Raw genomic sequence first — 72,089 nt, 5'->3', positions numbered from 1 at the left:
TATGTAACAAAATCCATATGTGACAATTAAATAACAATTTTTAACCTTTTTAAAACAAACTTTCAGCCACCATTTATTTTCTCCAAAAATCACAAATAAAAAGAATCTAAATATTTTTATCAATCAAAACAAAGGAAAAATCATAGCTTATCAAAATATGCATTCATACCATTAAAAATACCATTTTTCAATATTACCATAACTTAGGAAAAATAATTTATTCCAAAAACTCATCAAATTCATTTTAGTGAAATTCACTTCATATTTTCTTACAAAAATTCCAGCAACTATTTTTATCATTAAAAATCACTATATTCAATTTAAAATCTCATATTTTCTCAAAAATCAATAAAAATTATGTAGGTAATTATTTGAGTAAAATATCATTTTAATGAGACTTAAAATCCCCTTTTTAATTTCATAAAATTAACATAACATCAAGGACATTACTTATGCATGCAAATCATCTTTTTATCAACTTTTACCCAATTATTTACAAAAAAACAGCAAGCTTAATTCCTCATGAAACTCATCTTTTATCCCAAAAATTTCACATAAAATCATACATGTCCAAAATCTCATCATACTCTTAATATATACATGATTCTAATATTACTAACATATTCACATGAAATCTTATAAAACCATCTTTTTCTATTCCATTGAATCTACACATGAAATCCAACAACAATAACCATAACGGTAACATACATTAATTCATAAGCACTATATTCACATATGCCTTTATGTTAACCTAACATGTTTCTATCATTATTTTCATGCATCTTATAATTTATTCATTCACAATATAACATGCATCCTATCAAAATTTCATGGATCCAAATATCAAGATTGCCAATTATCATTTTACCCATATTACATAGGTCCTAAAACATGGATCTAATATATTGAAAATCATACAACATCAAACAAAATATCAAGATAATCCTTAGGTATGCCTAGGCCGAAACCCCATATTTGCATTCAAAAATTACCACTAATCATTATACATAGAAAAATCAACATCATAACCCTTTTATACATTAAACCATGATACCCTTTTTAAACAAATCATATTCTCAAAATATACAAATCATAATCATCAATCCTACAATAATCAACCATTAGCATCACCATCAAAAACCTCAAAGACAAACCCATCAAAACCAATATATAGGCTAAGAAAGACCATTACCTCTCTTGATTGTAAAATCAAGAACACAATAGCAAGAAAACCTCTTGTCACCTATAGATAATTTCCAAACACCATACACCCAAAGAAAGAAACCACAAAATCAACCTTAGATTAGAGAAGAGGGGAAGATCCAAAAGCAAATATGTGAAACACTAGTTGATAGATTCTTACCTAGGGTTCGAAACCCTCTTCTTCTTCTCCTTCTCTTTCTTTTCTTCTTCTTTTTCTCTAGAAAATATTGCAGCCCTTGCTTTCTCTCTCTCTCTAGCTCGCCTCCTCTCTCTCTCTATCTCCTCTCTAGGTCACGGCCAAATGGCCTAATCTCTTCTTAATCCCCTTTTTAAATTCTCATTCCCATAAAGCCACTATCAAGAGGAAATGGTAAGTTTCCTTTCTTCCCCATTTTCCTTTAATTCCCTTTCATTTTTCTTTTATTATAATAGATATAAAATAATAAAGGGTGATCACATTCCTATCCCAAAATAACTAGTGCCTTCCAATTTTGATTTTATTACAAAAAAAAAAAAAAAATCATTTTCCCACTACACGTCCACACTAGCCATTTCCTTTATTTATTTATTTTTATTAACTAAAATAAATCCCATAAAGGAAAGAGTGTGTAGAAAATCCACACATGTGCACCTTATTACCATGTACTAGCACACACTAAAACACTAGAGTGCATCACTATCTACCATGCACCTTAGTGCATTCAACCATAACTCACATAATCACATCAATTGTCACACTTATTTAAAATGTAACACTAATAGTAAAATAAACATGTTACACAATTATTCACTTGTTAAATTAATTAACCAAACAAACAATTAACAAATTTAAATTCAAAAGATTATACCAAACAATTCTAACAATTAAATAAAATAATAAATAATCAAATAAAACAAATAATCAACTAAATAAAATAACAACACTTAAATAAAACAATTCATCACACTTAACATTTAAATAAAATAAATCACAAAATTTAAATAATCTAAAATTTTTTTTGGTGCACTACAATATCATATCAACAATGCTATAATATGCATCATATTTGTGGATATTCACTATCTATGACTATGTTTAATCCAAAATTTGAAATTTAAATATGATCACATGAATGAATATATTCGATAATATCAATTTTCATTAGCAATAAAGATGGTACTTCGGGACCATATATTCGTTGCATTCGTTACATGTTCTTTAATTTCTACACCATATGATCATATACAATATGATTCTTTATGCATACGAAGTTCTTCGGGACTTCTCTACTCATAATTTAATCTATAAAAAATTAATATATTTAATAATTCTCAATCTACAAGATGAAATAATAAATCCTTCTTCAATAGTTTATAAACTAATCAGAAACTCTTCAAGAGCCTTTTACAACGTATTATTTACGAATTCACATTGCATAGACAATCATACTTGTAATTTCAATAATTATTCACCTACATGTCTTTAATCTAGATAAAGATTTTTATTGTATAATGCGCGCGACTTTGAATTTATATCTCTTAAGACATGTTAAATTCTTCTGGAATTTTTCCAGTAAGACATATTTTAAATTCTCATATTACTAAGAGCTCCAAATAAATAATTTGTGTTGCAACATTTATATGACACATATCAATTCTCATAAAACATATATACTCCAGGATATAATCAAATATTGATTATATTTTCTCATAACAACAATATGTATATGCCTTTATTTAATCATTCTCTTGTTTATAAAAATTTGTACAATAATTCATTTGTGTACGAATATACAAAATTATCATTAGGATTACATTTTCTTGTAAAAATATTTATTTGTACCCCTATAGGTTTTACTTCATTTTATGTGAGTAAATTTATACTTCCTGGATTGCGTCATATAATTTTGGCCAAAACTATATATACGTCGATAATTCTTGACCCGTTTAATATCATGATCCTTGCTATCTCATATTAGTTTATTGCATATGCAAATATTTTGTATTGTCGACAATAATTCATAATATGATAATTTCTTCTCATATTGACATAACTTAAAGATATCTCATTATTTTCAACATACTTGTCAAACATGTATATTATTTATAGGTGCTTATATAACAATTTTAAGGGCTTTAATTATTATCAACTTTGTTATGTCTATAACTTCTTTAAGGAGTCTCTTCAAGAGCACCATTTTTATTTAATGTTCAAATTATCAATACTTTATAACATTAAAATATCTTCATGAGTGCCTCTTACTTACAACATCTTCAGGTTGAGCCAAATAAACATTTATTTTCATAATTTCTACTTTGTTCACTCACGCTTTAAGCGTTATTAGACTCATTCTGACTCAATTTAAATAATATTGATTTGCAGTTGACATACATATATGTATGATTTTTTCATTTTGAACTTCTAGTTCTTATTTTGTGCAAGGATCATTTTTCAAAATATTCATCAATCCAACTGCATTTCTCTCCCCCTGATTGAGAGAATATTTAAAAAATTAATACAACCTGTAGGGATTTTAATATATTAATATTTGTTCAAACTCATATATATTATTGGGTCATTGAACTTCGGGTTCAATAAATCACAATTACGAACATATTTCCTTTTTAAGAATGAGTCATATATATGTATAGTTGAAAATATACAAGCTTATTATTCTTGTAAGGTCATGATCATACGACCGTATCACAACGATAAGAAATTATGAAATAAAAATCCAACAATGATTAAAAAAATGCAAAGTGGATATAATTAAATACTCATTATAAAAATAATATAATTTTTTCTCATACATCCTGGACAAAAAAAAAAAAACTATATAGCAAAATAATTTTCAGAAGAAATATAATTTCAACTTATAAATAATTATGAAAAATTTGATAAATGAATGCATTAACATTCTAATGAGTGACACTTTTATAAATGATATATATGAAGTAAAAAATTTAACAATAAAACTGGACAAGTTAAAATATTTATAAACAGGACATTTGAAAACTAGTTGATATAAATATATATATTTCTTTTAAAAATGCAAGATATTCAAATTTATTTTTACTTCCCATATGCAAAATATATATACATATTTTGTTGAGCACCATGTAAGAATTGATAATAAAAATAATCTTTTGGCTTTTCATCTAAATTTAGGGAAATTTATACATTTCATTGCATATGATTGATCATTCAATTAATGAACTTCATGTTCACTATACTTTGTATTTCACTAAATTTGTCAACATATACATAATCTCTATAAAAGTTTCATTTTTGTTTATATACTAGAGAATGAAATAATTTTAATATCCTTCAAAATATATAATAACATTGATTCTTCCATTTGATTTTTCTAATATATTATGTTCAACAACATTATATTTAACAATTTTATCTATCTAATGATGTGCTTGCTTAAAAGCACAATTATTTTTCAAATATAAACTTATCATTCATTCAAGTTAACACACAATGGTAATAATCATGTGAAATTCCGTATTTTATAATTACCAACTTATTATTTAACTAATCAATTAATTAAATGCAGAATAATTAAGTTGGTACTAAAACAGATATTCTGTAGCTACAGACCAGGGTTCTGTAACTACAGACCAGAAAACCAGAAAATAGCTAAAGTGCAGAAAATAAAAACACACAAGGTTTTTTTACGTGGTATCAGTAATCCTTGCAGATTGCTACTAGTCCACGGGGCCACGCCCAGAGATAAGATTCATTAGTAAGATCTCAAAAATACAAAGTTTTTGACTTATGCATAAATAGACTCCCTCTTATTATATGCCGCAAGCTTGATGTATTCCACCTTGACAAATGAACCTTGCTGAACCTTCAAGAATACGAACTCCCTTCGATCTACTTGAAGTGTGCTTGCTTCCTCCTGAAGCAAGACTTGAACCACCTTCTCACGAAGGCTTGAAGAGCCTTCTCCTGAAGGTTTGCACTTTGTTCTCCTCCTTTGTAGAATTGTTTGAAGACTCAAAACACTTACAAGGACACTGAAAAACAGAGGTAGAGTTGAACTAACTCACCTCTACAAAACAAAGACTATCTCTTATAAATAAGAATGAAATACAAAAAGAGGTAACGAAAACCTACCAGCCAATATGAGTATTTATAGTCATTATACTCATATTGGGCAACTAATACACTGTCTAAACCGACCTAAGCCTACAAGGAAACTTTCCTAAAATAATTCTTCAATTTGACAAGATTCCTGATTCTGTAGCTACAGAATCGTGAGCTATATATGGTAACAATCCATCCTTTGATGTAGGAATCAAGACTTCCCTTTTATAACCTAGTCATGCAATAAAACTCAATTATATGGTCAGATATAATGAGGTAATCAACTAGAAAAAGACAGCTCAACAAGATTTGATTTTATAATAATAAAGACACTATTTTGGCAAACTTTTCTAATATAGAAAAGTTTGTCATTAATTATACCTTTATTATTTAAAACATATATAAAAAAATATATATTTATATACATCCGAATATAATAAGAAAATACCAAATATTTTTGTCAAATTAAATATGCCAAAAATGGAATTAACATCATATTTGTTGTAGCCAAATAGATATAATTATAATATGAATATATCACTTATTTTTCTTTCTCATTTCTTTCCAACAAGTGGTCAAATTTATTAATGAAATAAATCATTCCTTATTCTTATAACTTGATATATTATATAATTAAATGTATAACCGGTACATATTATAAGTATTTTTTTTGCCACATTCACAATTATATAAAAATTGTACTACTGGTACATAAAATATGTTTAATTTTAGTTTGCAATATATTGTGTTAATGTTTCATCAAGAACCTTTTCAAGTAATCTTTATGACTTTATAACACTTTGAGAAATGTAATTATAAATTACATTTTGATCAATGATAGAATTCACTATAATACTAATAATTAGATATTCATTTATAGGAATGTGCAATGAATAATTGACATAAGTAATGAATCATTCACTTCAATGAATAACATTGAAAATACCATACTTGCTTCTGACAAGAAATATTGCAGATATAATAACATGACTAATAATATCAATACTCTTTAAAATAAAATTTACTTTCTATCATTCTCTTCAGGGAATAATATTTAAATGTACAACAAAATTGATATATATGTTTAACTTTTTTATTGTACAATAAACACACATCCAAATCAATATCAAAATTAGTTACAGCTGAATTAATTTATTCTCTTCATATTTATTTTTCAATCTTGTTTATCATTATTTCATATTTTAATGTTTTGATGCAATTTTCTTAAAACTTTTGGGACTTGAAAAAATCATTCACCAACTGCTTCAATCATAATACATTTCAATGTTTTTTTAATTGTGTTAATAAATTTCATATGTAACGCCCTGGTTACCCCAGAACAGTTACGGTGAACCGGAAATTTGACCCGCTACCCAAGTCCTTTGGTTAAAAACGTGTTCTAAGTGTCATTAACAGGCTAAGGTGGAAAAACAATAAAAAGGAAATGATATATTTTATTTAATACATAAAAATTGTTCATGGGCCCAAAAAAAACATTTACAAGTTATTTACAACTCAAAATGGTCATTACAGTTTCAAAATTACATACCCGCCAACCTAAGCGGCAAAAATAGGGTAAACCCCCTAGTTCCTCTGAGAACTCCTTGGCCGTGGTGGTCAAGCGGCCGCATATGTACACATCACCACCTAAACTCTCCACTCAAGGCTGGGTGAGCTTTTCTTTCCCTTTACCTGCACCACGTAGCACCCATGAGCCAAGGCCCAGCAAGAAAACACAATAAAGCATGATATAATATCAACAATGATCGTAATAATCATTCAGGATCATCAGTCCAAACAAATAGGTGACAGTCGCAAAAGTCACTAAATTGGGTCCAACTCCCTTTAGCCTTGTGACGATAGGGTCACCGGGACTTTATAGATAAGTGAACTTTTATTAGTTCGAACAGGATAAGTGCATGGTGACTAGTCACCAACATAACCTTCCTCATGACCTTAGAGTCAAAACCCTGGAACAATGTTCCCTAGCCATGTGACAAGCAGTCACCTGGGCCTTAGGCCCTGGCTCTAGTAATTAGTCTTAGACTAGACAAGCGCTTATAAGTTCATCGACCTTAGGGTCGGTCCAGCGTTAATGCCTTAGAGCCATTCAACACTGATATCGATTAGATCTAATCTTCATTTGGCTCGGCGTTTATGACGCTATGCCATTTCTGACTCTTAGGTCAGTGTCCCTGACTAGTCAGTACATATACAAGTATACAACATTCGCTAGCATTTAATAGGCAATCCATGTCCACATTTATCAATCAACATGCCTCAATACAATCACGCATGTCACATATACAAGGGTGCAGTTTTCTTACCTCGGGTTCGAGCGAGAAATAATATAAGAACGACCCTTGAGAACAATCAACCTTTAGATTCCTTAGCGGTTACCTAATCATAACCAATTAGAAACCATCAATAAAGTAAATCAATGAATGGTTCACAATCTAAACCACACTCCCGGGATCAATCCCTCACTCTCGGGACTCTCAATCTACTCAAAAGGGGTAAAGGAACCAACCCCCGAGCCTTAAAATCCATCCCGAGCCCTAAAAACAACACACCCTGAAACTGACCTAGCGCCTAGGCGCTGCCAACCAACGCTGGGGCGCTTCCCCAGAAACAGAGAGGGCTACTCTCTGCCCTGCATAGCGCTGGGGCGCTAGGACTGGCACTAGGGGGCCAGCTTCAGACCAACAACTCCCCTGATTTTCCCTCCTTGTGATTCCCCTTGAAACCAACCTTCCAAACCAACCCCAAGCCTCACCAACACATCCAATTCAACCCCTAAACCTCATCTACATCACCCCCTCACCAAAACCCAATCAATCTTGCACAAAAACTCCCATTGATTCCAAATATCCACATCAAAATCAAGAGCTGAAACTAACAACCAAAACAGAGCATACATGGAAACTAGTGGCTAAAAACTTACCTCAAATTCAGGTTGTGGTGCTCTGCAATGGTAGACCACTCTCCCAAACTCCCAAGGCCTACTTCCCAAGCTTAAATCCTCAACAAGATCACAAAAAATCACAAAGGAGATGGAGGAATGAGAAGGTACGGGTAAGCTTCACTAACTTGCTCTGTTTTCCCTTCAATTCTACAGCCTAAATAAGTTTATATCTATCCTAGGGGTAAAAAGACCATTATACCCCTAGGTCAATTAAAGATTTCTAAAGGCTCCCAAGGGCAAATTTGACCTTTCCAACCTATCTCATTAATCATAATTAACACTCTCCAATTCCCGCTATTCTCGATAATCCCAAACACCAATAATTCATATCCCGTTACCCTTTTATTCCTGGCAACGCTCTAATCATCGAAACATCCCGAGACTCACCCCGAGCCTCGAACTTAATCCCGTTATGACTAAACCGCTACTTAATATTCAAAGATCGTCTCATGCTGAATAGCTAGAACAAATCCACATTATAATGTGGCCTCAACAATATATCACCGACATGCATACAAATATACAATTACGCCCTCAACGGGCCAAATTACCAAAATACCCCTGTCATGAAATGTGGACCCACATGCATGCATTTAACATCGTATCATAATATAATTCACATATACATGCATATTATCATTTAATGGCATAATTAAACAAGTATGGCCCTCCCGGCCTACTAATCCCGCCATTAAACCACATCGGAGAATTCTGGGCATTACAACTATGTGTAAATATGTGGCTGCTTGACCACCACGGCCAAGGAGTTCTCAGAGGAACTAGGGGGTTTACCCTATTTTTGCCGCTTAAGTCGGCGGGTTTGTAATTTTGAAACTGTAATGACCATTTTGAGTTGTAAATAACTTGTAAATGTTTTTTTTTTGGGCCCATGAACAGTTTTTATGTATTAAATAAAATATATCCTTTCCTTTTTATTATTTTTCCACCTTATCCTGTTAATGACACTTAGAACACATTTTTAACCAAATGACTCGGGTAGTGGGTCAAATTTTCAGTTCACCGTAACTATTCTGGGGTTACCAGGGCGTTACAACTTGGTATTAGAGCATGCTAAGGTTAAGGTTCCTATAGACTGGCTGGGTATGTACACACATCACTGAAGTCAAGCTTGACTCATGGTTTGGTAACTATTTATGTAGTTATATGCATAACTGCTTAAATATAGGATATATGCTTTACCTGTATGCATGAGACATTGTGTTAAACCTGTGCCCTGAAATATTATATCCTCAGCAACTGTGTGCTAATTAGTACTGGGATTGCTGGAACATACTTATAAGTATGGTTGATTATGAATTATTATGTGATACATGCTGAGTGCTAAATGCTATAAACATGTATCTGCTTGTATAACTGAATGACTATGGAATATGATAATTGTTTGCTTGTTCTTGGACCGTAAAGCATCAAGAGGTTTAGTTATTACTACCTGACTGACCGTATTGATCATTGTTTCAGCAAGGTATCATAAATAAGAATGAATCCAGGGCAGACAGATACTTCAGCTGGCCAAAGTGATCAGGGCCAGAATAATAATAACAGTCAGGGTCAGGAAAATGACCAGTCTCAGATTCCATAGCCAGCTCTTGCAAACTGGCAGCAGTTGTTTAATGATCTGCATGGTACAGTGTTGAAACAGGGAGATGAGCTTCGTCTCCTTAGACAGCAGCAAGTGCCTGCAGTGGCTAGTGTATCAGAGGCACCTCCTGTGTTGGTGATAGCAGCAGAACAACTACCTGAGGTAGGAAGTAAATGAGAGCCTCTCTATGAAAGGTTTAGGAAGCAGCAACCTCTAGTATTTGAGGGCAGTGCAGATCCTTCCAAGGTTGAACAATGGATGAGTATGATTACCATTATCCTTGACTTTATGAGGGTAACTGGTAATGAGAGGGTGGCCTGTGCCACTTATATGTTTCAGGAAGATGCCCGGATTTGGTGGGAAGTGATTACCCAGACCAAGAATGTTAATGCCCTAAGTTGGGAGGAGTTTCAGACTCTGTTCAATGAGAAATATTATAATGATGCAATTAGGGTAGCTAAAGCTGAGGAGTTCATCAGGCTACTTCAGGGAAGTTTGTCAGTCACTGAGTATGCCTTAAAGTTTGATCGTTTGGCAAAGTTCGCCATGGAGCTGGTGCCCACTGATGGGACCAGGAGAGAGAGATTTTTGCAGGGGCTCCAGCCCAGATTAGCCTGTGATGTACGTATCACCACTGTGGCTGGGGTTACTACCTATGCACAGGTGGTTGAGAAGGCACTCACAGCTGAGAGTGCAGAGAACAAGATCTGGCATGATCGTGCAGCCAGAAAGGATTTCAGGAGGACATGTCCTCCATTTGTGGGTTCAGGTAGGGGTGTTGACCCCAGTGATCAGAAGAGGAAGCTTCTTGCACCTTCCCAGTTCCAGGTCCTGATAGGCGGCCCCGTGGCATTTCAATGGGTCGTCCAGGTGGTAGTGAAGCCTGGAAGTCTTATCCTGAGTGCCCAAGATGCAGGAGGCATCACTTGGGAGAGTGTAGGGCAAAGGCCTGCTTCTCATGTGGAGCGGTGGGTCATCTTAAAAAGGATTGCCCTAAGGCAAGAAAGGAAGAACCCAGAAAGGTGGACAGCTCGGCCCCAGCTCGAGTGTTCGCATTGACTCAAGTAGAAGCTGAGGTTTCTCCCTTAGTTGTTACAGGTCAGCTTCTTAGTGCTGGAACCCCTTATAATGTTTTGATTGATTATGGTGCCACACTCTTTTGTTGCTAGTAGTGTTATTGATAGACTGTGTAGACCCTGTGATTTTTATGCTGTGGGGTTTGGTACTTTGTTACCCACTGGAGAGTTAGTGGTATCCAGGAGGTGGGTTAGATCTTTGCCAGTGATAGTGGAGGGCAGAGAGTTGTCAGTGGACTTGATAGAGTTAGTTATGATTGATTTCGACATGATTTTGGGTATGGATTGGTTAGCGAAGTATGGGGCAACCATTGATTGCAGAAGGAAGATGGTCACCTTTGAGCCTGAAGGTGAGGATCCTTTTGTGTTTGTTGGTGTTGTGCATGGACCTCGCATTCCTATGATTTCTGTATTGAGGGCTAGGGATTTATTGCAAAGAGGTTGCATTGGGTTCTTAGCCAGTGTGGTTGATACCACTCAGGTCATGCCAGTGAGACAAGAGGATACCAGACTTGTATGTGAGTTTCTGGATGTGTTTCTAGAAGATTTTCCAGGGTTGCCACCACACAGAGAAATTGAGTTCGTTATAGAATTGGCACTAGGGATGGAGCCAGTGTCTAGAGTGCCTTACAGAATGGCCCCAGCCGAATTAAAAGAATTAAAAGTACAGTTGCAAGAGCTGTTAGATTTGAGTTTTATCAGACCTAGTTTTTCACCTTGGGGTGCGCCAGTTCTGTTTGTGAAAAAGAAGGATGGTTCTCTGAGGATGTGTATCGATTACAGAGAACTGAATAAGCTGACAATTAAGAACAAGTATCCTTTTCCAAGGATAGATGATCTGTTTGATCAGTTGCAAGGTAAGAAGGTATTCTCAAAGATCGACCTTCGTTCTGGTTATCATCAGTTGAGGGTCAAGGAGGGAGACATATCGAAGACTGCTTTTTGTACCAGGTATGAGCATTATGAGTTCCTAGTTATGTCTTTTGGATTGACTAATGCCCCTGCTGCATTTATGGATCTGATGAACAGAGTGTTCAAGGATTATTTGGACCAGTTTGTGATTGTCTTCATCGATGATATTCTGGTGTATTCTCAGACTGAGTCAGAGCATGAGCATCATTTGAGGTTGGTTCTACAGAGATTGAGAGAACACAAATTGTTTGCTAAATTCAAGAAGTGTGAGTTCTGGTTGTCTCAGGTATCCTTTCTTGGACACATTGTTAGTAAGGAGGGGATTAAGGTAGATCCAACAAAGATTGAAGCGATCAGAGATAGGCCAAGGCCAAAGAATGCTTCTGAGGTTAGAAGTTTCCTTGGATTGGCAGGTTATTATAGGCGTTTCGTGGAAGGGTTCTGTAACGACCCGAATTTGCTAATAGGGCCTAGGGCCTTGATTAGTGTGCCGAGAGGGCAATGAATGATTTAATATGTTAATATGTTGATTTATGTGATGTGTTAGTGATGCATGTTTAGTTGAGTTAAATGTGCATGTGGGCCCCGTCTGGATATTAAGGGTATAAATGTGATAAATGCTATATATATGTGATATGATTGTGTAGCATGATCCGAGACAGTCCTGGGGAGCGGTTAGCCAGGAAGTCACAACGGGGTTGAGAATTCGACTCGGGGTGAGTCGAGGGGTAATTTGGGTATTAGTTATTATATGGGGTTATCGGGTTATGAAAATAAATATTTGGAGATATATTTGAGGTTATAATGTCTAGGAGGGAATATTTGGGAAATTTACCATTTTTGCCCTCTGGGACGTTTGGGTACCCCGAGCCTTGAGGTAACCACATAGACTTAAGTTGAATAAAACAAAAAGGAAGAATCATTTAGAAACTTAGAGAAACTGACATATACATTCCTTCCCAGCTGAGGATAGTTTCTCATTACTCTCTCTCTCTCACCTTCTCTTCTCTAAGGCATATCAAAGGAGAACTTTGGTGGAACTAGTCAAGAATTGAGGACTTTGGGCTGTTGGAGTTAAGGAGCTAAGGGCTAGGTATTTGAGGAACCAGTTCAGAAGCATAACACAACAAAGGTAAGCTCTAACTATGGGGATTATGCTTGAATTTCAGTTGTGTTTTTAGGTTATGCATGTGGGTAGAATTTGATATGTTCTTGGGTACTTTAGCTTAGTTTTGGAGCAGGTTTTTGATGGGTTTTGATGTTGGAACTGGGCTAGAATATTGGGGTTGATTGTCTGGAATTGTTAGCTTTATTACAGGATGATTTGGTTTGAAGAAAATGTAGGAGAAAGGTGAAGAATTCTGGGTTTGGAGGAGAGGGCCGCGACCCGTGTGCGCGCGCGACCATGAGAGGCCGAGAAGCTTCATGCGCGCCGCGACGCTTGGTGATGCGCGCCGCGGCCCGTGTGGGTGTCAGTGAGGTGCTAGCCTCTGTTTCAAGGCTAGCTGCGGCACTTGTGGGTAGGGCCGCGGCTCTTAGTACCAGCTTGTGTTTTTAATGGTGTTTAGGCTCGAGATGGATTTTATCACCCGGATTGATAGAATTTAAGGTCCCGGAGGTTAGGGTTATGGCTCAAAGTTATTTATTGGATTAGAACTTGATGGATGGATATTGTTAATGTGTTGTGACTAGGGTTTCAGCGAGGCTCAAGTTAGAGGACTGTGCTCGGGATATCGGTGCTCAGAGAGCTCGGGACTCAGGTAAGAAAACCCTTGTTCCCATAGAGCTTATGTGCAGGGCTGAGCCCAACATGTTTGAATTGCAGGGCGTAGCCCTTTGATTGTATTTGCTAGTATTCTGTATTTTTCTATTATGCCATGAGTGTGATTATGTGAATGATCGGCAAGAGCCGGAAACGGTGTAGGCCGAGGTCGGCAGGGGCTGGGAACGGCAAAGGGCCGGAAACGGCGTTAGGCACGCTGAGTGCAAGGCCGAGTACGACAAGGGGCCGGAAGCAGCATTGAGCATGTGGAGTGCGAGTTGCCAGGGCGAGTCCCTAAAGGATACTTAGGATATCCTCACGGTGTGGACCGCAAACCCAGGGCCTGGTAAAGCGCCTGGGACGGCTAAGCCGTATGTGTTTAGCCTATTGATGGCCAGTTTATATACTTGGTGTATGTTTTGCATATGTTATCTGTTTTGGGTTTTCTTGCTGGGCTTCGGCTCACAGATGTTTTGTGGTGCAGGTAAGGGCAAGGAGAAAGCCATCCAACCTTGAGTGTAGCAGGCATGAGCGGAGTGTACATGTTTGGCCAGCCTGGCTGCTACAGCCAGTGGATTTTGGGAGATGTTTGTAATTAAACCTAGATTTTTTCGTTTAGTCGACTTGGGTCAATTTATATGTTGTAAATGTTTCTAAACTGTATTTTGGGATCCCAGGTGTTAAACTTTTATGATTTTCAATTAAATAGAAATGTTTCTAGAGTTTTTCCTCTGTTTATGGCTTAATTACACTATTTGACCTAGAACCTCGATTAGCGAGTTAAATGCACGTTTTAAACTCACTTTGTAACGGCTCTAAGAAAGTAGGGCGTTACAGGTTCTCAAAGATTGCTACTGCATTGATTGAGCTGACACGCAAGAGCCAGAGATTTGTGTGGTCAGATAAGTGTGAGAATAGCTTCTAGGAACTGAAGCAAAGATTGATTACAGCTCCGATTCTGAGTCTTCCGAAAGATCAGGAGAAGTTTGTGATTTACTGTGATGCTTCTCATCAGGGTTTGGGCTGTGTTCTGATGCAGTCATAGAAGGTAATAGCTTATGCTTCTTGTCAGTTGAAGGAGTATGAAAAGAGATATCCTACTCATGATTTAGAGTTGGCGGCTGTGGTTTTTGCTTTAAAGATTTGGAGGCATTATCTCTATGGAGAGAAGTGTGAGATTTATACGGACCACAAGAGCCTGAAGTACTTCTTCACCCAGAAAGACTTAAATATGAGGCAAATGCGTTGGATGGAGTTAGTAAAAGATTATGATTGTGAGATTCTGTATCATCCAGGAAAAGCCAACGTGGTAGCTGATGCTTTAAGCCAGAAGGGTCCAGGACAGATTCATGGTATGGGGTTGATAGTCAGAGAGTTAGCAGATGATATGACCAGAGCTGGTATAGAGTTGCTGGTGGGCCAATTGGCTAACATTACGCTACAGTCTACGCTGTTGGAGAGGATCAAGGAGGGTCAGCTGAGTGATCCACAACATATCAAGATCAGAGAGGATGTTCTGGTTGGAACATCCAGAGATTATACAGTGTCTGAGTTAGGCTTGTTGAGATATAAGGGGCGGATATGTGTTCCGTTAGACACTACTTTGAGGCGAGAGATTTTGGATGAATCTCATACTACACCTTACTCTTTGCATCCAGGCACCAAAAAGATGTATTAGGATGTGAGATCGTTGTATTGGTGGCCAGGGATGAAGAGGGATGTAGTGGAATATGTGGCTAAGTGCTTGACTTGTCAACAGGTCAAGGCTGAGCATCAGAGGCCGACAGGGTTATTGCAGCCTCTGGATATCCCAGAGTGGAAATGGGAAGACATCACAATGGATTTTGTGGTGGGCTTACCCAGGACTGTTGGTCAGCATGATTTTATTTGGGTGATAGTGGATCGCTACACCAAGTTAGCTCACTTTCTGCCAGTGAGGACTACTTATACAGTTGACCAGTATGCAAATCTCTATGTGAGAGAGATCGTGCGCCTCCATGGAGCGCCTAGGTCGATCGTGTCAGATCGGGACCCTACTTTTACTTCCAAGTTTTGGGGGAGTTTGCAGAAAGCCATGGGCACATAATTAAAGTTCAGTACTGCTTATCATCCTCAGACAGATGGGCAATCCGAGAGGACGATCCAGATTCTGGAAGGCATGCTGAGAGCATGTGTGCTGGACTTTGGTGGATCTTGGAGTAAGTATCTGCCTTTGATAGAGTTCTCCTACAACAACAGTTATCAGTCTACCATTGGAGTTGCACCTTATGAGATGTTGTATGGTAGGAAGTACAGATCTCCCATTCATTGGGATGAGTTAGGTGAAAGGAGATACTTAGGTCCTGAAGCAGTTCAGAGGACCAGTGAGGCCATTGAAAAGATTAGAGCTCGGATGCTTACTCTCAGAGTAGACATAAGAGCTATGCAGATCCCAAGCGTAGGAACGTGGAGTTCCAAGTGGGAGACTATGTTTTCCTTAGACTCTCGCCATGGAAAGGGGTGAGAAGGTTTGGGAAGAAAGGCAAGCTGAGTCCTAGGTTTGTAGGTCCATTTGAGATCCTGGAAAGGATTGGTCAGGTGGCTTACAGGCTAGCATTGCCTTCGGCGTTGTCGACCGTGCATAATGTATTTCATGTTTCAGCTCTTCGGAGGTATGTATCTTATGTGAGCCATATTTTGAGCTATGAAGATCTGAAGCTTGAGCCAGATCTCTCCTTTGAGGAACAGCCAGTTCAGATATTTAACAAGAAGGATAAGGTCCTCAGGAATAAGACGATACCTTTGGTTAAGGTATTGTGGAGGAACAGCAAGGTCGAGGAGGCGACCAGGGAGCTGGAGTTAGATATGCAGAGTCAGTATCCCGAGCTGTTCAGGTAAATTTCGAGGACGAAATTTCTGTAAGGAGGGGATAGTTGTAATGCCCCGAATTCTCCGATGTGGTTTAATGGCGGGATTAGAAGGTCGGGAGGGCCATACTTGTTTAATTATGCCATTAAATGATAATATGCATGTATATGCGAATTATATTATGATATGATGTTAAATGCATGCATGTGGGTCCACATTTCATGACAGGGGTATTTTGGTAATTTGGCCCGTTGAGGGCGTAATTGTATATTTGTATGCATGTCGGTGATATATTGTTGAGGCCACATTATAATGTGGATTTGTTCGAGCTATTCGGCATGAGACGATCTTTGAATATTAAGTAGCGGTTTAGTCATAATGGGATTAAGTTCGAGGCTCGGGGTGAGTCTCGGGATGTTTTAATGATAGAGCGTTGCCGCGAATAAAAGGGTAACGGGATATGAATTATTGGTGTTTGGGATTATCGAGAATAGCGAGAATTGGAGAGTGTTAATTATGATTAACGAGATAGGTTGGAAAGGTCAAATTTGTCCTTGGGAGCCTTTAGAAATCTTTAATTGACCTAGGGGTATAATGGTCTTTTTACCCCTAGGATAGATATAAACATATTTAGGCTGTAGAATTGAAGGGAAAACAGAGCAAGTTAGTGAAGCTTACCCGTACCTTCTCCTTCCTCCATCTCCTTTGTGATTTTTTGTGATCTTGTTGAGGATTTAAGCTTGGGAAGTAGACCTTGGGAGTTTGGGAGAGTGGTCTACCATTGAAGAGCACCACAACCTGAATTTGAGGTAAGTTTTTAGCCACTAGTTTCCATGTATGCTCTGTTTTGGTTGTTAGTTTTAGCTCTTGATTTTGATGTGGATAATTGGAATCAATGGGAGTTTTTGTGCAAGATTGATTGGGTTTTGGTGAGGGGGTGATGTAGATGAGGTTTAGGGGTTGAATTGGATGTTTGGTGAGGTTTGGGGTTGGTTTGGAAGGTTGGTTTCAAGGGAAATCGCAAGGAGGGAAAATTAGGGGAGTTGCTGGTCTGAAGCTGGCGCCCCAGCGCCAGTCCTAGCGCCCCAGCGCTATGCAGGGCAGAGAGTAGCCCTCTCTGTTTCTGGGGCAGCGCCCCAGCGCTGGTTGGCAGCGCCTAGGCGCTAGGTCAGTTTCAGGGTGTGTTGTTTTTAAGGCTCGGGATGGATTTTAAGGCTCGGGGGTTGGTTCCTTTACCCCTTTTGAGTAGATTGAGAGTCCCGAGAGTGAGGGATTGATCCCGGGAGTGTGGTTTAGATTGTGAACCATTCATTGATTTACTTTATTGATGGTTTCTAATTGGTTATGATTAGGTAACCGCTAAGGAATCTAAAGGTTGATCGTTCTCAAGTGTCGTTCTTATATTAGTTCTCGCTCGAACCCGAGGTAAGAAAACTGCACCCTGTGTATATGTGACATGCGTGATTGTATTGAGGCATGTTTATTGATAAATGTGGACATGGATTGCCTATTAAATGCTAGTGAATGTTGTATACTTGTATATGTACTGACTAGTCAGGGACACTGACCTAAGAGTCAGAAATGGCATAGCATCATGAACGCTGAGCCAAATGAAGATTAGATCTAATCAATATCAGCGTTGAATGACTCTAAGGCATTAACACTGGACCGACCCTAAGGTCGATGAACTTATAAGCGCTTGTCTAGTCTAAGACTAGTTACTAGAGCCAGGGCCTAAGGCCTAGGTGACTGCTTGTCACATGGCTAGGGAACGTTGTTCCAGGGTTTTGACTCTAAGGTCATGAGGAAGGTTATGTTGGTGACTAGTCACCATGCACCTATCATGTTCGAATTAATAAAAGTTCACTTATCTATAAAAGTCCCGGTGACCCTATCGTCACAAGGCTACAGGGAGCTGGACCCAATTTAGTGATTTTTGCGACTGTCACCTATTTGTTTGGACTGATGATCCTGAATGATTATTACGATCATTGTTGATATTATATCATGCTTTATTGTGTTTTCTTGTTGGGCCTTGGCTCATGGGTGCTACATGGTGCAGGTAAAGGGAAAGAAAAGCTCACCCAGCCTTGAGTGGAGAGCTTAGGTGGTGATGTGTACATATGCGGCCGCTTGACCACCACGGCCAAGGAGTTCTCAGAGGAACTAGGGGGTTTACCCTATTTTTGCCGCTTAGGTCAGCAGGTTTGTAATTTTGAAACTGTAATGACCATTTTGAGTTGTAAATAACTTGTAAATGTTTTTTTTGGGCCCATGAACAGTTTTATGTATTAAATAAAATATATCATTTCCTTTTTATTATTTTTCCACCTTAGCCTATTAATGACACTTAGAACACGTTTTTAACCAAAGGACTTGGGTAGCGGGTCAAATTTCCGGTTCACCATAACTATTCTGGGGTAACCAGGGCGTTACATCAAATAATTGACAAATATGTGAAATATTCACTTCAGAGAATTTTGCTAAAATATCACCTATTTAGCATTTATGTTTCTTTTATATATCTTAATGAATAATATCATTTTTGTATAATCTTCAGGATATATGAATGACTTTATCGCAAGGATCTATAATTTTTTTTTCAATATGCCATAGACATAGAACTTTACAAATTCTAATGTAATCATTTGTAAATAACTATAAATAAATACTATAGAGAAATCAATATTAAATATGTGAAATAGTAAGAACACATACATATGAATATAATCATATTTACGATAACAAGACATTAAACAATCTAATACTATCATAAAGATAAAATAACAACTCACATATACATTTTTTTTATGATCAATATATATAGTATGATAATCATATAAACATACTGTGATAGTCAGAATCCTGTGATCAGTGGGGGAAAGACTGGGTAAAAAGCTGTGCAATCCCACATCACCTGGGGAAGGTCAAGTGTGATGATTCTAAGACTGTGTAGGTATGAGACTACACAGTTGAAGATGACTTAAATGGATTGTTGGGTACTACCTATATCAATAAGATGCATCTTCTTTTCGGTAGCCCATCACTTGAGAATTCCAAAGTTAAGCGTGTTTGACCTGGAGTAATCTCAAGATGGGTGACCTCCTGGGAAGTTTTCCCAGGAAGCGTGCGAGTGAGGACAAAGCACGCTAGAAAGACTCGTGTTGATTTGTAGGGTCAGTCGTCATTCCAGGAAGCAGCCATAGTGACGTGGGGCGTTACAAACGGTATCAAAGCCTTGACCCAGTCGGAAGTGTGGCCGATGGGGACGTCGGACCTGTAAGGGGGGTGATTGTGACAGTCAGAATCCCGTGATCCATGAGGGGAAAGACCGGGTAAAAAACTGTGCAATCCCACATCGCCTGGGGAAGGTCAAGTTTGATGATTCTAAGACTGTGTATGTATGGGACTACACAGTTGAAGATGGCTTAAATGGATTGATGGGTACTATCTATATCAACAAGATGTATCTTCTTTTCGGTAGCCCATCACTTGAGAACTCCAAAGTTAAGCGTGCACGCTGGAAATATTCGTGTTAGTTTGTAGGGCCAGTCGTCATTCTAAGAAGTAGCTATAGTGACATGGGGCGTTACACAGACATTTGTAATAAACTATTTTTATCTCAATAAACTATGATGACCAGAGGCTTGATAATGAATTTTGTTATCAACACAAGATGATGGTTAAATATTGAATCATCTAGTTTAGATTCAACGAATAATTATGACTAGAGATTCATGATAAGAATTTGAACCTACATATAATGATAGTTAGAGAGTCGTGCTGATAACGTGTTATAATATAAAGTATAAAGAAATAGACAGAGTAATAGAGAGATATGTAAAGAGAGAGTAAAACTCTTATATGTGTTATTTCAATAGGGAATGACCCTTATTTATACAAATCAATAAACCTTAAGCAAATTAAATTAGGTAACTATTCTGAATTCAATCAAGAATTAATACTAAGCCTGTATATATATAATATTTATAACAATTTATTCAAAATTACAATTTTTACATTTAGTCATTCATTGATAATTGGGTATTATTATTATTTTGTGATCGCTAGAAAATAAATATTTTTAGTTGTTTCCCTATTCTAGTAAAGTATGGCCGAATTTATTACTCATTTTAAATAAATTAATTATTGAATTGTCAATTTGTAAACTATTTACTTTTAATATATTATTTCAAAAGCTATGAAGATGCTACTCTTTCAAAAAAAAAAAGATGCTCCGTGTCTATGAATCATAAATGTATATATAATTTAATTTAGTCAAATTTTGATGTTATATGATTAATGCGATGAATTAAAAACAATTATGACGATGAAAATTAATTAATTAAGATGAAGTGAAAAAGAAAAAAAGAATAAGAAAAATTGACTGGGTGTAGTGTATCTTGTGGGGGAGAGTATAGTCTCAGACTACGCAAGCGAGTATAACCTGGCACAAAAAATTTTATTGACATTTTTTAAAAATTTAATTTTCAAATAAATACCTTGGCAGATTTTTTTTTATATATATATTTTAATTAATTTATTTAAAAAAAAAAAAACTGAAACAAAAACGGAGGAAACCAATTTTCGGTGATCTTCCAAGAAAATGCTAATATCACCGACCTGAAAATCAGTTCTCAAAAACCTCGTTCTACTCTTTTTCATCTTCTTTAAGCTCTTATTATACGCGTTTGTTTCTAAGTTGCTGGCCTAACTCCCTCTCTCTCTCTCTCTTTCTCACATTCTTTTTCTCTTTCTACAAACTTCGTCTTCTTCGGCGGTTTATATTTGAATGATCAAAGAGTTGGGATTTGCAGAACCCAGTTCCAGATTTTGATAATATTTCATCTTCTGGGATTTGGGGTCGGTCCTTCGGTCACCATGAGGAGAGGCAAATCGGAAAAACTTGATACGGTCCTGTCTCTAAGCAGGCATAGAACGATTCAGATACTGATTGGTGTCGGTTTTTTATATTTGTTCATAGTGAGCGTGGAAATCCCTATTGTTTTCAAAACTGGGTTCAGTGTTGTGTCTCAGGACCCCTTGATTCGAACGAATAATAGGCTCAACAGTGAGGTGAATTTGGACCAAACAGAAGCACCGACTCGTCCTGTTGAACGCGTTTCCATAAGAAATTCGTTTCAGCCCAGTTCGAGTCGAGTCCCCACCAAGCGTAGGATTCTGTCGAACTTAGTGTTCGATCGGAAAGCGTTTGAGGCCGGGAGCAAAGACAGGGCTTCGGAGCTTTACGAGTCGGCGAAGGTTGCCTGGGAAGTGGGTAAGCAGTATTGGGAGGAACTCGAATCGGGAAAACTCGGGATCGTCTCTGACAAAGACGTGAATCGGTCCGAGTCGTGCCCGCATTCCGTGTCTTTATCCCGGTCGGAGTTTTCGGCTAAGAAGCAAGTCATGGTTATCCCATGTGGACTGACTCTTGGTTCTCACATAACTCTGGTGGGCAAGCCCAGAGCGGCTCATGAGGAAGAAGAGCCAAAGATATCACTGTTGAAAGATGGGTTTGATTCGGTTATGGTGTCTCAGTTCAAGATGGAGTTGCAGGGGTTGAATGCTGTGGAAGGTGAAGACCCGCCAAGGGTTTTGCATTTCAATCCAAGGTTGAGGGGAGACTGGAGTGGTAGGCCTGTTATTGAGCAGAACACTTGTTATAGGATGCAATGGGGCACTGCTCTGAGGTGTGAAGGGTGGAAATCAAAAGCTGATGAAGAAACTGGTAAGTGATCGTGATCGGGATGTAGTTAGATATATCCTTTAATCTGAATGTTTTATTTTTGGCTCGGTTCTATGGTTCTTAGAGAGTTTAGGTTGGAATGTTTATTTAATTTGTCTTGGTTTTGGTGGTGGTTGGGATAAATGAGTTACTTTTTGTTGTCTTTTCTCTAACTGGTCCAGATTGAGAAATTTAGTTGGAAAGTTTTATCTGGTAGGTGAATAATCACAATCTTTATTGATTTGGTTAGTAAAGAAGCTAGTAAATTGAAGTTATGGTGTGTCTGATACTTTTAGTCTCCATTTAAGACTAGAGAGATTCCTCTATAAGATGTGAGTGCCTGTATTTATATTTTTTTGCTTTGAGATTTTTTTTAGTATCTTTGAATTAGAACGTGGGAACTCAGTTGCTGCAAGAAAAATGGAATTGTTATTTGCGTACTCGTTTGTTAGTTAAAAGTCACATCTGAACAAAAACTTAGCCTGCAACTTAATGTTCAACGCTCGTTATTTTGAATTTAGTTTGTTGAAGACTTGAAAAGAAATCTTAGTTTCAACGCTCATATTATTTTGGATTTAGTTTGTTGAAGACTTGAAAAGAAATCTTAGTTTCTTTTGGATACTATCTGGTTATTAACTTGCCAAAATAATTGATTTTGTGCTTTTTACTCATTTTCTCTGTTATTCTTGGAGTTTGTTCATGTGTCCTATGCTGCCCAGATTGTGTAATTCTTTAAATTCTCTGTAGTCGATGGTCAGGTGAAGTGTGAGAAGTGGATACGTAATGATGACAGTCATTCTGAGGAGAACAAGGCAACATGGTGGTTATCCAGGTTGATTGGCCGAACAAAAAAGGTGTCTGTGGACTGGCCATTCCCATTTGCAGAGGAGAAGCTATTTGTTTTAACTCTTAGCGCTGGTTTGGAGGGTTATCATATTAATGTTGATGGAAGGCATGTTACCTCCTTTCCTTACCGCCCGGTGAGTAATATTATAGAACCTGTCAATCTATCCTGCCAGTGAATTTGAATGTTTTCTAAAAGCTTCTGATAATATTGCAGGGGTTTACTCTTGAGGATGCCACTGGACTGTCCGTGAGTGGGGACATTGATATTCATTCTGTATTTGCTGCTGCTTTGCCCTTATCGCATCCTAGTTTTGCTCCACAGCAGCATCTTGAGATGGCAAGTAAATGGTGTGCCCCACCTCTTCCTGAGGGTGAGGTTGAACTCTTCATCGGCATCCTTTCTGCGGGTAACCATTTTGCCGAGCGAATGGCAATAAGGAAATCTTGGATGCAGCATAGGCTTATCAAATCTTCAAATGTGGTAGCTCGTTTTTTTGTAGCACTGGTAAGAAACTCCAAACACGCACTTTAGTTGTTAATGGTTGATGTATCAACATGTGGTCTAATCCGTCAAATTATACTCTTGACAGCATGCCAGAAAGGAAGTGAATGCCGAGTTAAAGAAAGAAGCAGAATTTTTTGGTGATATTGTTATTGTGCCTTACATGGATAACTATGACCTTGTTGTGTTGAAAACTGTGGCCATCTGTGAATATGGGGTGAGTGTGGGAACATGAACAATTACAAAATTTCTATTATATAATATTTCTCGATGGCTAATCATATATTATGTTGTTATTTCTGTTCCAGGTTCGATCAGTGTCTGCTAAGTACATTATGAAGTGTGATGATGATACGTTTGTCAGAGTTGATGCTGTTATCAATGAAGCAAAAAAAGTACCTCAAGGCAGGAGTTTGTATATTGGAAACATAAATTATTATCATAAGCCTCTGCGTTACGGCAAGTGGTCTGTGACATTTGAGGTACGGAAGAACTTATTGGATCTGATACATTCATTTGTTGTGAAAGTTATAGCCTCACTATTTTATTTATTGAGCCAATTTTAATTCTCTTATTTGATAACAAAGTAGTTAATATTTCCCTCTGCATCATGCACAAACACAAATGAGTGTGCATGATCACACTCATAAACATGAAGCTCTTGCTTGGTTTATTTAGAAATTAGAAATGAAAGAATTGCTAGTTGATTTCGGCGGTAGAAGTTGTGGCATGAGGGAGGAGGTTTTTATTCTCAATTATTAGATTAGCGAAAAGAGAGGAAAATGACTAGACTGTTGGTTTCCACAAGCAGGAAAAGCACATTCATAAATGATTTTAAGTCTTTTTAGAGGCCTATAATTTTCATTTAAGTATGGTGTCAGTTACTACATACTTTTGCATTGGAAGTTTTGTTATTGTTGTGGTAACATCATGCAATATTTTCTCACAATTTTTTTCTGTTGGTGTTCAGGAGTGGCCCGAAGAAGTTTATCCACCTTATGCAAATGGACCTGGTTATACTATGTCGTCCGACATTGCACACTATATTGTGTCCGAGTTTGGAAGACATAAATTAAGGGTAAGCAATGTTATCTTTTGTCTGTCTCTTCGTGGTGTCTTAAAAATGGCGGTGTCATGGTGCATTATCATTGTTGAATGCTAAAGTATTCTGTTAAAACTTGTTTGCAGTTGTTCAAGATGGAAGATGTAAGTATGGGAATGTGGGTTGAAAAATTCAACATTTCAAGACCAGTAGAATATGTTCACAGCTTTAAGTTCTGTCAATTTGGATGCATAGAAGATTATTTCACAGCACATTACCAATCACCAAGGCAGATGATGTGCATGTGGGACAAATTGCAGAGACAAGTAAGGCCTCAATGCTGCAACATGAGATGATTATGGTGGGTGGGTCGGCCATTTTGAGAATCTCCTTTTCTCAGACCGAAACAGAGGCATAAGTTTTGCAGTCATAGCATATCTATATATTGTATATTCCATAGAGAGCTTTAAAGATCACATCTCAACCTTCTGGGCCTGTACAAAGTTTTCCTTCCAATCAAATTCATTCATTATTTCTTGCTCATTGTATCTTTTTGTCACTTTTTTGTTTGCCCTTTTTTAGCTTTAGGGCCCTCTCTTTTTCCTGATTATGTTTCTTCCTTCATAAAAGTATACAAAAAGCAAGAAATGTAATTTGTCAGTTTACAGTACAGCCACAATAACAGCAGAGAATGAGAATCATTAGGTTCGAAGAATATATTGTTTCTTCTTTTTTCTCTCTCTATTATTATTATTATTTTTATCTTAGGTCTATTATTCATGCAAATCCTTTAAACCATCATCCATTGTTTTGACCTTGTTGGAAAAGGACTGACATTTACTTGGAAAAAATGCTATAGGTTGAAGCATAGGATTAATGGGTGGCCTCGGACATGGAAACTCTTTGATGGCTTGGACCTAAACATATACATGGGTGGGCTCGGACATGAATAACCTAGTCCAACATTAAGTATTAGTAAAATAGAGTAATGCTAGACACTCAAATTGCACATATTTTTTTACATAGCATGGAGAGAAAATGTTTTTTTTTAAAAAAAAAAAACACTTCTTCTTCCATTGATAACCATGCCACATAGCCACCATCTATAGCGCCATCAGCTACACGTGCCATACCACCTTGCAAGCTAGTCACTGAAACCTCTAGCGACGAAGCTTTGTCCCCGGATGTACCGCCAACCACCATGGATGTCATGTAATGTAAAGCTTGTAGTGCTGCCATCTTCAAGCTTCAATTTTGGCCAAATCCAAGGTCAAAACAAGAAGATTTTTGCACCATTGAACTCAGCTTGTCTAGGAGATCAAAGCCCATCTACCCAGATTTCTCTCTTTTTCTCTTTCTGTCTCCAGTTTTGTTTTTTTTAAGCAGATTGTAATTCATTTTGCGACCATGGTTACACATTTAGTTTTTGTAATCTAGTTATTTATGTCAGTGTTGTAATCTCCAGTTAGTTATGTAAATGTTAGCTACAAAAATATATTTTTTAGCCACGAAATTAGTTATGTAAATCTTTATTACAAAATATAATTTTTATTTATGAATTAGTTTGTAAATATTTTTTACAAAAGTATTTTTTTTATAGTTGATTTTTGTAAATGTTGTTTAAAAAAGAGTTTGTATTTTCCTCTCTGTGTTTACAATATTACCACGCCATATTTTTGTAAAGTAAATTTGTATTTTTCTCACGTGAAGCATATATTGATTTTTTATTAAAAATTAAAGTATTTTTTTTGGGTAAGTTCCCTGAATATTATTGACTTATATAGTTTTTATTCTTTTATAACATTGCATATAGGTATACATACGGGACAAAGAATTAGCGAGAAATGCACCACCGTCTTAATTCCCATTTTTGCATATTATCTGTTGGGAGCAGGGTGGGGAATCCCCATAGCCATTCATTTAAAAATAAATTAAAAATTTTAAATATAAAAAAATGAATTAAGACGTGCGGGTTCTCTCTAGCTTCTCCATGGCGAGGCGCAAGAAAGTTATCCAGAAGCCGGTTTCGATAGACAAGGAGAAGGTTGAATCAGGGACTGAGAATTTGGGTAAAGGAGAATTAGCTATCGATGGTGATATCCCTTCGTGTGAGGTGGAGGAAATATTCAAAGATTCAATGGCTGATTTCCCTGAAATTGGAGGCTCGATGTCTAAAGATCTGAATGGGATTGCGACTGGGGTTTGTGATTCGGGATTGAAATGGAGTGAGCAGGAAGAGGGATGCAATGAATTTCTCAATCAGGCCAAAGAAAAGTGGTCCGCATTTAAAGATTTGTTGCCGAATCAAGGAGGTGCCCGTCTGCAATTTGAAGAGCCTTTAGTCCAAAATGGGCATCGTGTTGCTCAGGTGGATTTGGAGGAAATTGCTGCTGAAGCAGCTATTTGGAACTCAGCTGTGGTTTGTATGGTTTTAGGAGCTAACCCCCCTTTTGTAGTTTTTGAAGGTTTCATAAAAAGAATGTGGGGGTAAACTAGGTATCGAGAGGATTGTGAGGTTAAATGCAGGCCATACTCTTGTTAAATTCAGAGATGAAGTTACTAGAGACCTGGTGTTAGAGAATGGGGTTCTGCACTTTGATAGGAAACCTGTCATTGTGAGACCATGGACCACTGAATTAGATCACATGAGGTTAGTCAAATCTATTCCTGTTTGGGTTAGATTACCTGGTTTGAGTTTGCAATATTGGGGTTCCAAATGTTTGAGTGCTTTGGTGAGTACCATTGGGAAACCGATTCTTGTGGACAAGGTTACTAAGGACAGGTCTATGATGCAATTTGCTCGGGTCTTAGTGGAGATTGATATAGCAGATGAAATTCCTATGTCTATTCAGTTTTTGAATGAAAGAGGGCAGTTAATGGAGCAATTTATTGAGTTTGAATGGCTGCCAACACAATGTAAGAATTGTAAGGTGTTTGGCCATACTGAGGCATTATGTACCAGGAAAAAGGGGGAGATCTGGAGACCCAAGGATCAGAAAATTGAAGGTGAAAATTTGGGCAAATCGTTTGAGGTGCATATTGGTTCAACTAGTTCAGCTTCAGTGAAGGATTCAGATTGCATGGCTCAACAGGGGGATGGTGATATGATGACTGCAAGTGTCCAGGCGCGAAAGGATGAGGACGTTGTGCTAATTGATCAACTGTCCAAGTCAGCCCAGGTCAACGGGGAAAAAAAGTCTGAAGTCAGGGATATAACCATGGAGAAAGACTGGATCACACCTAAGAAATTGGGTGGGGGGAAGAGATTGGCTACTAAGGCTAAGAATAAATTGCAAAATACATATAGTGTGTTACAGGATAGACAGTTGGAGGGTTTGAAATTGACTGGTTCTGTAGGACAAAAATCAAATGGGGGAATTCCAAATCCTTAGCTGGAATGTTCGAGGAATGAATAAGAGGGATAAACAAAGATCCCTTAGTGCTTTTTGTAGGCTTAATAAAATTGGGCTGGGTGCTTTCCTTGAGACCAAGTTAAGGGGAGCAAAGTTGGAAGAGTCGATGAGTAGTTATTTTGGTAATTGGACTTATTATAGAGGCAATAAGAGTGAGGGTAGAATCTTACTGTTTTGGAAGAGTGATCTTTTCACTGTGGAAGTTTTGCAAGAAAGTGACCAATATGTTCATACCTTTGTTAAGGAGTTAAGGTCAGTTAGAGAGTATTGTGTGACTTTTGTTTATGGTAGGAACACAATTTTGGAAAGAGTTAAGTTGTGGCAAGACCTCTATTGCCTGAGTTTTCCAGTGAAACCTTGGTTATTGGCAGGGGATTTTAACTCAGTTTTTGAAGTTGATGACAGAATTGGGGGTCGTACTGTGTCTGCAGCTGAGTTGATAGATGTGCAAAGGTGGAAATCTTTAGGATTGGTGGATGATCTTAGGTCTATGGGATCTCATTATACTTGGACTAAAAATCAATTTGAGGGGGCTCGAATTTACTCCAAGTTAGATCGCATTTTTAAGAATGAAGATTGGGTGGATTTGTTTCCTGATTCGGTAGCTGTAGTTAATTGGGATATTTGTTCTGATCATTGTTTCTGTATCGTTAAGACTTTGACTGAGGTGAATTCTGGTGCTAAGCCGTTTCGATACTTTAACATGTGGGCTGATCATGATGGATTTAAAGCTACTGTTTTGCAGAGTTGGACCAAACCAGTAGAGGCTCAAGGGCTTGACAAAATCATGGTAAAACTGAGGAGATTAAGGCCTGTTCTGAGACATTTTAATAAGTATGTGATTGGTGATATTGACCATAAGTTTCAGGTTGCTAAAGACAATTATAATCTGGCTCAGATACAGCTTCAGCAGGATCTTCATTCGGCTGTGTTCCAAGTTGAGGAACAGCAGGCCTTGAGTAACCTGGTTCAGACTTCTCGGCTTTATGACAGCTATCTTAGACAGAGGAGTAAAGTAAATTGGCTAAGATTGGGGGATGATAATACAACTTTTTTTCATGCTTATTTGAAAAAGCGTAAGGAGGTAAATCGTATCACTTCATTTGTTACTGAAAATGGTCAGATTATTGATAATTATGAGGAAGTTGTGGATCATTTCTTAAGTCATTTTCGAAGTGTGTTGGGCAGTCAGAGTAAGGCTTCGGGGGCTATTCACAGGGAGTGTTTCAGGCATGGCAATATTCTTTCTTTAGAGCAGCATCTGGATTTAATAAGACCATTTACTAAGAAGGATGTTAAGAATGCTATGTTTAGCATTGGTTCAATTAAGAGTCCGGGTCCGGATGGTTATGGTGCGGGTTTTTTTAAAGCTTTGTGGAATGAGATTGGTGATGAAATTTCAGATGCTATTTTGAGTTTTTTTCAGTTGGGTAAACTTCCTCAAGGTTTTAATAATGCTATGTTGTCATTGATTCCTAAAGTTGAGCACCCGACTAAGGCGGTGGATTACAGGCCTATTGCTTGTTGTAATACTCTGTATAAATGTATTTCCAAGCTGATCTGTAGTAGATTGAATGTGGTCCTTCCTTGGTTAATTCACCAAAATCAAGGAGCTTTTGTTAAGGATAGGCTTTTAGCTCATAATATCCTTATTTTTCAAGATATTCTTAAAGGGTATAAGAGGAAGAATATCTCTCCTAGATGTGTGATGAAAGTGGATTTGAGTAAGGCCTATGATTCCATAGATTGGCATTGTCTTGAAGATATTCTTGTTGCATTCTGTATTCCGGCTCAGTTTATTAATTGGATTAAGATTTGTTTAAAGGACTCGGATTACTCTATCTTGATGAATGGGAGAGTTCAAGGTTATTTTACTGGTAGGAAGGGTTTGAAACAAGGGGACCCGATGTCTCCTTTGTTGTTTGTTCTTGTGATGGAATATTTTACTAGGCTTCTCATCCAAGCCTCTCAGAATAAGGAGTTTCGGTTTCATCCTAGATGTAAGAAGCTTAATTTGGTGAGCCTGTGCTTTGCGGATGATTTGGTGCTGTTTTGCAAGGGCACGAATATGTCTGTTCAGATTATTACAGAGTGTTTCAAGTCCTTTAGCAGTGTTTCTGGTTTGACAACTAATGTGGAGAAATCTCGAGTTTATTTTGGGGGTATGAATGCGACTGAAACCAAGGAAATTCTGAAGGATATTCGGTTCTATGAAGGTGAGTTTCCTCTCAAATATTTAGGGGTTCCTTTGAGACCTACGAAGTGGAAAGCAGGAGATTGTGCTGTTATAATAAAGAAAATTCAGCTGAAGTTACATCATTGGTCAAATCGACACGTATCTTTTGCTGGAAAAACTCAACTTATTCAATCTGTTTTAATGGGGTTAAGAGCTTTTTGGATGAGTATTTTCCTTCTCCCAAAGAGTGTAATCTCTGAGATTGATCATTTGTGTAGGAAGTTCCTTTGGGGTGCCAGCAAAGGTAATGAAAACAGAAGTAAACTTCACTTTACAGGCTGGGATCAGGTTTGCCTTCCGAAGCACCTTGGGGGCCTTGGGTTTAAAGAAGGAGCCAAATGGAATATGGTTCTCTTAGCTAAATATTTGTGGGCGGTTTCCTCTAAACAGGATATCCTGTGGGTGAAGTGGGTTGATGCTATCTATCTTAAAGGTCAGAGTGTTTGGGATTATAAGCTTCAGTCTGATGTCAGTTGGTACTGGCGAAAGCTAATAACCTTGAAGGCTATCCTTAATAGTGAGCTGCTGGAAAGAGCTGTTCAGAATAACAAGCTGAAAGTCAGTAACTTGTATGTCCTGCTCCTTAACAAGGATAAAGTTCATTATGCTTCTGTGATCTGGTGTAACTTGTCTGTGCCTAAACATCGCTTTATTCTTTGGCAAGCCACTTTGAGGCATTTGTTGACTAGAGACAATTTATTAAAGTGCCAGATTTGTCTACCATCTGTTTTGTGTCCTATTTGTGAATTGTAGCAAGAGAGTCACGAACATCTCTTCTTTCAGTGCAAGTTTTCTCAGCTGTTGAGGAGCAAAGTTGCTGCTTGGTTGGGCTGTGAGATCTGGCCAGTTCATTTCAATGATTGGGTCGCTTGGATGGTGGGGAAACCGAAGTGTTTGCAGCAAAAATTGTTAGCTGCTTCAGTTTACCTCATCTGGTGGAATAGAAACAAGTGCCTTTTTAATCTTTGTTCTGTTTCAATTAATGCAGTGTTTGCTTTATTGCAAAATTGCTTGAAAGCCAGACTTGAGAATTTGCATAGATTTAAGTTGAATAGTAAAGATGTAGCTTTCTTAGAGAAAGTTAATTTTTTGTAATCCTCGGCTTGAGGGGCTCTTATTGAGCTTGTTTTTGTATTTGGTTTGTGGTTCAATATAATTTTCTTTTCATCAAAAAAAAAAAAAAGAATTATGTAAAAATTAAAATATTATACTAGTTTATGATTCAAAATACGAAATATTATCCTAAATAAAATTTAATATTTTTAAAATTTTTAATATGCTACAAAAACAAATAAAAATATTTAAAAAATTAAATTTGGCCCCATCAAGGGAGGGAGTACCATCCGCCTCCACACCCGATTTAACATTTGGGAACCAAAAGTTATTATTGTCCCTTGTAGAAGTTTGGAGAGAGACAAAGTTAAAGATTATGGAATAAGCATTTTCAATGATAGATGCATATATTTTTACACAATACAATAAACATAACATAGAAACTGAAAGAGTGGGTAACTACCTAAATATACAAACGGGTAACTACCTATAAATATAAATGGCAACTAAGAGAGTGAATCAAATTAGTTACAATTGATTTCCTCATTATGATGTCTTGTTTCTTATTTAGTTGGGAATCTTCACCCATCAGAAGCAGTGGAAAAAATTAAAAATAAATAAAAAATGTTAAAAAAATAAATAAAAATTTAAATGAAGCCTTATTGAGGTTAGAAGTTCCATCTCGCCTCCACACCTAGTTTAATATTTGGGGACAGAAAGTTGTCATTGCCCTTGCCTTGTTTATTTTTTAGTTGGAGAATCCTTGCCCGATTGGGATCGAATGCCGGCGAATAAAATATGCATCTCCAATTGAATATAATATTTATACATTAAAACATAATGTTACATATTTTGCTTAACGACTTTTTGTTTCAAATTTAATATTAGTTTTAATACTTACATAAATAGTTCAAGATTAACTTTTACAAAAAAAGAAAAAAGAAAAAAGAAAAAAGAAAAATTAGATAGAATTAAATTTGACTTATTCAAACTAGTTGTAACGCCCTACTAATTCAGGACCGTTAAACTGTGTGTTTAAAATAGTCATTAACTCGTTAAGCGAGTCATTTGGACTCAAAAGTGTAATTAAAATTGATTTAAAGGTTTAGGTATTAAATTTTTTGGTCAATGGTATAAACTTTTCTATTTAAAAATTGTAAACGTTTACAAGGGATCCCAAAAAAGAGTTTAAACAAAACATAATTACATTCAGTGTCCTAAAAAATAGTCGACCTAAGCGAAAAAATGGACTTTCAAGCGACAAGATTAATATGTACACGCCGCCATAGAGCCCTCAAACTCATGACTGGTCCACCTTCCTTTTCCCTTACTTGTACCACAGAGCACCCATGAGCCAAGACCCAATAAGAAAACTCAACTAGGAATAACAAGTATTCAATTAAACATAAGCAGTAAACAACATGCTTCACAGATTATAAAAAAACTCATGCCAGCCTATAAACAATTTATATGGCCCATGCCGAGTGAGTGCATGCCACACCCCTATAGTGGCCCTACCATAACGACCTACATTCTGCATGATTATCGCTGAATACGGCCCATGCCGACCAATCACAAACAATTATAAGGAAAACAGATGCAAGTATAAAACAAGGGTACATAACCTAACCAGATTCAGTGCATGGTTATAATCGCGTTCATAGGTCGGGGCCAATGCCCTACTCTCGGTGCATGTGCCAGTTTTCTTACTTAGATTCTATTTAAGAAACCAGAAAATTGTGACCTAAAGCAGGGTCAGCGCTGTGGCGCCTAAAGAAAATGCATTGGTGCCGTCGTGCCCACCTATTTGAGCCACGACGTCATTGGTGGCAGAAAGCATTACGAAAAAGGAATTTGCGTCGCGACGCCCACCCATTTGAGTCGCAATTCCACTGGTGGTAGAGAGCATTACGAGCCTAGATTTTTTAGTTCTTCCCCAATTTCGAACCCTGCGTTTTCAAACCCAACTTCTCAACCCCAAACAGATTTTCAGCAGTTTTTGACCATAAATAAACCTCAAATCAATAGCAAAACTAACACCCAACATTCAAATACCCATAACTCTCCCAAAACATATCAAAATTACCATTTTGCAAACTTAGATTTCCAAACTTCAAACTTTGCCCCGAATCCGAAAATCACTACTTAAATACACATATTCAGCAGCAAATTAAAACATTAAAACAACCATAAACTCATTTCTAAGCTCAATCTAGCACCAGAATATCCTAGCATCCACAAATTCTCAAAATTAAACCCCTAGCCCCAAACTTGCCTCAAACATGAAGAAGAGCTTGAAAAATTAAAATAGAGAAGTTATACCTCACTGCTAATTCCAATTTCTAGCTGGTTGTAGGGAACCTTGGCACCTCTAAATCCCTTTGAATCCTCCAATTCTCCAAGAAAATCCTCAGTCTAAGATCTTACACCAAATTGGTGTTGATATTAAAAGAGCATGATAACTCCATTTTAGTGTTGTTTTAGGATGTGTTTTTGTTGTAATCTTGAGTCTTTTTGTTTGTTTTGTGTAAGATTACGCTTGTGTTTGTCTTTGTTGTAGGATGGTGCTATGAATTATGAGCTAAACGCAGAAAGAAGAAGAAATGGTGGAAAAATGGAGCTTTTTGTGGTTGTTTGAGTCAAATTGGCATCAAGGAGGAGTTTAGAAGAAATTTTGATGAAGGTCAGACTTAAAATGATCAAGTTTTGAAAAAAATAGAATTAGAGTCGCGGCATGGGCTTAAGGGCCGCGACTCTAGCAAAGTAAGAAACTACCCAAATCGGACAGGAATTAATGTCAAGGCATGCTCTTTAGGGCCGTGACATGATGAGTGGCAGAGAGCAAAGAAAATCTGGGTTTTCACACGAGCTGCGACATGGAGTTTAAGGGCCACGGTGCTTGAAGATGGAGGCGCAAATCTCCTGGGCATTTTGAAGACACGGGCCGCAGCATGGAAATGCAAGGGTCGCGGCGCGCCTCCTTAAAGAGAAAAAAAATCTCTTATTTAGGTTTAAATCATTATAAATTAAGATATGGATTAGGGTTTTCTCATTGACGAATTTTCAGAGAGTTCTTGACGGCTAAGCTTATTTTCTGCATTTTTCTTCTTTAATTTCTTTTCAAGTTTTGGATATTAAAGATGATAACATTTATTTTTATGGTGTTAGCTATGTTTGTCATGAACTAAATATTTTTCTCTAGGGTTTAATGTAGTCACTTGGATAATTGTTAATTTTCTACGAAGTTTATATAATTTCTTCTTCTTTATCTATATGATTTGTGCTTAATGCGTGTGGATAATTGATCATTGATTTATGATTTTGATTCGAGATCCGAGAGGGGAGAGTTGAATATTCTATAATCATATAGACATAAATTACATATAGGACGATAGTACCTATAGGGTTTTTGTAGCGTTTAGGGTTTCTATGCTTCATGCCTGCTATATGTTATAACTTATCACAGACATGTAGAAAATTTGCATATAGGTTGAGATCTTTTTATCTTGAAAAAGAATTAGAATTGTTTTAGTTAACCCACTATTAGGATAGAAATTGAAGAATTATATGCGCTGATTATTAAGATTAACAGGTTGAAAAGTTGATGAAAAATCAATCTTTATTATTGCAAAATTTATTTTAATTTTAAGTCTTAGTTTAAAAATCACTCTATTTTCGACAGCCAAATAGAAATTTAAAAGCAATTATTGGTAATTGGTTGATAGTCCTTGTGGGAATGATACTTTACTTACTATTTTATTACTTAAATCGATTGTGTATACTTGCACATCATATTTTACTGATCAAGTTTTTGGCGCCGTTGTCGGGGACTAATATCCAATATCAAAATTAATTGTTTTTTTGTTCTACTTTGGTTTTTACTCTTAGTATTCATTTGTATTGTGTTTCAAGAATTATTGGTATATGCGAGGAAGTAGACAAAATGAACTTATACAGGTAGATCATGAAATTGAAAGAACATGCAGACAAAACTGAAAGATAAAGAAAATGTTGGATTTTTCCATGGCTGAGAATCAAGGAAATGCAACAATCAATGCTGCTAATGTTAATAATATCCCAAATATTGCAGAAGTCCCAGTGGAACAAGGACCAAGGACGCTTAGAGACTATGTACTTTCTAATGTCACAGGAGTGCATTCATGCATTAGACACCCCACTATTGTTGCAAATAATTTTGAGATTAAGCCACCAGTATTACAAATGGTGCAATCTACTGTTCAGTTTGGGGGGTTGCCCACAGAAGATCCTAATTTGCACATAGCCAATTTCCTGGATCTATGTGAAACATTTAAGATGAATGGGGTGAGTGACGATGTGATTAGACTTAGATTATTCCCATTTTCTCTACGAGACCGCGTGAAAAGTTGGCTAATTTCATTGCAAGATAATTCTATCATAACATGGGAGGAGTTTGCCTAGAAGTTCTTAGAAATTGTTTTCCCTCCAGCAAAAGCTGCAAAGTTTAGAGGGGAAATCAATAATTTCTACCAGATAGAAGGGGAATCGTTGTATGATGCATGGGAAATATTTAAAGATTTGTTAAGGAAGTGTCTACATCATGGCATAGAGAAGTGGAAGCTAGTCCATAATTTTTATAATGGGTTGAATGGTACTGCTCGTACCATTATAAATGCTGCAGCAGGAGGTGCGTTTATGAGTAAGAGTGCCAACGAAGCTTATGATCTACTAGAGGAGATAGAAATTGTTGACGGTAAGAACTCCTCAACGATATAAGGTTAGAAAACTCAAACGGTATTGCAAAAGATATCTTAGAAGAAGATGGAAATAACTTGAAGGAGCAAATATGCAGAATTACAATGGAGCAAAAATCGTATATTGCTTAATTGTTTGTGCATACAAAGAATTTTCCAACCCCTTAACCCGAAGGGTCGAAGCCTATTTATAGATGGGCTCTATTGGCCCCTGATATAAAAAGGGGTCCCAAGGGACAAGATAGTACGTTTGTACTCCGTCAGAGTAGTGGTGGAGGGTGTAGAGGAGCAGAGGATCGTGGTGTCGGGTATGGGTACATGGTCAGAGGTGTGCAGGTCATGCCACCACTCCTTACACAAAGCCGTACCACCACTACTTGTTGGGCACTGATGTCAGAGCCACACCTCTACATCCCCCAGGGTTGTACGTCTTGTACTTGTTCACGTGCCTCGTACCCGAAGGTCCTTCTCACACCTCCAAAATATATCTTCTCTCATCGCCTTCTAATATGTTGCTAAGTGTTGGACACATCTACTAGTTCTCCTTGCATATTTGGGAGGCTTGGGACATATGGTACGTGATGAGACAATGAAGCTGTAATGCCCCAAATTTCCTAATAAGGTCTAGGACCTTTATTAGGAGGCCAGGAGGGCCATAATTGGTTTATTATGTTATTAAATGATTATATGCATGTTTATGTGAATTATATCATAATATGATGATGAATGCATGCATATGGGTCCACATTTCATGTTAAGGGCATTTTGGTAATTTTGCCGTTGAGGGCGTAATTGTGTATTTTGGTGCATGTTTGTGATTAATGAATAATACCAAATTATATGTGGATTTGCTCGAGCCATTCGATATGAGACGATTTGTGAATGCAAGTTTTCAGTCTGGTCATAACAGGGTTAATTTCAGGGCTCGGGGTGAGTCTCGGGGTAATTTGAGGATTAGAACATTGTCGAGAATTAAAGGATAATGGGATATGGTTTATTGGCATTTGAGGATATTGGAAGTATCGGGAATTGGAGGGTGTTAATTATAATTAACGAGATAGGTGGGTAAGGACAATTTTGCCCTTGGTGGCTGTTAAGGTTTTATTTTAGACTTGTGGGCCTTTTAGTCTTTTCACCCTAAGGTTATATTTAACCATTAGAAGGCTATGGAAAGCTAAGCAAAACAGAGCATCACCTCCTCCTTCTCCCGACAATTTTTCTCTCCCATTTCTCTTTGAATTTTCAAGCTCTTTTTGAGGAATCAAGCAAGGGAACCAAGTCTTGATGATCTAGGGTTATGCTCTACCATTGAAGAGGGTGTGATTATGAGATTGAGGTGAGTTTTTAGCCATTAAAACTATTGTTCTTGCTCTGCTTTTCTATTTGAGTTTTAGCTGATTTTTGGGTTGGATAATGAGAATTCAATGAGAGTTTTGGCAAGGGATGCTTGGGTTATGATGCCTAGGTTATGTGTAGATGATATTTGGGTTCAATTGGGGGTTTAAATGGTGTTTGGAAGCTTTTGAATCAGGTTGGGAATGGTGGAATCGAAGGAGGGAAGAACCAGGGCGGTTCTGGCTGGTGCTACCTATGGGCGCTATGGCGCTAGCCAGGGCAGATTTAGCTCTGGTTGCAGCGCCTAGGCGCTAGGGGGATAGCGCTACAACGCTACCCTGTTTTTCAAGATTCCAGTTTTGAGTGTTTTTAAGGGTTTTTGGCTCGGGGTTTCAATTCCTAAGGCTCGGGATCGAATCTACTCTCCGTTTGGGTACAATTCGGGGTCTCGGGAGTGAGGTTTAGGTCAAGACCCTTTTATGGTTGATTTTCATTAATGGAGGTTATATTTGGTTGTGACTAGGTGACTGCTAAGGGATTAAAGGACTGATTGTTCTCAAGGGTCATTCAATTGTTATTTCTCGCTCGAATCAGAGGTAAGAAAACTGCACCCCATATGTGACATGCATGGTTATTATTGAAGCATGTTGAGTGTTTAAATGTGGACATGGATTGTTGGGATTTTATGCCCTAATTAAAACCCAAATTCTTTGTAATCTCATTTTATTATCAACAAAAGAATAGAAATCATTTTTTGACTTGGTCAATCACTTTGCTCACATGTTTTATTTTCATGATTATTTGTTTAATATAAACTTCTATTAAATCCCGAGCATATAGCTAATCTTATTTATAGTGGCGTAATCACAGTGGAATATAAATATGATTATATGTTCAAAATAAGTTAGTCCTAAGATTAGTCAGTGCACCAGATTTACACTGACTTGCCAATCTACAATATGATCTACTTACACATTACAGTGTTATGTTCTTTCCAGAACATTAGCAAAGTAGATAAGATCGGATGTATTTGTTACATCGGACTGGACCGATATTGACAGTTGATAAGATAAGTAAACATACCGTTATTATCTATTCTAGTCATATCATATAGTTGACCATAGGTCAATTCAATCTCAATTTTGAGTGGTTAGTATTCTAACTGATTGTATTATTTGAGTTCTTTGACTTGTTCGTTACCAGCTTACCCTACGGACTAACCCATACTTACATCTTGGAAACTCGGTAGTATAATTGAGTGGGAGTGTTAATCATAGATATGAACATCTATAGCTTCTGATGAAGAAGTGAAACGATGGTATCCTTTTAGTTTGGTTCAAGGTGTTAAATGATAGAGGTCTCATTTCAGTAATTAAATTAGTTTACTGAAATATCATTTACAAGGAACTAAGTGTTTTAAGGATAAAATACAATGAGGGGTAAAACAGTATTTTAGTCCTATCTCATTGTAGACCGTCTATAGAGGATTGAGTGACAATTATGGTTGTAACAATGGATAATTAATAGCGTATCTATATTTGTTATAGAGCGTTCTATGAATTCAAGAGTGCAATTCCGAGTCTATAGTGGAGTCACGAGGAATTAATAAGTTAGTAAATTTATTTGTTAGATTTATGATAAATTATTGGAGCTTGATTTCATAGGCCCATGGTCCCCATTGTACCTTGGATAAAATCATCTAGATAGTCTCAATTAATTGATTTAATTATCAATTATAATTATCAAAGTTGACAAGGTCAATTTTGGATAGTTTCATAGAGTTGTGTAATTTTGAGAAGAAAAGAGAAATTATGGCAGATTTATTAATTAAGATAAATTGGTATCTAAATTAATAAATAAGTTTAAATCAAGGTTCAAATTATAAATAATTAATTTTATAAAGGATTTAAATAATTATTTAATTAATTAAATCAATAGAAAATAATACAGGCCTTGATTTTAAAGTCCAATGGGCTTATAATCAAACGGGAGATTTCACGGGCCTAAAGCCCATGATAATTTCGACCTAGGGCTTTAAAATGGCTATTATTTTATTAATTTTTTAATTAAATTAAATTTCCTTATTGAGTCTATAAAAGGAGTGCTTAGAGAGAAGTCAAAACAAAAGTTTAATCACTGGTTTTCTGATAGTTTTAGTTTCTCTCTAAACACAAGTCCTTTTCTAAGTCTCTTTGTTATTTTCTCTTCTTCTCTCTATATCTATCTCATATGTTGATAATTTCCCACACTAGACTAGGTGGTTCTAAGGATACATTGGAAGATTGTGAAGAAAATAGAAGATCGGTTCAGTTTCTTGATAATACTCTGCGACAGAGATGATACAAGAGTTAGAGAAACTGAAGGAAGGACTCTTTCATTCCGCTGCGTATACTGTAAGTATTCTATTCTTTGTTTCTCTTTGAATTCAATTTTAGAAACATGTTTTAGGCTATCTCGTATTAATTTGTTTAATATTAGATATACATGAAAATAAATAAATATCCTGTATAAAGGTTTAAATTCCTGTCTTTTGGACCTTGTATGGAAGATATGGGCCTTTGTAGTGGGAACGACATACTGGACCCAACCCTCCTCCATACAAAGCCAATTGTTAAGGCCCATTTACCTGAGTTGTACTTAATTGTATAGGTTCATTATATTAGTTAAACCTAAATATTGATTAGCAACAAATTAATTCTAAATTAATTGAATTTGTTTCAATGTGACACTTTAGAATTAATAAGAAATTATAGGACTTTGGTTTTAAAAATTTTAATCTGTTTAATTTTTTTGGGAAAACCATAGTCATTAATTTTCTAAAAATAAATAATAAAAATACTATTTTAATTTTATAATGAGCTTATTTTAAGGATTTTATTCGATCTCCATCGTTGGTTTAACATAGTCAATAGCTTAATGGGGCCTCGAGGCGCTTTGATTCGTCCCCCTACGGAAGGTGTTCATTAGTTATTTTGACAATGTTAGATTTCGAAAGATAGATAATTATAGGTCAAATTCTACTAGACTCACCCCTACGGTGACTACTAGGACTAAATCTATGATTATTGACGCCGTGGGTCTAGCTCATAAAATAAGAGATATTGTTTTCTTATTTTGATTGAATAGTAGGTTGTTAATAGTGGTGTCCATTATTAAATGAGTTTGCAACTCTATTTAACTAGTGGTATTTTTGACTCTTGCCAACCGGGACAAGGATACCATAGATTAGTTAAAAACCTAAAGAAATAGAGATATGACTGTTTTTTGTATTTTTTCTCTTATCTTACATATTTTTGGTATATGTTGTGCTATTTCTTGAAATTTGTGTGAATAGAAGTTTTATTGAGCAAATGTGATTGATTTATATTTTATTGGTAATTTGTAGTTTTGAGTTATGGCTGTGTCTACTCCCATCCTTTCTCAACTTTCGATGGAGAAACTCACTGGAGAAAACTTCCTTAAATGGAAGCAAAACATCAACATTGTGTTGATTGGTGACAACTCCAAGTTTGTCATGACTGAGGAATCCCCAGAAGTTCCAGCTAAAGGAGCTACCAAGTCTGTGAAGGACAAGTATGAGCATTGGCAGGCGGCTAACAACAAGACGCGGTACTACATGTTGAATAGTATGGTCGACACTCTCAAGACAAAGATGGAGAATGTCGAGACAACCTACGAAATCATGGATCAGCTCCAAAACATGTTTGGTGCCAAGTCATCGCAGACTCGTTTTGAGGCCACCAAGAAATATGCCAATGCTCGAATGGCACCTTCTCAACATGTTCATGATCACCTGATCAAGATGACAAACTACTTTCAGGAAGCTGAACTGTACGGAGCCATAATAGATGAGGAAACTCAAGTTGGCTTAATCCTCAACAGTCTTTCTCCAACTTTCCTTCCATTCACCACCAACTATGTGTTGAATAAACTCAACTACGGTCTGACGCACCTCATGAATGAGCTTCAGACTTTTGAGTCTATCATGGGTGGACCTAGTAAGGGAGGAGAAAAGAAGACAACTACTACTACTGCTGCTGATCCAGCTAAGGCTGAAGCTAACTGAGCTTCGTCTTCAAAAGCTAGAAACAAGAGGAAAGGTGGGCAAAAAAACAACCCCAAGCCTGCAAAGGCTGCAAAGGCGAGTGCACAACCAAGTGCACAGACGCCTAAGGGGAAAAACAAGAAAAACAAGAAAGGTAAGGGTAAATGTTTTCACTACAAAGAGAAGGGGCATTGGAAACGATATTGCCCCAAGTTTCTAGCAGATAAAAACAAAGCTTCTTGAATTGTGGGAGGAAGTGAACGAAGGCGACTTAAAGCTTAGAGTTGGGAACAGAGCGTTCATTGCGGTCCAAGCTAGAGGAAGAGCTCGTCTGAAGTTCGGAAATAAATTTTTAATTTTAAAAGATGTATTTTTTATTCCGAATTTTAGTAGAAATTTAATTTCAGTTTCCATATTGCAATTAGAACGATTTGTTATGACTTTCACAAGTTTTAATATATCTATTTCTTTCAATGGATCATAATTTGCATGTTTGGAAAACGAGCTTTATATTCTGCGACCTAACGAACCCCTCGCTCTTAATAGTGATTTATTCAAAGTAGCTAAACCTAGGACCAATAAACGTCAAAAGAACAATAACAATAATATGACGTATTTATGGCACTTGAGACTAGGTCTCATTGGTTATGATAGCATTCAAAGACTTATAAAGGACAGACCTTTGAGGGAACTCACCTTAGGTGAATTACCTATCTGTGAATCTTGTCTAGAAGGCAAAATGACCAAGCGTCCATTCTCTGCAAAGGGTGATAGGGCCAAAGAACCACTTGGTCTTGTGCATTCAAATGTTTGTGGACCTTTGAATGTACAAGCCAGGGGTGGTTTTGAGTATTTCATCACTTTCATTGACGATTACTCTAGATACTCATGTCTTTACCTAATGCATAGGAAATCAGAAACATTTTCAAAGTTTCAGGAATCCCTGGCAATGGCTCAGAACCAATTAGGCAAAACGTTAAAGATCTTGCGATCTGATAGGGGTGGAGAATATTTGGATATGCAGTTCCAAGATCATTTAACTGAACTTGGGATTTTATCACAACTTACTGCCCCAGGTACTCCGCAACAAAATGGTGTAGCAGAACGCCGAAACAGAACTTTATTGGAAATGGTTAGATGCATGCTTAGTTACTCAACTCTACCAACTTCGTTCTGGGGACATGCAATTGAAACCGCGAATGACATTCTCAATGTCGTGCCGTCAAAATCAATCCCCAAAACACCTTTAGAACGCTGGAATGGTTGTGAACCTAGTTTACGCCATTATAGAATCTGGGGGTGTCCCGCTCACGTCCTGAGGAAAAAGGAGGGAAAGCTAGAACTGTGAACTGAAGTTTGCATGTTTGTTGGCTATCCTAAAGGTACTCGGGGTGGACTTTTCTATAGTCATTCAGAAAAGAAAGAGTTTACTTCTACAAATGCTACTTTTATGGAAAATGACTATGTCTAGAACTTTAAACCTCGTAGCAAAGTAGTTTTGGAGGAGGTGGTTAAAGAATTGACTTCAACCAATGTTCCATCGTCATCAACACGAGTTGATGATGAAATTCCCACTCTTCACGGCCAACCGACGCAAGTCGATTTAAATGAAGAAAGTACCACTGTTCCTGAGCAAACAGTCACGCAGCCTCGTCGTAGTGGGAGGGTTTCTAGAAACCCAGTTTGCTATGGTTTGGATGGTGAAACCAATATGGTTGTTGGTGACACCAGTGATGATGATCCGTTGTCTTTCAAACAGGCAAGCGCTAGCCCTAAAAAGGAACTATGGCTCGAAGCCATGAAACAGGAAATGGAGTCCATGTACTCAAATTCCGTCTGGGATCTTGTGGAAGCACCTAGTGACTTTAGGGCCATTGGGTGCAAGTGGATCTACAAGAAGAAACAAGGTGTTGATGGAAATATCAAGACTTATAAAGCTCGATTAGTGGCAAAGGGTTATACCCAAAGAGAAGGCATGGACTATGAGGAAACTTTTAGTCCGGTAGCCATGCTCAAATCCATTCGCATCCTCCTATCCATAGCAGCCGCTCTCAACTATGAGATCTGGAAAATGGACATCAAGACAGCTTTTCTTAATGGAAAGCTTGACGAAGTCATTTATATGGACCAGCCAGAAGGATTTAAAGTATCTAGACAAGAAGGAAAAGTTTGTAAGTTAAATAGATCCATCTATGGACTTAGGCAAGCTTCTCGTTCCTGGAATCTTAGGTTTGATGAAATAATCAAAACCTATGGCTTCGAACAAAATATTGATGAGCCCTGTGTTTACCAATTGAAGGCATATCAAATAGTGGTATTGCTGGTTCTTTATGTAGATGATATCTTACTCATTGGAAACATTGTTAAGAAATTATCAGATGTGAAGAATTGGCTGAGCACTCAATTCCAGATGAAGGATTTGGGTGAAGCAAGTTATGTTCTAGGTATCCAGAACATCAGGGATAGAAAGAACAAACTTTTAGCTCTATCTCAAGTAGCTTACATTCATAATGTAACGCCCTACTTCCTTAGAGCCGTTACTAAGTGAGTTTAAAACGTGCTTTTAACTCGCTAATCGAGGTTTTAAGGAAAATGTGTAATCAAACCATAAACAGGGTCGTACACTTTGAAAATAATTCCATTTACTGAAAAATCATAAAATGTTTAACATTTGGGATCCCAAAATACTATTTATAAATATTTACAACTCAAAATATACTTTAAGTTGACTATACGACAAAATAGGGTTCTTTACAAACAACATCCAAAAATACCCCTGGCCGTGGCAGCCAGGCAGACCAGACATGTACGCGCCGCGTCACGCTCTCCATACTCATGGTCGGTTGACTTTCTCCTTGCCCTTACCTGCACCACAGAGCACCCGTGAGCCGAAGCCCAGCAAGAAAACTCCACATAAACAGATAACATACGCATATGAACCATTTAGCATATAACCAATTTGTCAACAAGCTAAACACATACGACCATGCCGTCTCAGGTGCTTTACCAGGCCCTGAGTTGCGGTCTACACCGTAAGGATATCCCAGGTATCCTTTAGGGTCTTACCCTGGCAACTCGCACTCCATGTGCTAAACGTTGCTCCCGGCCCCTTACTGTTCCCGACCTTTGCCGTTCCCGACCCTTGTAATCACTCACATATATGCATACACAACATAATTAAAACATAACTTAAACATATACTAACACAATCAATGAGCTACACTCAACACATAATCATATAGGGCCGTGCCCTGCAATACAACTATGGGGCCTCGCCCTGCTCTATGGGTACAATAGCTTTCTTACCTGTGTCTCGAGCTTCTTGAGCACTGAACCCTCGAGCACGATCCTCTAATCCGAGCCTCATCGAGAACCTAGTCACAACATATAGATAACACTCCCATTACTAATCAATTCAAAAACATCCTCCGGAACCGATCCCGAGCTCTCGGGACCTCCTGGATCCCCACACGAGGTGGCGGAAGCGTCCCCCAAACCCCCAGGGCAAAAGCCTAAAAACTGAAATTTCCCCCTGCCCAGAAATGGCCTAGCGCCGCGACGCCACCCTATGAGGGCCGCGGCGCCCAGAAGGGCCCCCGTCCATTGATGCAGCCTAGCGCCGCGACACAGAAGAACAAGGCCGCGATGCTCCTACGCGAACCCAGAACTCTGGGTTTTCCCCTACATTTTCCCCGAGCCAAAACACTCCCAAATCATTACCAAGACTTACCTAAGTCCCAAATTCAATTCAAAAATCCCAAATAAGCCATCTAACAACCTATAAACATCAACAACAGACCTAGATACACAATCAAACTCAAGAATCACTTAGTAGTTAAAAAATTCTCAAAAATTAAACCAGCCCTCAGAATTCTTAAACTAAACCAGAAATAACTTTCAAATATGCATGGAATTCATACCTCAAGATGGAATTCGACCTTGGGCTTCTTCCTACTCCAACTCCAAGCTAAATCTCTTTGATTCCCAACTGAATTCTCACAAACAACAAGCTGCAAATTCAGCTTCAACCCTCATTCTCAAATCCTCAAAACAAGCTTAAACCTTAAAGAAAACCCATGGATGAATTTCTTACCTCTGTGATTAACACACCCTTGAGCTGAAGCTTGAATTCAATTGATCTAATCTCATCCCTAAACCCCTTCCTTGATTCCAAGAGATTTGCCCTTCCTTCCTTTCCTTCTTGCTTCTTAACTTTCCTTAACTATCAGCAAGAGATGAATTTGTCTAAGTGTAGAAAACGAGAATAGCTTTCCCACTAAGCCATAGTTATCTAGATCCCAGCCAAAAGACCCATTCTCCCTTCCATCTAACCTATATTCTAACTAATCCTCAAGGGCAACTTAGACCTTTCCTATCTTCTTACAAACATACCATTTTCTCACCTAAAGTAACTATCCTCAATGGTTACCTATGGTTACCCAAGCCACTAAAATACCATTAACCATTAATTAAAAGTCCCCAACTAAATTTATAATATTCCTGAAATACCCCTAGGCTCGTCCCGAGCCAGGTATTAAATCCCGTTGTGACTTTAAGCGGAATAGCTCTTTAGGACCGTCTCGAAACGTGCATCACCGATATATCACCATTATATCGAAAATATCACATATATTACATTTATGCCCTCAACGGGCTAAGATTACAAATTTGCCCCTAACTACCAAATGGGGCCCACATGTATATTTATTTCACCTAACCATGCATTTCTAATCACATAATCATCTAATACACATATATTATCATAATAAACCATTTATTGCCCTCCAGGCACGCTAATCAAGACCCAAAGTCTTATTAGCAAATTTGGGTCACTGCAACTATTCTCTCCTTACAGAGATTTCATCCTCGAAATTACCTGAACAACTCGGGATACCGCTCCTGCATGTCTGATTCAAGTTCCCATGTCGCCTCCTCAACCTTGTTGTTCCTCCACAACACTTTCACTAAGGCGATGGTCTTGTTCCGCAAGACCTTATCTTTCCGATCAAGAATCTGAACTTGCTTCTCCTAATAGGACAAATCCTGGTCCAGCTCCAAACTTTCATAACTCAATACGTGTGTCAAATCTGAGACATACTTTTGGAGCATGGACACATGAAAAACATTATGAACCCCTGATAAGGCTGGAGGCATTGCCAACCTATAGGCTACCTCCCCAACCCTCTCCAGAACCTCAAAAGGGCCTACAAACCTAGGGCTCAACTTGCCCCGAACGCCAAACCGTTTCACTCCTCTCAGAGGTGAAACCCTAAGGAACACATGGTCACCAACCTAAAATTCTACACTCCTGCGTTTCAGGTCTGAATAACTCTTCTGGCGACTCTGGGTGGCAAGCATTCACGCTCTAATCTTCTCAATCGCCTCATTGGTCCTTTGAACCATCTCAGGACCCAAATAACTTCTCTCACCTGTCTCGTCCCAATGGATAGGTGATCTACACTTCATCCCATATAGGATCTCATACGGAGCCACTCCGATAGTCGCTTGATAGCTGTTATTATACGAGAACTCAATCAAAGGCTCGCAACATATCTTACAATATCTGAATCGTTCTCTCAGACTGTCCATTGGTCTGAGGATGATAAGCGGTACTAAACCGTAATTGCATGCCCATAGCCTTCTGCAGGCTCTCCCAAAACTTGGAGGTGAAGGTGGGGTCTCTGTCAGACACTATCGACCTCGGAGCTCCATGAAGTCGAACAATTTCCTTCACATATAATTCAGCATACTGCTCCACAGTATAAGTCATCATGACAAGCAAAAAGTGGGCTGACTTGGTATACCTATCCACAATCACCCACACCGAGTCATGCTGTCCCACAGTTCTCAGCAAAACAACCACAAAGTCCATGGTAATATCCTCCCACTTCCACTCCAGAATCCCTAGAGGCTGCAGCAACCCCGCTGGCCTCTGATGTTCAGCCTTGACCTACTGACACGTTAAACACTTAGCCACATAATCCACCACATCCCTTTTCGTGCCCGACCACCAATATAAAGCTCTCAAGTCTTGGTACATCTTCGTCGTACCTGGATGTAAAGAGTAGGGAGTGGTATGCGACTCATCTAAAGTCTCTCGCCGGATAACAGAATCCATCGGAACACAAATCCGACCCTTGTACTTCAGTAACCCCATCTCTGAAAGAGAAAAGTCCTTAGCCACTCCGACTAAGACGTTCTCTCTGTTACCTCTCAACTGGGAATCTTTCCCCTGCGCTTCCCTGATCCTCTCAAGGAGTGTAGATTGAAGAGTGATGTTGGCTAACTGGCCAACAACCAACTCTATTCCCGCTCTAGTCATCTCCTCAGCCAGCTTATCAGATATCTGCCTCGAACTGAACAGCTGTCCCGGGCCTTTCCGACTCAATACATCAGCCACTACATTAGCCTTCCCAGGATGGTATAGGATATCACAATCATAATCCTTAACCAACTCTAGTCACTGCCTTTGGCGCATATTCAGATCCTTCTGAGTAAAGAAATACTTCAAACTTTTATGGTCGGTGTATATCTCTCACTTCTCACCATATAAATAATGTCTCCAAATCTTAAGTGCGAATACCACCGCTGCCAATTCCAGATCATGCATGGGATACCTCCGCTCATACTCCTTTAACTATCTCAATGCATAGGCTATCACCTTAACAGCTTGCATCAGCACACACCCCAAACCCTGTCTAGAAGCATCACAGTAAACCACAAACTTCTCATTATCTGTTGGCAGACTCAATACTGGTGCGGTGATCAGTCGCCACTTCAACTCTTTGAAAGTGCTCTCACATTTGTCTGTCCAAACATACTTTGTCTTCTTTTTCGTAAATTCTGTCAATGGTGTAGCTATCCTGGAGAACCCCTCAACAAACCGCCGATAATATCATACAAATCCCAGAAAACTTCTAACTTCTGGAACATTGCTTGGTCTAGGCCAATCTCTAACTGCCTCAATCTTACTTAGATCAACCAGGATCCCCTCCTAACTGAAGATGTGACCCAGAAACATGACTTGCGGTAGCCAAAACTCACACTTGCTAAACTTAGCATATAACTTATGCTCCCTTAACCGTTCTAAAACCAACCGCAGATGCTGCTCTTGCTCTATCTCTGACTGAGAGTACACCAAGATATCATCGATGAATACAATCACGAACTTATCCAAATAATCCTTAAAAATCCTATTCATCATATCCATAAAAGCTGCTGGAGCATTGGTTAATCCAAAGGACATAACAAGGAATTCTTAATTTCCATACCTCATTTAGAAAGCGGTCTTTGGTATGTCCTCCTCTTTAATCCTTAACTAATGGTAACCTGACCGGAGATCAATCTTAGAAAACACCGTACTCCCCTGTAACTGATCAAATAAATCATCGATCCTAGCCAGTGGATACTTATTCTTAATAGTCAGCTTGTTCAACTCCCTGTAGTCAATGCACATCCTAAGAGATCCATCCTTCCTCTTAACAAACAACACTGGAGCACCCCATGGCGAGAAACTCGGTCTAATGAACCCCAAATCAAGTAATTCTTGCAACTGAATCTTCTGCTCCTTTAACTCTGCTGGAGCCATTCTATAAGGCATCCTAGATACTGGCTCCACCCCTGGCACCAACTCTATAACGAACTCAATCTCACGCTGTGGTGGCAACCCTGGCAGATCTGCCAGAAACAAATCCAAAAACTCACACACCAGTCTAGTCTCTCCTGGTCCAACCGACTCAACCCTAGAGGTGTCCACAACATTTGCTAGGAATCCTATGCAACCATCCTGCATTAGGTCTCTAGCCCTCAATACCGAAATAATAGGTATTCGCAGTCCACTAGACATCCCCACGAATACAAAGGGTACCTCCCCTTCTGGTTCAAAAGTCACCATCTTGCGCTTGCAGTCAATCGTTGCCCCATATTTTGCTAGCCAATCCATTCCTAAGATCATATCAAAGTCATCCATCTCAAGCTCAATCAGATCAACAGACAATTCCCTACCATCCACCACTACTGGTAAAGCCCTAATCCATCTCCTAGAGACTACCAGTTCCCCAATTGACAACAAAGTCTGAAAACCCCTAGCATACACAACACTAGGTCTACACAGCTAATCCATCACCCTAGCAGACACAAACGAGTGGGTAGCTCTTGAATCAAAAAATGCAGTATACAAAGACCCAGCACTAGAAATCTGACCTGTCACAACTGAGGGGCTAGCCTCCGCCTCAGTCTGAGTCAAGGTAAACACTCTGGCAGGAGCGAGATTGTCTCCCTGCTTCGGCTCCTCCTTCCTAACTTGTGGGCAGTCCTTCTTCAAATGATTGGCACTCCCATAGACAAAGCAGGCCCTGATCCTGCACTCACCCTAATGTCGCCGTCTGCACCGAGGACACATTGGGAAACTCCTCCAGTTGTCACTTCCACCCTGACGGCCACTAAAAGCACCTCGTACCCTCCTATTAGAACTAGGAGGAATGAAGGAATCTGGGGCCTTCCTCTTCTACTCACTGGGGCCATTACCCCGAATGGATCCAACAAAAGTAGGCATCGTCCTTCAAGCATCGATCCTAACAACGCTCTCTCTCCAGATCTGGTCCTCGGCCCCCTCAGCTGTAAGGGCCATGTCCATAACCTGAGCATAGGTAGTAGTCCCTGGATCCAAGGTGATCTTCACATCACGGGCGATCATAACATTCAGCCCCCGTAAAAATCAGTCTCTTCTTGCCGCATTCGTCGGCACTAAATCTGGCGCAAACTTCGCCAATCGATCAAATTTCAGTGCATACTCTGTCACGGTCAACCGGTTCTGAGTTAGGTTGATGAACTCGTCAACCTTTGCAGCTCGGACTGCTACACTGTAATATTTCTCATTAAAGATATTATTGAATTCTTCCCAGGTAATGACTGCCACATTCCTTCTCTGAACCACAACATCCCACCAGATGCAGGCATCCTCTCTAAACATATAACTGACACAGGCAACTCTCTCGTTTCCCTCAACCCTCATGAAATCTAGGATAGAGGAAACCATATTCATCCACTGCTCTGCCTGTAGTGGATCTGGTCCACCCTCAAAGGTGGGAGGATGCTGTTTCCTGAACCTTTCATATAGAGGTTCCCACCTGTTCTCAACCACAGGCTGAACCAGCACTGGCGCCGCACCCTGCTGAATTGGTAGCCTAGTGACCTGTGGAGGGGCCTGCTGCCTCAACTGATGAAGTTCTTCTTCTGTTCTCTGCAACCTTGCTTCCATTTCAGCAAACATCTCTTGCCAATTCTGTGGGGCAGATGGAGGGTCCTGACCTTGATTGTCATCCTCGGCCCGACTGCTGCGGAGTCTGGATGATTGTCGAGGCATCACGACTATATGTCTGCAACCAATGACGCCACCTATCAGGCATGATAACAAAATCCAGTACCACCTCCCAATCACAACAGCCAACCATGAACAACAATCTAGATAACATACAGATATCATATAACACACAACGGGCCATGCCCTGGCATCATGCATATGTTAACTCATTCATCATGCTCTATATGAAACAAGCAGGCAAACAAGGCATTCAAGCACATATTCAAGCATATTAATCAACCATACCAACCAACCCTGAGTCAAGCTTGTCACTGACAGCGAGCGTACATGTTCGGTCAATCTCCAGAACCAATAAACCTTGGCTCGCTCTGATACGAAGTTGTAACGCCCTACTTCCTTAGAGCCGTTACTAAGTGAGTTTAAAACGTGCTTTTAACTCGCTAATCGAGGTTTTAAGGCAAATGTGTAATCAAACCATAAATAGGGTCGTAAACTTTGAAAATAATTCTATTTATTGAAAAATCATAAAATGTTTAACATTTGGGATCCCAAAATACTGTTTATAAATATTTAAAACTCAAAATATACTTTAAGTCGACTATACGACAAAATAGGGTTCTTTACAAACAACATCCAAAAATACCCCTGGCCGTGGCAGCTAGGTAGATCAGACATGTACGCGCTGCGTCACGCTCTCCATACTCATGGTTGGTTGAATTTCTCCTTGCCCTTACCTGCACCATAGAGCACCCGTGAGCCGAAGCCCAGCAAAAAAAATCCACATAAACAGATAAGATACGCATATGAACCATTTAGCATATAACCAATATGTCAACAAGATAAACACATATGGCCATGCCGTCTCAGGCACTTTACCAGGCCTTGAGTTGCGATCTACACCGTAAGGATATCCCAGGTATCCATTAGGGTCTTACCCTGGCAACTCGCACTCCATGTGCTAAACGTTTCTCCCGGCCCCTTGCCATTCTCGGCCTTCGCCGTTCCCAGCTTCGCCGTTCCCGGCCTTCGCCATTCCCAACCCTTGTAATCACTCACATATATGCATACACAGCATAATTAAAACATAAATTAAACATATACTAACACAATCAATGAGCTACAACCAACACATAATCATATAGGGCCGTGCCCTGCAACACAACTATGGGGCCTCGCCCTGCTCTATGGGTACAACAACTTTCTTACCTGTGTCTCGAGCTTCTTGAGCACTGAACCCTCGAGCACGATCCTCTAATCCGAGCCTCACTTAGATCCTAGTCACAACATATAGATAACACTCCCATTACTAATAAATTCAAAGACATCCTTCGGAACCGATCCCGAGCTCTCGAGACCTCTCGGATCCCCACACGAGGTGGCGGAAGCGTCCCCCGAACTCCCTGGGCAAAAGCCTAAAAAATGAAATTTCCCCCTGCCCAGAAATGGCCTAGCGCCGCGGCGCCACCCTATGAGGGCCGCGGCGCCTAGAAGGGCCCCCGTCCATTGATGTAGCCTAGCGCCGCGACACAGAAGAACAGGGTCGCGACGCTCCTACGCGAACCCAGAATTCTGGGTTTTCCCCGAGCCAAAACACTCCCAAATCATTACCAAGACTTACCTAAGTCCAAATTCAATTAAAAAACCCCAAATAAGCAATCTAACAACCTATAAACATTAACAACAGACCTAGATACACAATCAAACTCAAGAATCACTTAGTAGTTAAAAAATTCTCAAAAATTAAACCAGCCCTCAGAATTCTTAAACTTAACGAGAAATAACTTTCAAATATGCATGGAATTCATACCTCAACATGGAATTCGACCTTGGGCTTCTTCCTACTCCAACTCCAAGCTAAATCTCTTTGATTCCCAACTGAATTCTCACAAACAACAAGCTGCAAATTCAGCTTCAACCCTCATTCTCAAATCCTCAAAACAAGCTTAAACCTTAAAGAAAACCTATGGATGAATTTCTTACCTCTGTGATTAACACACCCTTGAGCTGAAGCTTGAATTCAATTGCTCTAATCTCATCCCTAAAACCCTTCCTTGATTCCAAGAGATTTGCCCTTCCTTCCTTTCCTTCTTGCTTCTTAACTTTCCTTAACTATCAGCAAGAGATGAATTTGTCTAAGTGTAGAAAACGAGAATAGCTTTCCAACTCAGCCATAGTTATCTAGATCCCAGCCAAAAGACCCATTCTCCCTTCCATCTAACCAATATTCTAACTAATCCTCAAGGGCAACTTAGACCTTTCCTATCTTCTTACAAACATACCATTTTCTCACCTAAAGTAACTATCCTCAATGGTTACCTATGGTTACCCAAGCCACTAAAATACCATTAACCATTAATTAAAAGTCCCCAACTAAATTTATAATATTCCTGAAATACCCCTAGGCTCGTCCCTAGCCAGGTATTAAATCCCGTTGTGACTTTAAGCGGAATAGTTCTCTAGGACAGTCTCGGAACGTGCATCACCGATATATCGAAAATATCACATATATTACATTTATGCCCTCAACGGGCTAAGATTACAAATTTTCCCCTAACTACCAAATGGGGCCCACATGTATATTTATTTCACCTAACCATGCATTTCTAATCACATAATCATCTAATACACATATATTATCATAACAAACCATTTATTGCCCTCCAGGCACGCTAATCAAGACCCAAAGTCTTATTAGCAAATTTGGGTCACTGCAACTATCCCCTCCTTACAGAGATTTCATCCTCGAAATTACCTGAACAACTCGGGATACCGCTCCTGCATGTCTGATTCAAGTTCCCATGTCGCCTCCTCAACCTTGTTGTTCCTCCACAACACTTTCACTAAGGCGATGGTCTTGTTCCGCAAAACCTTATCTTTCCGATCAAGAATCTAATACACATATATTATCATAATAAACCATTTATTTCCCTCCAGGCACGCTAATCAAGACCCAATGTCTTTTTAGTAAATTTGGGTCGCTACAGATAAAGTGCTTGAACGTTTCTCAATGACAAATTCCAAGAAAGGGCGTCTACTGTCCCGCCATGGAATTCATCTTTCAAAGAAGCAGTCTCCCCAGACTCCTGAAGAGGAAGGTGCAATGAGAAAAGTTCCTTACGCATCTGCAGTTGGAAGTCTGATGTATGACATGTTGTGTACTAGACCAGATATCTACTATGCAGTGGGAGTAGTGAGCATGTATTAGTCAAACCCAGGACCAGAGCATTTGATAGCAGTTAAGCATATCCTGAAGTATTTGAGACGGACTAGGGATTATATGTTAGTTTACAAGGGTGGCGTACTGAACCCTGTAGGCTACATCGATTCAGATTTTCAGACTGATGTCGATGACAGGAAGTATACTTCAGGAATGGTGTTTACTCTTGGGGGTGAAGCTGTAATTTGGAGAAGCATAACGCAGTTTGCAATCTTAGATTCCACCATAGAGGCTGAGTACATAGCCGCGTCAGAAGCAGCTAAGGAAATAGTCTGGCTAAAGAAGTTCTATTCGAATCTTGGTGTTATTCCAGAAATGGATAAACTGCTTGTGTTGTTTTGTAACAATACAAGAGCGATAGCCAACTCGAAAGAACCTCGAAGTCACAAGAGGAGTAAGCATATAGAAAGGAAGTATCACACTATACGAGAATATGTGGCCAGGGGAGATGTGAAGATTATGAAGATTGCAACTGAAGACAATCTTGTGGATCCATTTACAAAGACAATACCAGAAGCTACATTTGATAAGCATATCAAGGAAATGGGATTAGTAGAATTAAGGCATTAGTTTCAATTAGTGCAAGTGGGAGTTTGTTGGGGTTTTATGCCCTAATTAAAACCCAAATTCTTTGTAATCTCATTTTATTATCAATAGAAGAATAGAAATCATTTTTTGACTTGGTCAATCACTTTGATCACATATTTTATTTTCATGATTATTTGTTTAATATAAACTTCTATTAAATCCCGAGCATATAGCTAATCTTATTTATAGTGACATAATCACAGTGGAATATAAATATGATTATATGTTCAAAATAAGTTAGTCCTAAGATTATTCAGTGCACTGGATTTACACTGACTTGCCAATCTACGATATGATCTACTTACACATTACAGTGTTATGTTCTTTCCAGAACATTAGCAAAGTAGATAAGATCAGATGTATTTATTACATCGGACTGGATTGATATTGACAGTTGATAAGATAAGTAAACATACCGTTATTATCTATTCTAGTCATATCATATAGTTGACCATAGGTCAATTCAATCTCAATTTTGAGTGGTTAGTATTCTAACTGATTGTATTATTTGAGTTCTTTGACTTGTTCGTTACCAGCTTACCCTACGGACTAACCCATACTTACATCTTGGAAACTCGGTAGTATAATTGAATGGGAGTGTTAATCATAGATATGAACATCTATAGCTTCTGATGAAGAAGTGAAACGATGGTATCCTTTTAGTTTGGTTCAAGGTGTTAAATGATAGAGGTCTCATTTCAGTAATTAAATTAGTTTACTGAAATATCATTTACAAGGAACTAAGTGTTTTAAGGATAAAATACAATGAGGGGTAAAACAGTATTTTAGTCCTATCTCATTGTAGACCGTCTATAGAGGATTGAGTGACAATTATGGTTGTAACAATGGATAATTAATAGCGTATCTATATTTGTTATAGAGCGTTCTATGAATTCAAGAGTGCAATTCCGAGTCTATAGTGGAGTCACGAGGAATTAATAAGTTAGTAAATTTATTTGTTAGATTTATGATAAATTATTGGAGCTTGATTTCATAGGCCCATGGTCCCCATTGTACCTTGGATAAAATCATCTAGATAGTCTCAATTAATTGATTTAATTATCAATTATAATTATCAAAGTTGACAAGGTCAATTTTGGATAGTTTCATAGAGTTGTGTAATTTTGAGAAGAAAAGAGAAATTATGGCAGATTTATTAATTAAGATAAATTGGTATCTAAATTAATAAATAAGTTTAAATCAAGGTTCAAATTATAAATAATTAATTTTATAAAGGATTTAAATAATTATTTAATTAATTAAATTAATAGAAAACATGTCTTTATTTTAAGTCCAATGGGCTTATAATCAAATGAGAAATTTCACGGGCCTCAAGCCCATGATAATTTTGACCTAGGGATTTAAAATGGCTATTATTTTATTAGTTTTTTTAATTAAATTAAATGGCCTAATTGAGTCTATAAAAGGAGTGCTTAGAGAGAAGTCAAAACAAAAGTTTAATCACTGGTTTTCTGATAGTTTTAGATTCTCTCTAAACACAAGTCCTTTTCTAAACCTCTTTGTTATTTTCTCTTCTTCTCTCTATATCTATCTCATGTGTTTAGAATTGCCCACACTAGTCTAGGTGGTTCTAAGGATACATTGGAAGATTGTGAAGAAAATAGAAGATCAGTTTAGTTTCTTGATAATACTCCGCGACAGAGAGGATACACGAGTTAGAGAAACTGAAGGAAGGACTCTTTCATTCCGCTGCGTATAATGTAAGTATTCTATTCTTTGTTTCTCTTTGAATTCAATTTTAGAAACATGTTTTAGGCTATCTCGTATTAATTTGTTTAATATTAGATATACATGAAAATAAATAAAGATCCTGTATAAAGTTTTTCCAACATGGATTGCATATCAAATGCTGAGCAAATCTCGCTTACTTGTGATTGGCACTGACTTACAAGTCAGAATTGGAAATGGTGTCAAAACTAACTGTGAAGCTGTGACTCATTAGTCAAGTTCGGCAGTAGTACTGAGCACTCGTCACATGGTATTGACTCATAAGTCTAGAATGGTCTTAGCGTGTTTAACACAAGTCGATAAAGATTAGATCTAATCGACATCTGCATTGAATGACTCATCATGAGCATTAATGCCGGACCGACCTTAAGTTCGATGAAAACTAAAAGTGCTTGTCCAGTCTAAGGGCTAGTTATTTAGAGCCAGAACCAGAAACGCTAAGGTGACCTACATGTCACATGGATAGGAGGGCATGGGACCTCCAGGATTGACTCATTTATCACCTATACAGAGTGTGACTCATTAGTCACCTATACGGAGTGTGACTCATTAGTCACCTATACAGAGTGTGACTCATTAGCCACCTATACGGAGTATGACTCATTAGTCATCTATTCAAGAAGCAGGTCCCTAGAGATTCATTAGTCATCTATCCAGATGCAGGACCACATCATCATTTATTTGAACTTATTTGCATGCGTGATGAAGGCTATTATTGCTAGGCATGCCTAATATGATTTTACATCATGTTATTACTGTTCATGAGAATATTGAGTTTTCTTGCTGGGCTTGACCTATACAGAGTGTGACTCATTAGTCACCTATACAGAGTGTGACTCATTAGCCACCTATACAGAGTGTGACTCATTAGTCACCTATACAGAGTATGACTCATTAGTCATTTATTCAAGAAGCGGGCCCCTATTGATTGACTCATTAGTCATCTATCCAGATGCAGGACCCCTTCATCATTTATTTGAACTTATTTACATGCGTGATGAAGGCTATTATTGCTAGGCATGCCTGATATGATTTTACATCATGTTATTACTGTTCATGAGAATATTGAGTTTTCTTGCTAGGCTTCGCCTATACAAAGTGTGACTCATTAGCCACCTATACGGAGTGTGACTCATTTGTGACCTATACGGAGTATGACTCATTAGTCATCTATTCAAGAAGCATGCCCCTATTCATTGACTCATTAGTCATCTATCCAGTTACAGGACCCCATCATCATTTATTTGAACTTATTTTCATGCGTGACGAAGGTTATTATTGCTAGGCATGTCTGATATGATTTTACATCATGAAATTACTGTTCATGAGCATATTGAGTTTTCTTGCTGGGCTTCAACTCACGGGTGCTATGTGGTGTAGGTAAAGGCAAAAGAAAGCTGGACCATCCTTGAGTTAGAGAGCTTAGGTGATGATGTGTACATATACGGCTGCTCGACCGCCATGGTCGGGGGTTGAAAAAGGAACTAGGGTTAAACCATATTTTGCCGCTTAGGTCGGCTGGTTGTAAATATTTTGTTGTAATAAACCTTTAAATTATATTTTTGGGATCCCAATGTATACAGTAAACGTTTTAGTGAAATGTTATATCTTAACCAAAATTTTAACCCTAAACCGCTAATCATACTTAGTTACACAATTATGGCCAAATGATTCGATTAACGAGTTTAGCACTGTTTAAAATGCACCCTGTAACAGTCCTTGGAGTTTAGGGCGTTGCAACTTGGTATCAGAGTGAGCCAATGTTAAGGGTTCCTGAAGAAAAGTTGGGCATGTACACTCGTCACTAAAGATATCTTCACTCAGGGAATGGTAACCATTTCTGTAGTTATGTGCTTAACTGCTTAAATAGGAAGTAAATGCTTTATCTGCACATTGTATTAGGGAGCATGTGATTCTGATAGAGCCTGATTGTTGATTATTGAAATGATTATATGATTACATGCTCCGTGAACATATATGAATGTGATTGTATGATTACCTGCTCCATGAATATATATAATTGTGATATTCTCATGCTGGAGTTGGAGGCATGGTAGGTATGTTGGAAGAGCAGGGATTATGATTGATGTATGAATGCCATGAGCATGTTTTTAGCACTATAGTGGTTTGTGAATGTGGTGTGGTAAGATTTTTTCCCAGAGGAAAGCTCTTGATATGCTCATCATATTTAATGGGTCAAGATATTGACTACAGATTCAACCAGCAGGTATGTATCCAAGGCAGATAATGTGTAGAGTCCAAGAACTTTACTTAGCTAGTTAGATAGTAGTAGTAATAGTAATAGTTGTAGTATTTTATGACTGTGGATTTTGGTTCAAGTCAGGACTTAGTTGGACACTCGTAGTAACACTTGTAGATTTTCTAAGTTTAACCTATAGTTTAAGAATATTAATTATAACCTAAGGTTTGATTAATATAACTGATTATGAAGATGATAATTACTATACTATAAGGTTTAGATAGACCCATTAAGGTAATGACACTTTTCATGTGTATGTTTAATGAATAATTAAGTATTTTTGAGGAATAAGTTTATTAAGAGCAATATTTGAAAATCCTAGGGTCTACTAGCAGCTTTGAAATCGTTAAAGGACTTAGTCAAGGATGTTTACTCAATTCAAATTAGGCTGAAAAAGTGTAATTACGTGTATAATATTTTAGCGTATGCCAATATATCGCAGCTCTAGGGGCGATATATCGCCATATGGGGATACGAAAAACACGTAGCTTCACACGACCACCTCAATAAGCCTCGGGAGCATCAGTACAGGCGATATATCGCCTAGCATGGGCGATATATCGGCTGTGGTGCATGGTTTTCAAACGATTTTGAAACCGAGCTCATTTTAATCCTTAACCTCTTGATAAGTCCAGAATCTTTCTGACCGAGTCTTCAGCCTCTGCTGAACAATTATTCAAATATTTTTCAATTTAAAAGCCATTATTTTATTCAATCTAAATGAAGATCTTTTCATTCTTGAACTCTATAAATAGGACCTAGTACCCAGCCATTTCTTCATTCATCAAGCTGAGTTCAGAGCCTACAAGCTGCTAGGAGTACTTTAGAGTATTAAACACTTGGGTTGGGGTTATAAGCTTATCAAACACTTGAGAAGTAAGGCTTATAGTATATTTCGGTTCGAGGTGTAGTTCGGTCATAGAAGCATTCAAGGTATTCCTTATTCTAGTTCCTTTCTGTATTGATTCTTATAGTTTTTCTACTCAAATCCTAACTCGTATTCTTTATTCTTGGTTAGGCATCTAAGATCTTGAACGTAATATTTTTGTTGGTAAGTATCTTTTCGATGGTGGAGTTAGTTCTTTTCACCTCTTTTCCTTAGTATACTCACCTCTCTATTATGGTTTTTTAAGGAGTGTTCCAAAGTCCTGATCTTGTTCTCATATCCTGGTATTTTTCTAAGGAAAATATGGTAGATTTGTATGCTTTTATATATGTTTATGTTATGAGTATGGTATGTTTTTAGTTGTTTTAGTATATGAATTGTTTAGACAACAATCACATAATTTGTTTAGATAACAAATATATAACTTGTTTAGATAACAAGTCCCAATAGTAGATTCCTTGGGCATATGATTGTTTAGATAACAGCCTCATAAATTTATATGACTTGTTTAGATAACTAACCCCGTAAATCTATGGGCATATGATTGCTTAGCTAGCAAGTCCCAAGAAGTATGATGGCCATTATAATAGATATTGTATTTATATAGACATATGTTTATAGTTTACGGTTTATAGTTTATAATTTATAGTTTATGTGTATGTGTATGTATATGTTTCATGCTTGTAGTAGATTTTCCTTGCTGGGCATTAGGCTCATTCCTTTATGCTTTCTATGTGCAGGAAAATAGTTATGGTGGCGGGAAGGTTCTTGGCAGCTTGGGGGATGTGTATTGAGGCAGGATGGAATCGGTGGACTGCGCGTACAATTCGAGGTTGACGTTTTTAAGTCTCTTAGTTATGATTTCTATGTATTATTTTCCGCACTTAATTTTGTAACCAATTTAGTTAAGTTATGTTTTTTTTAATTTTCAAAACAATGGGATCCCATATCCTAAGTGAGATTTTTATGTATTTAAACCTTTAATTTACAATTTTAAATAAAGTTATGGTGTTTTCATATGTACATTTTCTTAAGATTAGTATAGTAGTTATTAATGGTCCAAGGTCTAGAATAGTTGGGTTGTTACATAATGAGACCTGGTGGTGGTTATACTAAGGCTGGGAGTTTTAGCCAGGGGTTGAGTTCTTCATTTGCCCCTCATAATTTTCAGCAGGTGCTTACAGATGTGCAATTAAGATTGCAAAGGTAGGAGGAAGAGATTAGGTGTTTGAGGCAACATTAGAATCTGTCGGGGAACACCTCTTCCTTTGTTATGCCAGGCGTGGCATCAGTTTCGGCTCAGCCTAGGGTTGAGAACAGATGGGGATTTTTTTGTGGAACATTCCAAGAATATTACCCTGCAGTCTTCGAGGGAGGCCTAGATCCATTTAGAGCGGAGCAATGGATGGGCATGATCAGTTCCATTCTTGACAATATGGGGCTGGTAGGTCACGATAGGGTGATCTGTGCGACACATGTATTGCGGGACGATGCCCGGACGTGGTGGGAAGTAGTATCCTAGATAAGAGACACAGCTGTGATGGAATGGAAATAATTTAGGTAGCTGTTCAATGAAAGGTATTACTGTGATGCGGCCCAGACTGCTAAGATGAATGAGTTTTTGAATCTCGTTCAGAGAAATGCAACAATAGCTAAGTATGTTAACAGATTCGATGGGTTGGCCAAGTTCGCTGTTGACATGGTACCCTCAGATGCAGCTCGAAAGAAAAAGTTTATTTTGGGATTGAATCCCACAATAGCTCAGGGCATTAGAGCTGCCCCGGTGCGCGAAATCTTTACCTACGCTCTGGTGGTAGGGAAGGCTCTTGCTGTTGAGAGCGCAGGAAATCAAGTTGGGCAGGAGCATGCTGGAGAGCACGGAACTCAAGCAGTGATGCCTCCATTTATTGGAGCAAGAAAAAATGAAAACTGGAAGACTTATCCAATATGTGCTCGGTGCAAGAGGCGTCATTTGAAAGGGTGCCGACCAAAGACATGTTTCTCATGTGCAATGGTTGGGCATTTCAAGAGGGATTGCTCAAGTCAAGGAGCAGATGAACAAAAGGGGATGGGCAGCTCGATTCCAGCTCGAGTGTTCATTATGAGGCAGTCAGAGACTGAGACTAGTTCCTCAGGGATGACAGGTCAACTTTCTAGGTTGACTTTTTATTGTGCTGACTAGTTTTGGTGCCATGCTGTTTCTTTGTTTGTTTCTTTGTTTGTTGCATTTAGAGAAGCATAGAGATGATATGAAAATCACATGGTTATGTTTTGATGGGAATGCGATACTTTATTAGCGATTTAAGAGATGAGTTGGGTTATGATAAAAATGACTCATCAGTGGTTTTGGATAAGGCTGGTTATGACTGGCTTCAGTTTGATTTTGAATGTAGATTGGTTAATCAAGTGTGGGACAATGCTAGATTGCAAGAAAAGGATATTAATTCTTGGGTTTGAGAGTGGGAGACCCTTGTGGTACTTGGTTCGGTGCATGAAGTTGGTATGTTAATGACATTTGCACTTAGAGCTAAAGATCTATTGCAGAAGGATGCATAGAACTCTTAGCTAGTGTGGTGGATACCACTTAGATTGTGCCAGTGAGACCAAGACAAACTGGATTAGTCTGTAAGCTTTGGATATGTGTTCCAAGGGATTTGTCAGGATTACATTTACATAAAGAAATAGAATGGTGATTGGATTAATGCCAGAGATGAAATTAGGTCTAGGGCACTGTATTGAGCGGTTTCAGCAAAGTTGTAAGAACTTAAGGCTCAGTTATTGGATAAGATGGTATTCTCCAAGGTGGATCATTGATCTGGTTAAGATCAGCTGAAGATCAGGGAGAAGATTATGCAAAAGACTGACTATTGTATCAGATAAGGGCACTGGGAGTGCTGAGTATATTTTGAGGATTTGGTTAATGTTGGGGTTTTATGCCCTAATTAAAACCCAAATTCTTTGTAATCTCATTTTATTATCAATAAAAGAATAGAAATCATTTTTTGACTTGGTCAATCACTTTGCTCACATGTTTTATTTTCATGATTATTTGTTTAATATAAACTTCTATTAAATCTCGAGCATATAGCTAATCTTATTTATAGTGACGTAATCACAGTGGAATATAAATATGATTATATGTTCAAAATAAGTTAGTCCTAAGATTAGTCAGTGCACCAGATTTACACTGACTTGCCAATCTACGATATGATCTACTTACACATTACAGTGTTATGTTCTTTCCAGAACATTAGCTAAGTAGATAAGATCAATTTGTTACATCGGACTGGACTGATATTGACAGTTGATAAGATAAGTAAACATACCGTTATTATCTATTCTAGTCATATCATATAGTTGACCATAGGTCAATTCAATCTCAATTCTGAATGGTTAGTATTCTAACTGATTGTATTATTTGAGTTCTTTGACTTGTTCAAAACACAGCTCAAACCATCAAAACCCTTAAAACCAAAAATCTCTAAAACTTACCTCAAACATTGATGTGTTCTTGCCAAATCTTCAAGTCTAACCCAAGATCCTTGATGCTCAGCCTATCCTTGCTCTCCACTAAGCTTTTCCCCAAGAAAAACGGAGAGGAACGGTGCAAGAACGCACAAACCGTTCCTTGAGAAAACCCCACCTGTTTTTCCCTCTTCTCTTTCTTTCCTTTTCCTTCTTTTCTTTCTTTTCTTTCTTTCTCTCCACAGCCAACACTCTCTATAAATCCCACTAAGTGTAAAGCCTCATAAATCAATTTCTAAAAGCCAAATGACCAAAATGCCCTTCCTATTAATTCTCAATCCATTTGTCCAAATAGGGCCGTTTTAGTCATTTTATCCAATTCCCGCTAATCCTCAAGTGTCCCTAATAATTTCCCGTTGCTTTCCAACACTCGATTAACCACCAAATAAATATTCCCCATCATCAAAATAAATCTCAATCTATTCTATGAATTCCTGTTCATACCCCTAGGCTCGCCCCGAGCTGGGTATAAATTCCTGTCAACACTTTCTGCTAGCCTGCTCACTGGGATCGCCTCGAGTCACAAAGCACAGATACATCCACATACCACTGTGGCCTCAACAATCAACACATATCAATACAGTTACGCCCAATCATGGCCAAAATTACAATTATGCCCTTCTAACACGATCTGGGCCTACATGCATACTAACATACATAGTCATGCATCTCAGATAAACAAATAGTCATATAACATGCTTTAAATCATAACCATGCATTCAAATAATTAAAATCACACATAAATCCCATCATGCCCTCCTGGCACGCTAATCAAGGTCCTTAAGCCTTATTAGCGAATTTGGGTCGTTACACTCTCGTTCTTAACAATGATTTATTCAAAGTAGCTAAACCTAGGACCAATAAACATCAAAAGACCGATAACGATAATATGATGTATTTATGGCACTTGAGACTAGGTCACATTGGCTATGATAAGATTCAAAGAATTACAAAGGACGGACCTTTGAGGGAACTCACCTTAGGTGAATTACCTGTCTGTGAATCTTGTTTAGAAGGCAAACTGACCAAGCGTCCATTCTCTGCAAAGGGTGATAGGGCCAAAGAACCACTTGGTTTTGTGCATTCAGATGTTTGTGGACCTTTGAATGTACAAGCTAGGGGAGGTTTTGAGTATTTCTTCACTTTCATTGATGATTACTCTAGATACTCATGTCTTTACCTAGTGCATAAGAAATCAGAAACATTTTCGAAGTTTCGGGAATTCCAAGCAATGGCTCAGAACCAATTAGGTAAAACGTTAAAGATCTTGCGATCTGATAGGGGTGGAGAATATTTGGATAAGCAGTTCCAAGATCATTAAACTGAACTTGGGATTTTATCACAACTCATTGCCCCAAGTACTCCGCAACAAAATGGTGTAGCGGAACGCCGTAACAGAACTTTATTGGAAATGGTTAGATGCATGCTTAATTACTCAACTCTACCAACTTTTTTCTGGGGACATGAGATTGAAATCCGAACAACATTCTCAATGTCGTGCCGTCTAAATCAATCCCCAAAACACCTTTAGAACACTGGAATGGTCATGAACCTAGTTTACGCCATTATAGAATCTGGGGGTGTCCCGCTCACGTCCTGAGGAAAAAGGAGGGAAAGCTAGAACCGCAAACTGAAGTTTGCATGTTTGTTGGCTATCCTAAAGGTACTCGGGGTGGACTTTTCTATAGTCATTAAGAAAAGAAAGTGTTTACTTCTACAAATGCTACTTTTCTGGAAAATGACTATGTCCAGAAATTTAAACATCACAACAAAGTAGTTTTAGAGGAGATGGTTAAAGAATTGACTCCAATCAATGTTCCATCGCCATCAACGCGAGTTGATGATGAAATTCCCACTCTTCGTGTACAACCGATGCAAGTCGATTTCAATGAAGAAAGTACCACTGTTCCTGAGCAAACAGTTACGGAGCCTCGTCGTAGTGGGAGGGTTTCTAGGAACCTAGTTCGCTATGGTTTGGATGGTGAAACCAATATGGTTGTTGGTGACACTAGTGATGATGATCCATTGTCTTTCAAACAGGAAATGGCTAGCCCTGAAAAGGAACTATGGCTTGAAGCCATGAAACAGGAAATGGAGTCCATGTACTCAAATTCCGTCTGGGTTCTTGTGGATGCACCTAGAGACTTTAGGGCCATTGGGTGCAAGTGGATCTACAAGAAGAAACGAGGTGTTGAAGGAAATATCGAGACTTATAAAGCTCGATTAGTGGCAAAGGGTTATACCCAAAGAGAAGGCGTGGACTATGAGGAAACTTTTAGTCCGGTAGCCATGCTCAAATCCATTCACATCCTCCTATCCATAGCAGCCGCTCTCGACTATGAGATCTGGAAAATGGACGTCAAGACAGCTTTTCTTAATGGAAAGCTTGACGAAGTCATTTATATGGATCAACCAGAAGGATTTAAAGTAGCTGGACAAGAAGGAAAAGTATGCAAGTTGAATAGGTCCATCTATGGATTTAAGCAAGCTTCTCGTTCCTGGAATCTTAGGTTTGATGAAATAATCTCATTCAACCTATGGCTTTGAACAAAATATTGATGAGCCCTGTGTTTACCAACTGAACGCAAATAAAATAGTGGTATTTCTGGTTCTTTATGTAGATGATATCTTACTCATTGGAGACAATGTTAAGAAATTATGAGATGTGAAGAATTGGCTGAGCACTCAATTCCAGATGAAGGATTTGGGTGAAGCAAGTTATGTTCTAGGTATCAAGATCATTAGGGATAGAAAGAACAGACTCTTAGCTCTATCTCAAGCAGCTTACATAGATAAAGTGCTTGAACGATTCTCAATGAAAAATTCCAAGAAAGGGAGTCTACCGTCCCTCCATGGAATTCATCTTTCAAAGAAGCAGTCTCCCCAGAATCTTGAAGAGGAAGATGCAATGAGAAAATTTCTTTACACATCTATAGTTGGAAGTCTGATGTATGCCATGTTGTGTACTAGACTAGACATCTGTTATGCAGTGGGAGTAGTGAGCAGGTATCAGTCAAACCCAGGACCGGAACATTGGATAGCAGTTAAGCATATCCTGAAGTATTTGAGACGGACTAGGGATTATATGTTAGTCTACAAGGGTGGTGTTCTGAATCCTGTAGGCTACACCGATTCAGATTTTCAGATTGATGTCGATGATAGGAAGTCTACTTCTGGAATGGTGTTTACTCTTGGGGGTGGAGCTGTGGTATGGAGAAGCGTAAAGCAGCTTGCAATCTCAGATTCCACCATGGAGGCTGAGTACATAGGGTTTTATGCCCTAATTAAAACCCAAATTCTTTGTAATCTCATTTTATTATCAATAAAAGAATAGAAATTATTTTTTGACTTGGTCAATCACTTTGCTCACATGTTTTATTTTCATGATTATTTGTTTAATATAAACTTCTATTAAATCCCGAGCATATAGCTAATCTTATTTATAGTGACGTAATCACAGTGGAATATAAATATGAGTTTATGTTCAAAATAAGTTAGTCCTAAGATTGGTCAGTGCATAGGATTTATTTGTTACATCGGATTGGACTGATATTGATAGTTGATAAGATAAGTAAACATACCTTTATTATCTATTCTAGTCATATCATATAGTTGACCATAGGTCAATTCAATTTCAATTATGAGTGGTTAGTATTCTAACTGATTGTATTATTTGAGTTCTTTGACTTGTTCGTTACCAGCTTACCCTACGGACTAGCCCATACTTACATCTTGGGAACTCGGTAGTATAATTGAGTGGGAGTGTTAATCATAGATATGAACATCTATTGCTTCTGATGAAGAAGTGAAATGATGGTTTCCTTTTAGTTTGGTTCAAGGTGTTAAATGATAGAGATCTCATTTCAGTAATTAAATTAGTTTACTGAAATATCATTTACAAGGAACTAAGTGTTTTAAGGATAAAATACAACGAGGGGTAAAACAGTATTTTAGTCCTATCTCATTGTAGACCGTCTATAGAGGATTGAGTGACAATTATGGTTGTAACAAAGGATAATTAATAGCGTATCTATATTTGTTATAAAGCGTTCTATGAATTCAAGAGTGCAATTCTGAGTCTATAGTAGAGTCACGAGGAATTAATAAGTTAGTAAATTTATTTGTTAGATTTATGATAACTTATTGGAGCTTGATTTCATAGGCCCATGGTCCCCATTGTACCTTGGATAAAATCATCTAGATAGTCTCAATTAATTGATTTAACCAGAACTGGAGTAGAGTTTTTGCTGGGTCAGGTCGCCAGTTTTATGCTGTAGATTACTATTTCAGAGAGGATCAAAAGAAAAACAATTAAGTGAACCACATATAGGAAGATTGAGTGGAAAGTCTTAGCTGGATTAGCTAAGGATTAAACAGTGTCAGGTATGAGTTTATTGTGGTATAAGGATCAGACTTGGAATCCAACGGACACTGAGATTAAATGGGAAATTCTAGATGAATCTTATATTACTCTCTTATTCTTTTCATACAGGCATCATGATAGTGTACCAAAGTTTGAAAGTTTTGTAGTGATGGCCTGTGATGGAGAGGGACGTAATAGTATAGGTGGCAAAGTTCTTAACCTGTTAGCAGGTCAAGATAGAGTATCCGGAATCAGTAAGACTATTGCAGCCTTTAAATATTTTATGTGGAAATAAGGAAGCATCGCGATGGGTTTCGCAGTGGGGCTGCCCAAGATAGTGGGTCAGCGTGATTATATTTGGGTCATTGTGGGCCAGTGTTTAAAGTGAGCCACTTCTGTCAGTAAGGATGAATAACACAATGATCAGTATTCAGATCTCTATGTGAGAGAGATACTGCGCCTTCATGGAATTTGAGGCCTATTTTATCAGATGAAGACTCCATTATTACTTCCAGGTCTTGGAAGGGTTAAGGAAGGCGATGAATATTTAGATGGGATTAGTACAGTTTATTATCCTCAGACTGATGGTAAATCAGAGAGATAGTTATCCAGTTTTTGGAAAGGTACCTTGTGAGATGGGCGAGATGTTATATTTGGACCCTGAAGTAGTTCAGGGGATTGTTGACATTATTTAGAGGTTGGTGCCTAGATGCTCACTTCTCAGAATAAATTGAAGAGTTTTATTGAATTGAAAAGTAGGAACATGGAGTTCAAAGTAGAAGATTATATCTTCTTTCAGGTATCACCATGGAAAGGGGTGAGGAGTTAAAGGCAAGTTTAGTTCTAGATTGATATGACCGTTTGAATCCTGGATAGGACCGGTCAGGTTGCCTTTGGATTGGCCTTATCTTGGCACTGTCAGCTGTACACAGTGTATTTTATATTTCCATGTTGAGGACATGGGATGGAAGGTAACTCATGAGTTGAGTTACGGTAATCTAGAAATTGAGGCTAAGTTATCCGGTAAGGAATAGCCAGTTCAGATTGTAATCAGAAAGAATAAGGTTTTGAGGAACAAAATTATACCTTGAGTCAAGGTAATGTTATAGAGACAGAGAGGTCGAGGGAACAAACTGGGAACAACAATCAGTTGTGTGGAATTATATTCTGGGCAGTTCAGATAAATTTCGAGGATGAAATTTCTGTAAGGAGGGGATAGTTGTAATGCCCCAAATTTCCTAATAAGGTCTATGACCTTGATTAGGAGGCTGGGAGGGCCATAATTGATTTGTTATGTTATTAAATGATTATATGCATGTTTATGTGAATTATATTATAATATGATGATGAATGCATGCATATGGGTCCACATTTCATGTTAAGAGCATTTTGGTAATTTGGCCGTTGATGGCGTAATTGTGTATTTTGGTGCATGTTTGTGACTAATGAATAATACCACATTATATGTGGATTTGATCTAACCATTCAGCATGAGACGATCTGTGAATGCAAGTTTTCAGTCTGGTCATAACATGGTTAATTTCGAGGCTCGGGGTGAGTCTTGGGGTAATTTGAGGATTAGAACATTGCCGGGAATTAAAGGATAATGGAATATGATTTATTGGCATTTGAGAATATTGGAAGCATCGGGAATTGAAGGGTGTTAATTATAATTAATGAGATAGGTGGGTAAGGACGATTTTGCCCTTGGTGGCTGTTAAGGTTTTATTTTAGACTTGAGGGCATTTTATTCTTTTCACCCTAAGGTTATATTTAACCATTAGAAGGCTGTGGAAAGCTAAGCAAAACAGAGCATCACCTCCTCCTTCTCCCGACAATTTTTCTCTCCCATTTCTCTTTGAATTTTCAAGCTCTTTTTGAGGAATCAAGCAAGGGAACCAAGTCTTGATGATCTAGGGTTATGCTCTACCATTGAAGAGGGTGTGATTATGAGATTGAGGTGAGTTTTTAGCCATTAAAACTCTTGTTCTTGCTCTGCTTTTATATTTGAGTTTCAGCTAGTTTTTGGGTTGGATAATGAGAATTCGATGAGATTTTTGGCAAGGGATGCTTGGGTTATGATGCCTAGGTTATGTGTAGATGATATTTGGGTTCAATTGGGGGTTTAAATGGTGTTTGTAAGATTTTGAATCAGGTTGGGAATGGTGGAATCAAGGAGGGAAGAACCAGGCCGGTTTTGGCTGGTGATAGCGCCATAGCGCTAGCCAGGGCAGATCTGGCTCTAGTTGCAGCACCTAGGCGCTAGGGGGATAGCGCAATAGCAGTACCCTGTTTTTCAAGATTCCCGTTTTGAGTGTTTTTAAGGGTTTTTGGCTCGGGGTTTCAATTCCTAAGGCTCGAGATCGAATCTACTCATTGTTTGGGTACAATTCGGGGTCTCGAGAGTGAGGTTTAGGTCAAGACCCTTTTATGGTTGATTTTCATTAAGGGATTAAAGGAACGATTGTTCTCAAGGGTCATTCAATTGTTATTTCTCGCTCGAACCAGAGGTAAGAAAACTGCACCCCATATGTGACATGCGTGGCTATTATTGAAGCATGTTGAGTGTTTAAATGTGGACATGGATTGCATATCAAATGCTGAGCAAATCTTGCTTACTTGTGATTGGTACTGACTTACCAGTCAGAATTGGCAATGGTGTCAGAACTAACTGTGAAATTGTGACTAATTAGTCAAGTTTGGCAGTAGTACTGAGCACTGGTCAAATGGTATTGACTCATAAGTCAAGAATGGTCTTAGCGTGTTTAACGCAAGCTGATAAAGATTAAATCTAATTAACATCTGCATTGAATGAATCATCATGATCATTAATGGCGGACCGACCTTAAGTTCGATGAAAGCTAAAATCACTTGTCTAGTCTAAGGGCTAGTTATTTAGAGCCAGAGCCAGAAAGGCTAAGGTGACCTACATGTCACATGGCTAAGAGGGTATGGGACCTCTGGGATTGATTCATTTGTCACCTATACATAGTGTGACTCATTAGTCACCTATACAGAGTGTGACTCATTAGTCACCTATACAGAGTGTGACTCATTAGCCACCTATACGGAGTGTGATTCATTAGTCATCTATACGGAGTATGAATCATTAGTCATCTATTCAAGAAGGAGGTCCCTAGAGATTCATTAGTCATCTATCCAGATGCAGGACCCCATCATCATTTATTTGAACTTATTTGCATGCGTGATGAAGGCTATTATTGCTAGGTATCCCTGATATGATTTTACATCATGTTATTACTGTTCATGAGCATATTGAGTTTTCTTGCTGGGCTTCGGCTCATGGGTGCTATGTGGTGCAGGTAAAGGCAAAAGAATGCTGGACCATCCTTGAGTTGGAGAGCTTAGGTGACGTTGTGTACATATGTGGCTGCTCGACCGCCACGGCCAAGAATTGACAAAGGAACTAGGGTTAAATCCTATTTTGCCGCTTAGGTCAGCTGGTTGTAAATATTTTGTTGTAATAAACCTTTAAATTATATTTTTGGGATCCCAATGTATAGAGTAAATGCTTTAGTGAAATGTTATATCTTAACCAAAATTTTAACCCTAAACCACTAATCATACTTAGTTACACAATTATGGCCAAATGATTTGATTAGTGAGTTTAGCACTGTTTAAAATGCACACCGTAACGGTCCCTAGAGTTTAGGGTGTTACAGAAGCCTTCACTATGTGCGGTCCTCCTTCGTGCCCTGGCATCGTAGCCATGAGGCCCTTGGATGTTTTACATATGGACGAAGTGCCTGGCTCATAAGCGGTGTCACCACATTCAGAGCAACATGGCGGGTTGCTGGGATTTCGCGTGGTATCCGAGGGTGCGTGAGCCTTCTTGGAAGCTTTCATTAAGCACGCCTTCAATATGGTGCTTGGCCTTGCTATGCGAGGCTCCCTGCGTGCTGTGTCACCAAGGGAGCCACGCCCTCGCATGGCCCTCCGCATGGGTGTATCATCATCGGTACGTAGTGACGCTTCCCTGGCTCTGTGGGCCTCGCACGATGGTGCATGGCGAGGTGCCTTTCAAGATTGACACGACCTCAGGCCTCGCACGATGGCGCATGGCAAGGCCCTTTCAAGATTGACATGACCTCATGCAGCGAGGCACTCTAGACCCCGCGAGCCTCTCACAACGGCGCCTAGCAAGGTGCCCCTCTCCATTGGCTTAGCCTCGCACAGCGAGGCATTTTTGACCCCGCGAGCCTCGCATAATAGCGTCTAGTGAGGCGCCTTTATCCATTGATTCAGCCTCGCATAGCAAGATGTTCTTGACCCCGCGAGCCTCGCATAACAGTGCCTAGTGAGGTGCCCTTCTCCACTGATTCAGCTTCGTGTAGCGAGGCGCTCTTAAACCCGTGAGCCTCGCATAACCGCGCCTAGTGAGACACCTTTCTCAATTGATTCAGCCTCGCGTAGCAAGGCATTCTTGACCCTGCGAGTCTTGCACAACGACGCCTAGTGAGGCACCTTTCTCCATTGGTTTAGCCTCGCGTAGCGAGGCATTCTTCTTCGCATGCCATGCACCCCGACCAAGGCTCCAAGCCACAACCAAAGTGGGTCTCAGTCTTGTGGTGCCCACGTATGCTTGGGCACCAAGTGGGGCCTCACTATGAAAGGCCCTTGCTTACTGAGGGGTACGCTGAGTGCTGCAGGGGTGTGTGTGCACACCTATGGTTGGCTAGGCCTCACATTGCGAGGCCTTTGCCCCTTATACGCCCACGCCTATATGCGCCAACAAATGCTTCAAGGGAAATTTTTCGTAGTCACACTTTCCCCCGAGTC

At 38.4% G+C, this 72,089-nt stretch overlaps 1 protein-coding gene and 1 non-coding gene across 2 annotated transcripts; one reads left to right on the top strand and one right to left on the bottom strand.

Annotated features, from left to right (window-relative positions):
- The first annotated feature begins 21,009 nt into the window (after positions 1-21,009).
- On the top strand, positions 21,010-25,281 carry LOC133830404 (hydroxyproline O-galactosyltransferase GALT6). The gene is made up of 7 exons (XM_062260379.1): positions 21,010-22,177; positions 22,922-23,154; positions 23,235-23,525; positions 23,611-23,739; positions 23,831-24,004; positions 24,493-24,600; positions 24,711-25,281. The coding sequence occupies exons 1-7, from the start codon at positions 21,328-21,330 to the stop codon at positions 24,918-24,920; spliced, it is 1,995 nt and encodes a 664-aa protein (XP_062116363.1). The 5' UTR covers positions 21,010-21,327; the 3' UTR covers positions 24,921-25,281.
- Positions 25,282-35,745: 10,464 nt separating this feature from the next.
- Positions 35,746-35,852, bottom strand: LOC133833712 (small nucleolar RNA R71). Its single transcript, XR_009893078.1, has one exon. It is a non-coding gene; the product is annotated as a small nucleolar RNA R71 (small nucleolar RNA).
- Positions 35,853-72,089: the final 36,237 nt, after the last annotated feature.

The sequence above is a fragment of the Humulus lupulus genome, chromosome 4 (assembly GCF_963169125.1).
Source record: "Humulus lupulus chromosome 4, drHumLupu1.1, whole genome shotgun sequence".
NCBI classification, from domain to species: Eukaryota; Viridiplantae; Streptophyta; class Magnoliopsida; order Rosales; family Cannabaceae; genus Humulus; species Humulus lupulus.
The sequence above is the reverse complement of the archived record's forward strand: the minus strand, read 5'-3'. Positions and strand labels throughout refer to the sequence as shown.

Coding starts and splice junctions, on each gene's coding strand:
- LOC133830404 (XM_062260379.1), top strand. CDS start 21,328: ATGAGGAGAGGCAAATCGGAAAAACTTGATACGGTCCTGTCTCTAAGC. Junction 23,155..23,234: donor CCTCCTTTCCTTACCGCCCG/GTGAGTAATATT, acceptor ATAATATTGCAG/GGGTTTACTCTTGAGGATGC. Junction 23,740..23,830: donor TGGCCATCTGTGAATATGGG/GTGAGTGTGGGA, acceptor TTTCTGTTCCAG/GTTCGATCAGTGTCTGCTAA.